Source organism: Lycorma delicatula, chromosome 2 (genome assembly GCF_047948215.1).
Source record: "Lycorma delicatula isolate Av1 chromosome 2, ASM4794821v1, whole genome shotgun sequence".
Classification (NCBI taxonomy): domain Eukaryota; kingdom Metazoa; phylum Arthropoda; class Insecta; order Hemiptera; family Fulgoridae; genus Lycorma; species Lycorma delicatula.
The window spans coordinates 29,239,856-29,311,944 of NC_134456.1; positions in this window are offsets into that span (position 1 = coordinate 29,239,856).

Sequence of the window (72,089 nt, forward strand, 5' to 3'; positions counted from 1 at the left end):
AAGTAATAACTTTCAAAAACTGAAATAAATAAGCATATTTTTATCAATCGTAAAAAGTCTAGATTAAATTAAAAGGTAATCCGGATACTAGCATCATGAAAAACTAAAATGTATGAATTTCTTCTTACTTTTTAAATAACATATTTTAAAATGTTTTTAGGTAGATTTCTTAAGAAAGCTACGTATTGTAATGGATACCATGATTCGACTTCCGGAAAATTTCTACTTATCTTCTCATTTCTGAAACCCCAAAACCACCGTCAGTTCACGAGTTTATATATACATTTATACGAGTCACATACATTTACATTTATCACTTTCTTTTGGTCACGATAACTGCCGTAATTTTGCACCAGTCACTTTCAAATTGATACATAAAATATAACGACCCTAAATCTCGGCGAGTTTGTTAATGGCAAAATCGGACCATGGGAGTGGAAATTGGGGGCTTTTTTGAAAAAACAAAATATCACTATAACTTTTTTATTAAGTAAAATATCGAATTCATTTAAAGGGCCTAAAATTTTATCTTAGTAAAGTTTTTTGATATCACCATCCAACCATTGGCCCAGGGGGTGGAAAAAATGGGGTTTTGAAAACAAAAAATATCATACCTCCCTTAATAGGCACAGTATCCAATCGGTTTAAAGTGATCGTTAGTCCTCTAAATATTACCTAAGACTTTTATCAAAACAATTTTTGATATAACCAACCCTTACGGCAAGGGTTGACCAAATAATTGCTGGAATTGTAAGAAGATAAGGCTTGTCGTATGGTAAACATGTGAAATATTTTTTTCATATGCAATCATTGTCGTATTGAGTAAATTTGAAGTTTTTCTTAACTTTAAGGTGGACATCTTTTTTACCCTCTTCTTTGCACCGGTGAAATCTACCTTCCCCTTCCGGTGTGCGGAAAGGGATTTTTTTCTTATATCAGCAATCTGATTTCTTTTGATTTTTTTGGAATAATAAAATAACCACCTCTCCTTTACCAAGGAGCATTTTTTTCTCGAAATGATCTATAATAAGATTTTTTAAAGTATAATTACACCAGAAGTCAACTGGGACCCATTTTAAATTTGAAATTTGGTTTTAAACAGTTTTCTCCTTTGAAAACGTTAATTTCTAAATTCCCTATAAAAAAACTAGCGATTTTGTCAATGCTTGTGTTTTTTTCTAAATATAACTTGCTTTTAAAATTTTGTTTCTCTTAAAGTTCAAAAAGTATCCTGTTTCGCGAATTTCAAATTGAAGTACATATTTCAATATAAAATAATCTTAGTAAAATTTATTTAAATAACAATTTTTTTTAGATGATTAATATACCACATAATCTCAAAGTATTCACGGTTATATAACTCATATTCTATAAAATATGACTGTACGGGTGTGTAATTAACAATGTGTTCATTAAAAACAGATAAAATTCATATGCATATGCACGCCACCATGCATTTTATAATTATATATAATTAAAGTCCATAAATAATAGAAATTAATTAACATTGTTACACCTAAAATAACATATTTTACAAACAATGGTATGAGATATTTATTCTGATTAGTATGCTTACCAAGTGCTTAACACTTCATAACCAACACTAAGAGGTTGGTTAACCGACTGTGGAAGTCATTAGCGGAAATGACTAAACTAAAAAAAATAAAATGATGCTTACCTTAAACTTTAAAAGTTTTCTTCCATTTCTGCACTTTGACTGTACGTTTTGTAAGTAGTTTAAAGTTTTTAATTCTACTCACACCACATATTTAATAAAAAAAAATTTTAATTTGATAATACATGTATAACCTCTGCCCACCGGGCTTGTCTAGTGCTTAACTCTTAGTCAATCAGCTGTTCAACAGCTGATTTTCAAAATTGAAGGTTCTGAGGTTCAAATCCTAGTAAAAGTTAGTTGTTTTTATATGGATATGATTTTATTATGAATTTTATTAAAGATTATTGTTTGTTTTTCTGATTCTGTGAATGTTGTTACTGATGGTTGTCATTAATGTGAAGACATCTATTAGAAGTAATTAAGTAATCGATATTAAAATCTCTAATAATTTTTATGGCTCCTTTGGTTAATTCTACCTACGTCTTATCACTGGGTCATTTTTTTAAAGTTTTAGAGGCATCGACTGCTATTGTCATTAGCCCCTTCCTCATCAAAAAGAAAAAAGGAAAAATTACTTTCCCCTCCCTGTTATAAACATTAGCGGCATAATCCGTAGACTAGTCTTGTCATAACAGATTATCTAGAATAGGCTTGTCAAGTTATATTACAAAACCCCAAAAGAAACACAACATGACAAGGGTGTAATGCGTCCTTGCTACTTAAAAACATAACCCATTTCTTCGAAACGTTGTCAAAACGATCAAATTCACACTAACAAAAACTACACAAAAATTACAATTCACTTATATTAAAATACAAAAACACATGATGACAAGATTGTAAAGGTCGCTTGCCACTTAACTCATAGACCACTTCTGTCAAAGTTGTTGAAACATGTTAATGTTACAAAAAAGTTGAAATGTTCATCCTTTCAATAAAAATTGCAAAACGCTTAATAACGGACTTCTTAACACCTATCGCCTAGGTTTTCCCTTACGCCATCCTTTTTTGCTCCTCTTCTCCATCTTCCTAAAGGCCTCGATGTCAAATTCCGAAGTATCTGAGGTCTCGAAGATGGAATTTTAAGATCTCCCCCCGGAAATCGCGGGGTGAATCTCCTACTGCCAGCATCAGACGACATCGGCTCCTGTGACGCGGTGAAAAGTACATCGCAGTCCAAACTAGTTGCACTCTTCGCTAGAATATGTGGGGCGGCCGAAGTCCTCTCCCTCACAATTACTGGCCTCCGCACATTTGGAGGCTCCATTTTTGTTTTTGTTAGAACTTCTTTTTCCAATATTTTAATTTCTATCTTCTCAGCTCCCTGCGTGGGGATTTTAGGAATTTCCACTTTGTCTTCAAGCTTCTTGCCTATTCTGATTTCAACATATTTCGCCTTGGAACTGGTCGAAGTCTCATTGTTCAAAGAAATTGAACACTTTTCCTTATCATCTGCTGTTTTCTTCTCCCGTTTAGGACTGTTTTCTGTGGTTGGACGATTTTCAAGTTTGCTGTTCACACTATGTTCGACCATTCTTGCTAACGCTGGTGCTAGCTCCGCAACCACATTCTTCGGTTTTAATGAAGTTGCAGGAGTAGTATGTGTTGCATAACACATTACCTTCGGCGATTTATTTGTCACGATTTTCATTACTTCGAAGAAGCTACTTTTTTAATTGTCTTTTCTTCCTGGATTTTTACCTCCTCTTTATACATGCTACAGTTTCTCGATCCTATCAGATGATTCACAGGACAGTTCACCCAGACAGGTAGATCTGTGAACGTGTCGTCGAGATGCAGTGGTTCACCAAAAGCACAGATTTGTTTCTTTGTACAACATGCTGCAGAATGTCAAAACCTCTGACATCCAAAGCATCGTAATGGTGTAAGAATGAACGAACGACGTCTAAGCTGTAAAAGTCAGCCTTTATCTTTTATGGGTACTTTGGCTTGTTGAACGAGACGCGGAGGCTAGAACTTCTCCGTTGCGTCGGGTGTTCAATCGTCGACAAGCTATAACTCCTTGTTCATTCAATGCCTCGACGATTTCCTCTTCCGTGCAGTTGAGCAAGTCCATACTCACAAATACCTTTTGACGTATTTAGAGCACCATGTGGTGAAACCTCTATGTCTAAAGTCCAATTTTCTTCACCTTTAATTGACGTGACGATTGTATATCGTTGTTTCGTTATGCAGCTTCGTTATGCCTCAGGCTTTCACGAAAGGACTTATCTTGTTAAAATCTCCTTCCTTCTTCTTTATGACCAAATATTTTTGGGTTCCCTAGTTTAAATTATTATTATATTTAGATTTAAATATATTGCATGAATATTACTGATTTTCTATGTGATTTTTACATATTTATTTCTTATTTTTTGTGTAACGTATTAAACTGCTCTGTTTCCTTGTATCGGTCATTGCATGTGTTTTAAGTAGTAAGTTTTGGATGGCTAAAAGGAAAAATCTGAAGGCAATGAAAAAAACAATATGATTTTTACCTTTTATATTATGTATGTAAACTTAATGCTGTACCAAATGAACTAATCTTAATACTTTTTTATTGTGTAGAGTAAGTTCTTTTGGTCATTTCTTTGTATGTTTTACCCAGTTAACTTAGACGAAAATTTTTGAAACAAAAAAACTTTTATGGTCTTCGTAGCCAATTTGATGATAACTGTAATTTTATTAATGTCATGTAATTCAATCAGTATTCATTCATCAAGTATAATTTTGAACGAGTTTAATTTTGGGTAGTCTTTGCAGAACAATTTTTTCATTTTGAATGAAAAAATGTAAGAAATGAAATTTAAAGCGCTTACTATTGAAACATTTTATCATTTTGTTTTGAAATATTATTCTTCTTGAATTGTGAAATTAATTCCTGGAATTGAAAAACAAATTATGGTAAAAGAAACTATTCCGTTCATACTGAGCAGTTTTTTTTTTTTAACTTTAATTACCTTATTTAAACGTATCTAATTCAATCCAATTCTCCTTCCAGAATTTTGAGCATTATATCTATACTTTTATCTCATATTACTTTATCTCAGTTTCCTCATGATTAATCCAAAGATTTTAAAGTTTAAAAACTATCAACATATTACGTAAAATTAAGAAAGAAAAAATTATCCTTTTTAATCCAAAATTAGGTCACGGGAAATGAAATAACAAGGTTTTTACTCAGTTTTTACCTTTATCATGTTTTATGAATAGTTATAAATTGTTTTATATTTTATTCTTGGTAATTAATAATACATATTAATTGTTAACCACTTCTTTTGCTCGTTCATAATGATGATAATCTGATAAATTATAAATCAGTCGCACTAAGCAGCCGTGCTGGTAAAATAAATAGTGTATATGGAGTTCAATTCTTTATTGGACTGGTTTGATTTTTCCTTTATCAATGTGTTCATATTAATTAGGTCAGAATAAAAAAAAAAACGCTTCTGCACCAACGTAGAGGATTAAAAATTTAAATAAATAAATAATACGCTAAGCTTCATGAGTCTCTAAGTAGAAACATGATAAAAAACAAACGTACACAGTATTTTTCATCAGATTATAAACATGTTTTTCTTTGCAAGGTAATCCAAATATCTTGTCGCATATAAATATACAAGATAAATATTTCTCTTTCAGCCACATTTCTGATACTATATATGGAAATTTATAAGCAAGGTTTTAAAAACTAAGAAATAAAAATTTGGTGTACGTTTTATTTCCTAAATCAATTAATCTTTTTATATTTATAATCATTTATAACCAATAATTTAACTTTTAATTAAAGCACGAATTGATAGATTAAAAAGAGATTTTCATCTTTTTCATCGATATTAAAAATAAATAATTTTAATAAATGTATTATTAAACGTACAATATACTTAATAAATAAATATTTCTGTCTCATTTACTTATTTATTTGAATAAAATATTACAAAAAAAAAAAATGCATAATGTAATAATTTATATTGCAACAGAATTTATTTATTTGCACAGTAACTATAGGGTTACACCCCCACTTACAGTTATCGGCGTATGATAATGAATTTTTTAACGAGTGAAAAATACTGAGCCTGACCGGGATTCAAACCCGGTACCTTCGGATGAAAGGCTGAGAAGCTACCATTCCGCCACGGAGATCGGCCACAAATTATCTGTAGTTTATTATTACAACATTTATTTACAAAGTAAATAAATAATTTATTCTGAAAGAAAAGGATGAAGGAATCATGTATTAGGAATTTTCAAAATCAGTAATGAGTACAGAAGCAGAAAATTCAAAATCTTTCTTTTAAAATCTCCTTCAAATTTCTTTCAAATTATGTATCCAGTGGCAGTAACGGAATGAAACTGAAAGTTAACTGAGTTATACATAGAAAGTATTTGCAAATGTTTAAAGATTATGTGTATTTCAGGACAACAAAAATATGTAATGCGATTTATTACTTCGAATTTATTATAAATAACACGCAGTAGATAAAAAATGTGGAACAGTTTTTACATTTTTTATTAAGATATATTTTATTTGATAATGAACGTTCAGAAAACTTTAAGGTCTAATTCGCTTTAAATCATGTTTCTTCAGTCTCTGAAGATGCTAAAAGTTATTATAACTGATTCTAAAACTGTTCTGCAGGAGTTATAATTTATTTTTCAATCATTTTTCACGTTTCGATATCGGTACAACAGATAAGAAAGTGTATTTCAGTTTAAAGGTTTTAATACTTTTAACTCGGACGGTTTAAGCTATTGAACTTTTAAAACTAAATAATTTTTTGTGGGGTTTAAAAATTGTTAAAATATGACAATTTTTTAATCGCTGTTTCATATTATTTGAAGCTCTTAAATCAAGCAAGTTTTTACAGTAACAATTAAATCTTGACAATAAATTTTCTTTGATTTTATCTAACTTCTATCGCTGCAGATAACGGATTAATGTGTGGTAGGACGATGCCAAGCTTTTATTTATTTACTCCGTTAACTACACCCTGATTCCTATCTACAGCAACCCTTCCTTAGGTTTTTTATTACGTAAGGGTCAAATTGTCATAAAATTCAATTATAAACCTTCTTCTTTTATTTAAAGCTTTATGTTAAAAATTAATATTTACAAATAACAGAATTTTATTTTTATTTTAATGTAACCTCTATGGCTTTTTACGCTTATTTTTAAAAGCTGTCAATCCAATGTCTGTGACATTGTTGTATGCTTTTTTCATAGAATTATAATGAAAGTTTTAAGGAATCCATATTTTTTTGGTGGTTATTTTACACCCTATTATTTCATATTGTAGATTAGATAATGACTGGATGTTACAAAACAATTTCATAAAATGGTCATCTCCGTGTAAATATCAGTAATAACAGACAAGATTTAATTTTCTTTAAAGCAATTTTTAATGTTCATATAAGTAAATAGGTTATTCATAAACATCTTTCGGGTAATAACCACTTTTTTATTATGTACAATTGTTACAAATATGAAGTTACATATACCCATCGTGTAGCTTGGATATATAATTTAATAATAATTATGTAAAATAATATAAAATTGAGTGTCTACATGTTACCACAACGGAAAAACCACAAATTGGATAAAATCTTTCAAATTCTAGTCGACCTTTAACTCATTTGATAAGTTAGTTAAAAATTACTTTTAAGGAAAAATACATAATAATAATTCAAATCTCCGACGATAGTAGCACTAAAGCAGAGGTTGATTGGTTAATTTTTGATTGATTGTGCTGTGAGTGGATGTCAAAAAAGTAAAGTTAGCCGATCAAAAAAAATGCTTCCATCCAACTTTACATTTTTGACATCTACTCACAGCACAAGAAAGCAATCGATTCTCACTTACTTTATTTAGATAACTTCCCATTCAGAGTGGTAAAAATCAAAAGAAAAATAGTACATTTTTTGTGTTGCATTTATTCAAATATGTAATCATTACACTATTAATTATTATTGTTATCATATTGCAATGTAATATAATAGAATAGTCTTGATATAATTAAAATTAAACATTAATAACGTAATCTAACTTCTACAATGACAATCACAAAATAGTTACAATTTTAATGGGAGGGATGTACTTGATGGATTGACAGCAAATTATCTATATTTGGCTTCGGTTTTGTTAGGAATAAGCGCAAATCTTCCCGTTCTGTGATATTGAATCTGCTCCTTTTTTTTGATAAAAGGTTTGTAACGACACTAAAACTTTTTTCGACAAGATATGACGAGGGAAACGCTATCAAAAGCTTTCTCGCAATTCCCCACAGTCCAGGATATTTTTCTGGTATTTCTGCCTGCAGCCAAAATGTTTGATACGTCTTTTAAATTTCATCTTCAGCTCCTCATTAGTGCTAAGCTCGAGTACCTCCTCTTGTAATATCACATTCTCCACTTCTGTTTCATCAAATGGATTTATGATCCGTGGTGGTATTTCCATCGTCAGAATATCTTCAAATCTGATTTTGAAGTCATCATGCAGGGCAATTAAATGTTGAACGTATGTCTGAATATCCTCATCAAGGCATTCTACCTGTGACAAGTTTGAAAACTGAGAAAATACGCGCCGACTAATATTTTGCTTCATAAATTTCAATTTTCCAAGAAAAGCTGAAATTACACCCTTTGTTTTTATTAAATTGAGACTGTCCCCTTGTAATTGTAAGTTAATGTCATTAAATGTTTTGTCAAATACGCGATATCAGCTTTCAAAGTGATCAGGTTTTCTTTTAAATCTGAATTTTTACCTTCCAGTAGCTCTAAAACTGATTCAAAAAGTGAGTAAAATCTTGTTAAACATGCACCTTTCGACAACCAGCGTGCTTCAGTATGTAAGAGCAATCGTTGAAAGTCTTCATCATTTTCATCGCACAATTGGGCAAATAAACGCGTATTCAATGCATTGCTTCTTATCTTGTTAACAGCATTAATTACAAGTTGAAGCGATTGGTGCAATCTATCACTCAGATTTTTCGCTACCAGGTGTTGTCGGTGGATGACACAGTGAATTGCAGTTACCTCTGGTATAATTCTTTTAAGATGGCTTATAAGTTATCGTATGGCCACGATAACCCACGTTCGTTGTACTGAATATGGAATATGCAAGTTTTTACAACTAGCAGTCGCTGAGCTTCTCAAAACATTATCTGCCTAGATTGAAACGCAAAGTCAAGCCAACATTTTAGTTCATCACTATCGAAACCAGATGAATTTTCGTGGACCCCCGCTTACGAATTGTGAACCCTCATTTTTTTGTCACGCCAACGTAGACCCCCGTCGAGTCTCCCGTGGACCCCTGGGGGTCCACCTGGACCACTTTGGGAATCAATGCGCTAAAGTAATGTAAACTTATTTTACCAAATTCTCTTTTAAAAAATATAAAATTTTCCTTTATTTTTATTTTTACACGACTGCCAAAAAGACTAATCTATTTAAGATTTATATTCGTATGCATTTTTGTTCCACTGTAGCAGCTTAACGGCTGAACCGATTTAGATGTATGACCCGGCACTGGAATCCTTACGTTACCGGAGGTGCCATAGTCTATATATATATGTATATAAATACGTATGAAGTAGTAGAGATTTGCCGGTTGAAGTATAAACTTTAATCAATTGAATAAACTGTGAGTTGTGAGCTTCTATCACTGCGTCAGCTGGGTTTGAACTTATTCGAATCAATTGAATGAATAATACTACAAAAATAATAGAATTAAATTTACGTTAAATAAAATAAAATAATATTAAATAAAGTTAAACATTTTTGTTTAATAATAATGGGCTTCCTGCAGGGGGCTGAGTGTGAGGCTAGAGTGAAGAGGTGATGCGAGCAACTCGTACGATGGTAAAGCAATCATCATTATTAACCGTTAACAAACGGGGTACCCCACGGACGTTGTTTTGGGAGGTGCAATGGGTTATAATATTTTTCCAAACAATCGTCCGATTTTCAAAATTCAAACGGGGTATGTTATTAGGTTGAAGGCTAACTTTTACATGCATCAGGTACATTCTTGATCTTAACAGATCACAGTTATTCGGAAATGTTGTATCATCGCGACCAATCTTCCGATTTCAAAAATTCAAATGGGGTATTTGCTAGTATAACACAAAATGACGAAGGAATCAAACCAAAAAAAAGAGCAGTGTTTGTCAGAAATATTTTTTTCGGCAGTCGTGATTTTTAATTTTTAATATTAAACTATTCTTTCTCATTGATGTTGCTGATTTCATAATATCGAACACCGATGCAAATTAATTGAAAAATAAAACCACTAATTTTAATCAGAAAACAGAATCTTTAAAGTAATTATATTGCATTAAGTGCAAAAAATAAACATTAAAAATAATAATAAAATCAAATAATCAATAAGATTTTTAATTCTATTAAAATTAACAAAAACATCATTCATAACGGTTCTGCATGTTTTAAAGAAAAATATTTTTTTCTGACATCACAACATTGTTTAATATTACCGAAAGCTGGTAAACTTTATCAAATTATTTGTTATTTTAAATACATTTTATTTTTTTAATGAATTTAAATAAATTATTTATCATATAATATATGCATTAAAGTATGTATTTATTATTATAGTATTAATTAAACAAGAAAGCTAAGTACCGTAATTTCATAGAATAATGTTTTATTTATTTATTTATTTTTATGAAAAACTATATTACCTACTTAATTTCATTGTATTACTGTAACTGTAAATGATCTAATAAAACATTGACGTGCCTATCTAGATTAAAATAAATTGGAGATTATGGTGAAAAACTTTTCTTAATGATATTTTCATGAATAATATTATAGAAGTTTATTCAAGATTACGTCTCGATAATTTTTTGTCGTAAATTACGATAAAAGAAGAATGTATTTCCAGATAAAGTTTAACAGTACTTTATATTTTAGAACTATAACATTGTCTGGCAGAAAAAAAATGATATAAAAAAGAAATATAGTTTTACGAACAATGTGAGTTAAGTTGAAAAAAGGAAAAAGGAAGAGAAAAGGAAACGTGAAAAGAGTAGATATAAATGAAGAAAAAGTATTAAGGAAAATACAGAAAAATTACCTTTTATAACAATTTTAATGTTTATTACCATCTGTAGCCTGTATGCACCGTCAATAAATATTACACAAGTGCATACGATGAATACTAGTTTATTCATCTGATGTGTACTGTTTATTTTGATTTAGTTCTTAAAAATAAAATCCTGAAAGGATTTCCTACAAAAACAAATAAGGAAAAAACGTACAGAAGAAAGAAATAAAACAAACGTATATTTTCTCCCCTTATTCCCTTTCAACGTATTACTTTGCAGCGAAACGCGCATTAAACAAGTACAGTATGAAGTTTATATAAAAAGTTTCACAAACGTGCATTAAAACCCTTAAGGGAAAATCAAAATAAGTGTAATATTGTGTTCGGATGTAACAATCATCTACTTTTATTTTACATACAATACGATAGAAATTTTATGAGGTGTATTTAAATGTATATAAGGAAGACCTGCTTATACTAAATACGGTCTGTTATATACATATTTAGCTAAAAACTCCTTTAAATATGAATATATTCCTACATTTTTTATATTTTCTTTTTTGTAATTAACTGTTTTTGTATCTTAAATTTCAGTAACAGAATCAACGTAGATTTCTGTTGTTTATGTAAATAAACATATAATTTTATTTATATATATTTTTTAAATAAATCTACTCACTAGAATGTTTTCGTGATTGCTTTTTTATTCAGATACTAGTAGTGAGGATTTTTTATTGTTTTACTAAATTCATTACATTATTTAAATTCTTTTTTACCTCTGTAATAAATAATTTATTTATAGTTCAATCATAAACATTGAATAAACATTATGGAATTAGTTAAAATTTTTAGACGCCATAAATGTTATTTACTTAACTTTTTTTTTTCTGTAGGATTTAATTTACAATCGGTTCCAATATACCGGAACCATAAGTACACTTGAATACAAAAAAATGACTTGCAGAAAGGGGTTTCCACTGTAATCCCACAAATAACGGTATATGTATACATATTTATATATATATCTATACATTTCTTATATATTAAACATAAATAAGTACATACAAAGATGAGTCCAAAGAAAATTGATCAAAATCCAAAGTTCAGAACAAAAAGCAAAAATAAACACAAAAAAATAGTCTCACAAATCACACAACGAATCAAACAAAGAGGCAGTGAAACAAATCAAAGAACTAACAAAAGTAATTGGCAAATTGAAATAAATTTTGACCATGCACAACACCTTAGGTTAGCTGTGATTCCCTCAAACCTCGGAGAACTTACAGATCTAATATACTCATATGTAATTCCTTTAGGCGCCTAGCGTCCTTGCTATTATCCACGAGCCGTTCACATATTTGTTCACCCTCATTTTGTATCTAGTATTGTATCTCCTCTCGAATGAAAGATAATCGTGAATTTCAGTGTTTTTCACCAACGGCGCTTCTGTTAAATTTCTCAATTATTTGTTCTGGAATTGCTAAGTCTTCGATATTATTCTCATTTGTCGTGCCCCATAGTTGGATTCTGTAGTTCAAATCGATTTCAGGACCGCCAAGTACAGCAGTTTGTTGGCTGTTAAGTAATGACAGTTGCAGCCCCCTGCCTAACAACCAGTACATCTCTCTGAACTTGAGGGCCAGCCGACCCTCGCTAACGGAGCGAACGGAACTTATGTTTATCGTTCTTTATTTTCATCAGCAGAGAATGTCCTGAAAATTTGAATCACTCTGTATAACTGCACCGATTATGGTACCTATAATTAAATGTAATACTATATTTCTATTAGTCAATGACAGGTAATAATTCAATTATACTTTTTTGACAAATAAGTAAACAACTGTGTATGATGAATTTTAAAAAATCTGAAACGATAAAAAATTGTTTATTTTAAGAGTATAATAAAAATTAAGGGGAGGATAAAGATAAGAATAAAGATGTGGTAAGAAAATTATAGAGCAGAAAAATCACTGCTACAGATCATTAGACAGAAAAATATTGATTAAAATATACAGAATGTATGTATGTAATGTTTATTGAAAAATATTAGTGAAGGAGGAAGCTAAAGTTCGGTAATGAAAGAAAGAAGAAAGTAAGAACGACTGATAATATTAAGAAGGGATAGTGCAGTAAAATGAAGGTTGGTCATACTGAAGATAAACAGAATCCAGTAACTTCTATACCGTACATTGATTAGGAATAGAAGCTTTGATACGCTTTAAAATTCGATGCCCATATCTGACGCACAAGTTCACGTTTATGTAACGATATTGTCAAGGAAAAAAGTATATAGTTAAACCGTTTATACGATAAAATTTGCAAGAATCCATGTTTCTCTTGTTAAAAATTAATAATTTTATCCAGTTTGTACTCTCTTATCACAATCTTTACAATATAATAATTAGAAACTCAACATACCAAGAAAGTTTTATTTAATTATTTTTTCTGTTGACATTTTAATCATATTCTTTTTTAGAATACTTCATTTTTCTAAATTTTTTCAATCGAATTATATTCGCAAAGATTTTAACAGGTAATACTAGTTTTAATTTGGAATTTGATTTACTTTTTTAAAAAATATATCACATAAAAGTTAATAAACACACCAATTAATTTTTTTTTCATGTTTAAGCATCTATGTGAATCCTGTAATCCTATGCAAACATCCTGTGACTTTAATTGGATTTGGTTTTTTCGATCATTATAACCTTTTTTTAATAGAGTAATGTCATCATTATCGTTTCAACTTGATGATAATGTAAGATCTCCGTGGCGGAGTGGTAGCGTCTCTGCCTTTCAATTGGGGATCCCGAGTTCGAATCTCGGAGAAGCACGGCATTTTTTATAGGTTACAAAATTTCATTTCCATATTTCCACATACAAGCTTTTTCTCTGCAAGCATCGTGGAGAATTAATTCATTAAGCAAAAAAATAAACAAGTAATGAAGTGCTACGCTTTCGCATGTTTTTACGAAGCAGTTGTGTTATTTTAGATTCAGAGATATATCAGGATCAAGAGAAAGTGAAGATATTAAAAGATTTCTTTTATTAATAGTCGTCGAAAACGTATCCTTTAATTCAGTATTCAACACGTTCTAAATTGGGAAAGTCAATCGGAAAATATATTATTTACATGTCCAAACGATATGTTTTTAGGTAAACTTCATGTTTTATATAATAAAAAACACACCCACCACTGTTTCAATTTGGTTTTCCGTTCAGGTAATGGTCGTGGAGTATGGGAACCGCTATTTCATTTCTTCTAGAACGGAAGCCATCTGGCGCATTTTACCTCAAATACACTTCGTACTTGGCACATCTCCATTCTAGTCCACGTGGTGCCCTAATAACCCCTCAGCGGATGTCGTCTAAAGAAGAAACCAAACTAGTCACACGGAAAATTTATCGATTCCGTTTCTACTGCGACATGTATGTAACAATAGAAAAACATTATAAATAAAGTTTAAATTTTACGTTTGCGTTATTAAAATGTTATTTTATCCGTTTATAGTTTTATTTATTATTAACGTAGCGTGATAATTAAATTCATAAATATGGCGGTTAGTAATTTTATTACCGATTTCGATTTTATAAATTGGATACATCCTAGTCGTGACATGTATTGGTGTATGTAATCGTATGTATTCAATAATGTAGCCGATATCGATAGTTAATAATCGTTATTAATTTTAATTCTTCTTATTTTATACAATTTTCTGTCTGCAACAAATAATATACACAAGATATATTATTTTACAGTACGTTTCATCGTTGTTTTACACAGCATTTGATTATGTACTGATTAAAAAGTATACTTTTTTGAAAACCAATAAATCATAATTATCATTGTAGTTATAATATTTTAAAAATTATACTTGTAGCATTACAGCTTCATAATTCACCTATCTCGATGCAAAAGTATCGTAAATAAATTAATAATTACAGGGAATTTTCCCAGTTATAAAAAAAAATTGTACATTTCGCTGCCGCCGTCTAAAAATAAACTTGCATTTATCAAGAGATGCTTTACCGAGACTAACTAGTTTTTATGTGAAGGAATTATAGTTGAGACATAGGGAAATGTAAGACAGTATTTGTTTCCTTCTTTTAACAGTCATCTTTTTCATACTGTAAAAACTTTAACGCTTTACCAATTTATTTATCGTTCGATATCTTTCATGTTATATAAGATGTCACGATCGCTTATTATTAATACCTCTACCTAAATAACCACGTTTCAACGATTCGAATTATCGTGTAGCTGATAAAAAGTTTATAAAATTAATGAACGGATAATTTCAATGTCAAAGAAGAAAGATTATTTCAATTATTAAAAGTAATAAAGACTTGTATATAGGATAAATACGGCTAGGTGTTATGTTAAACCATATAAATTTTTGGTTAACTAAATTTTCTTATAAAATAATAAATTTATTCTGTACAGTTTAGCCGTAGGATATAATCTGTGATTCAAAAGCTAACATGAAGATTGTAGGATTATAAGAGTAGTGCTAAATTTTTATGACACTTAATGATAACTCGTATTATAATTCGAAATTTGTTTACGGCAATGTAATAAATCAAGTAGCGCTATGATTTGATTGAATTTGTTTCTTTATAGTTTATTAATAGAACTTCATTAAAATATAAATAAACTTAAAATACACTTTAAATATGTTTAAATGTTAATAGCTAATATTTTAAAATAAGGAAAGGTTTCTTTTTCATTGTAATATACTAGTATAATAATCTAATAATAATATGTTTATAATCTACTCGAGAAAAAAGAAAAAAGATATGATAAATGTTTATCACAGTAGATCCTTTTTTTTCTGAATTCCTTTATTTACTTACATTAACTTTCTACAATGAAGCTAAAAGCACGTCGTATGACTGATCATCACGTGAAAGAGGACCACCAGTGATAATACTTAGGAAATAAATAAAAAAATAGTATAGCATAACAAACAAACAATAGTATAACATAAATAATATAATATTTGATAGTGCCTTTAAATGTCCAGTATTGACTGGACATTAACATTAATTGACATTAACATTAAAACAACAAAATAAATAACAATTTTAAATAGAACAGTAAACGAAACAGTAACTTTTAAACAACCAAGAAACAATAATCGTGAGCACCAGGCCGTCAACCTGGATCATCATAACAGGCAACCAACAAGATCAATCACATGGAGCCTTCTTCTTCTGCTGATGTCCTCGCTGTTGTCTAGCAGATTCTCAAGCGAGAAAATGAATATACTTATCCAACCTGGACACATACCACGAAACTAGACGTCCGTCTAACTTCCTCTCGAAAGATGGAATACCTAGTAATCGTGGATTTCATCATTCCTCACGCACCACGGAGCATGGGTTATGTTCTGTAGAAGTTTGTTCTGAAACCTTTAAAAGGGTTCTAAAACCCTTTGCTGTTACTGGCCGTTCCCCAGAGTTCAATCCCGTACGTCCATATCGGTTTCAAGAAAGCCTTGTAGAACATACGACGCAACCGTGACATTGGCTGGAGTAGGCAGGTCAGAAGTGCAAATCAGAAACAGAACCAGCCCAGAACTGAGCCCTGCGAAACCCCCGAGTTTTTATCGAAAAACGCTGACATCTCTTGATTGTAATTAACGCGCGAAAAGCGAACACTTAGATAGCTGCGTAGAATTAAAAAGTGTGGTTGTAGCAGGCACGATATCAATTTGAAAAGAAGACCTGGTATCCAAACTTTGTCAAATGCCTGTTCTATGTATCTATTCAACCCGAATCTATATCGGTGTACGTGGAAACGTGATTGACCTACCACAAAATTTAAGTTAACGCGAGCATATACACGTGCACTTCATTAAAAGATGAGACTGTGTTGTGTTTTTGGCATAACAACAGGATAGGTGGGCAGGTACCCTCTGTAAAATCAGTTTAAAATTCATCCCAAAGACAAAAGAAGTTCTACCTGTAACATCTGTAACTCCTATTACACAAATGAGAATTTATTTTAACAACGTTTCTGTAGCAATAAAATTAGTCTATTTTTTAAAATTTATTGTTGAGAAACGTTTTCAATTATTTTATTTCGATGAATTATATAAAAATTAGAATTTAGTACTTAGACAGTCTAAATATGTTCCTTTCTCAAACCAAAATCAGAATTAGTATTAACGATAAAATATTAATGATTTTTTTTAAATTTGATGTATGTAATTAAAAGGAAACAACCGCTATTCCTCTCAATTTTAAAAGAGATGGCTGCTGTGGATACATGCATTCACTGCGTACGTTTGTGTGTAATCGCCTAAACCCCTTCGCGCGCGCGCATCCTTTCACACACACACACACACACACACACACACACACACACACACACACACACACACACACACACACACACACACACACACACACACACACACACACACACACACACACACACACACACACACACACACACACACACACACACACACACACACACACACACACATAAACACACATCAGGAATAAGAAAATAGTTTTTTCTGCTGTTTGGATTCCAAATAACACATGCAAGTTATTTACCCAAACATATTTTCACATGGTTTATTTACCAATGTAAAATCATTTTATTTAAGCTAAAAAATAATGGACCAATTCTTTGCGAATCACTCTGAACAAGAAAATTTAAATGCAGTAGTACAGTTCCTTCATGAATGGATGTAGTTTAATTTTTAGTGTCCTGTAAGGGTACTCGGGCTATTACAAAAGCATAAAATAAATACTTACATAATATATATATGTATATTGTATAAATTGAGTATTACATAAAATACATATATATATTATACGTAGGCCTACATATATATACACAGTATAAAGCAACCCGATTCTAAGTAAATGATATTTCGGTACTCCTCATACCTTAAAACATAAAGAAAATTCATTTACAATCCTCACTCCCTGCATGCAGCCGAATTTAACTCCGTACTTTTCATCGAAAAATCAGTAGTATTTTAAATGTAGAAGAGTATAATAAATCTCAGTCGCTAAATCAGTGACTGTGATAAAAAGAAAAAAATAAATCAATAAGTAGTAAATAAGTAAATAAAATAATTTAATTATATTCTGTTCCTAGGATACAGTTTGTTTAACTATTTTTATTTTACTGTAATTATTATATTTAATAAATATAACAAAAAAAGTGTTAAATGGACCAGATACGGTACAAAAGCACGTAACATTATCCTTGTTTTAATCTATTATTTTTTAAAATTAACGTTAAGTGTTGCACTTGTGTGAGAAACAGTAAATTGAATACAGTACAGTAGCTTTAAAAAATGTCCTACAACATCAGAATTAATTTTTATGTGACTAATCCAGATATACTACACTTTAAAATATAGTATTTAATTTAAATTCATAATGATCATAACATAAAACGAAAATATTACGCTGGAATACAATATTTATACAGTCCACTCTGATATCAGTAATTTGTTGTAAAGGAAATCTGTTCAATATCTTCGATGTTCGTGGTGTTATTATAGTAAAGTGCGTCCAACTGATAAAACACTCGCTTTTATATTTAGAACCATTACTTATATGTTACGTAGCCTTATATAAAGAAGTTTGTATTAACTCGCATATTTATTCTGTTTAATTCCTGACTCATATTTATTATGATCTCCCATAGCGGTTAATTAATCCTTATATCAATTTATGCTTTTATAGAAAATATAAACTATCTAAAATTTAAGAAAATATTTTTATTTAGTAAAAACAAATTTTATTAGTCGGTTAAAAAATCTTTACTTATATCTTTTTTTAAACAAAGCTATATTCATAACCTTAAATTTATCCTACTCTTCCATAAAATGTTAATTTAGCTGTGTGGGTGTTAACAAAAGATTTACCGACATAAAAGTTTTATGTTTTAAAATATTATAATATTATCTTAGACATCTTTTCAGAGAATTTGTTTAACCTACCGTTCTACTGGTACTTATTATAAAAATGTTATCGATTATTTAATTAGAAAAAGTACAGTCTGAAACAAAATTCTTATTCATATTTTTAAATTCTAATTAGTATTTTTAAATACTAATATCATTGAGATTGTTCCGTTATAAAATTTACAGAGAAAGTATACCGGACATCGAATTCGGAACTTTGGATCTAGAAAAGTATACTACCACCACCTACCTGATCATATAGAATTAAAATTATTCAGAATAATAAATATATTTACTTTAATGCATCCCGAATTAAAAAAAAAAATATGACAACTTGTTTGTTTCTTTGTAAAAGTATCAGTAGCCTACTTTTTCAAATATTGTTCTGAAGTAGGTTGAGTATATAGGTTAAACTTTCTCCACTAGAATTGTACTTCAGTTTTGAACGCAACGAAAATATTGAAAACACTTTTATAAAAGTAAACTGTTAAGAAAAACTATATTTCGTTGTATTTTTATAAGTAAAAGGTTCCATGTACAGCAAGAATTGGTTAAATCTTTTCTTTGTAGCACGAAAAATAAGAAGCTTTGCTCTAAAAAGAAAAAGACATAATATTTTAATAAAAAAAAAAAAAAAAACTGTAAACAGGCAGTATCGACAGATATAATTGCGTAGATAGAAAAGTAAACATATTTTTATGATTATTTGTAATTTTGAAAAATAATAACTGTAATAATAATAAAATTAAATTATAGTAATAGCCACTTCAATAATAATAATATAAAACGTATAACTGTAATAAAAAGAAAAACAAATATATTATACTTTCGTAACTACTATTGGAAGTATTGTTGTAGTGGCTTTTATGTGGAATAATAAAAAATAAATATCCTGTTATATTACATTTATGATCTTGTGGGTAAGGTAATCAACAGAAATTGGTATAACAGCAAAATGTACTTGATCCCGCAAAATGGGACACAAAGGTGGGACACCGCAAAGGAGGTCGATAGCAATCACGTAAGTGGTTATACCGATTACAGAGATACAAGAAAATGTGTGCTATGCTCTGTATAATATTCAGCTTGCTGATTACCTGAACAAACCGACAGAGTTCATCAACTCCAGTACCTATTCGACTTAAAAAAAGGGTAAAACAAATATAAATTCAAGCAGTGCACGAAATTCTCTGTAAAATTTTATTTTATAAAGCATATAGTTTTCGTTTTTATCTTTAATTATATTTTTGATATCAGATTAATAAATGTAGTTAAACAGTATATAAAAATTTATTTACGTCAACAGAAATCAAAATGAATTTTATTATACTTCTTCCCAGTCGTTCATTTACAATAATCATCATCGTATACATAAATTGTGAAATTTCCAAGTAATTTTTTTGAAAAATATGTAATATACATAAAAAAACCATTGGTAATATTATAACTTAAGGTCTTTCATGCAAACTTGGTTATCCAAATCGCGTTTTTCAAAACATTCTACTGCAGGTGTTCAAAAAGTGATGCAACCTAGGGGAAAATGAATAAGTTAGAATAGTTGTTGAAACTGCCCTCCATTATGAGTTTCACATAATTGAATACGACGTGACATGGCCCTTAAAGACGTGTTATAACGTTTTTTGAAGAATTGCAGCAATACATCGTTTATTTTCGTTCTGCGATTCAGGAATGGTGTGAGGATGACTTTTTTAAGCGACATCGTTAAGGTATCCCTACAATAAAAGTTAGAAGGTGATAAATCAGGAGACCAAAGGGGCCACATGCCCTTCGAACACTTGTTCATGAAAACAGTGATCCAGAAAAGTAATAGTGTTTTTAGTTGTATGAGCCGTAGCATTGTCCTCCTGAAACTATGTGTACTCTAACCAGTCTACAGGTACAGTTTTACAAATTTTTACACCATCTGTATTAGGTCTCACTGTTCACTGTGTCATGAAAGAGTGTCATGAAGGTTCGCCTATGTGAAATTGTACACCAAACATCCACATTCTGTTCGTGTAGAGGAGACTCGTGCGACTGATTTGGATTTTCCGTACACCAAAAGGTGAATTCTGTGCATTCACGCATTCATCAAGTCCCTTATCAGACCGAAACCAATCATCGAGTTCTTCCCCGGCTGGTATTACAGATGACATGAACCACTGAAAAGAAAGCCACACGTTTTACAATATCTGACGGTCACGACACGGTTTCTGTACGGATACACCTTTAAACATTTGCGCAGTGCCGTGTAGATCCTACCAACGGATATATTAAACTGTCTAGATAGGCGTCGTACAAACTTCTTGGAGCTACCAGAATATGTAGCTTGCATGTCGATCAAATTTCCTGGTGTAAGGAATTTCGGTCGACCACTTTTTCCTGCATCTGCCATATTCCCTGTCTCTTGGAATTTTTCGTATAGCCGTTTGATGGAAAACTTGTTTGGTGAATTCACACCATAATATGGTGTGGATGCACCATTTGACACAACCATATGTGCTTACGTCACTTTTTGAAAACTCTGTATCTTGGAAAAGATACTTCAAAGTAAAAGATGAATCCCATTCAAGAATTTTGCTTACATTAATTTAAAGCAACAATGGATTGTTTGTATTTCAGCCGTTGACGCCGAAGTCTGATTGCATTTCATACCTGTTGCTTAAATTAACTAGATTATATTATTTATCTTTTTTAGTATAAATTTATTTTTTTTTAATTTAAAGTAATTAAATTTCCTGCTGATTTTCGTTCTTTAAAAAATATTTTACATAATATCACGTTTTAAGAATTTTTCTTGAAATATCGATTATAACTGTTGAATTAGTCTGCACACTAGGACTGTAGAATGGGAGAATCTGAGCAGATCTAATATTTTGAGCAGTTATTGGTCATTAATAATGTGGAGATAAACAGCAAGCGTTCGTTATGATTGCCGATTGAAATTTAAATTCTTGTAATTAATGGTGGTCCTAATGTCACAGGCCACACGGGTAGATATTTTAAATGCAGAACAAACTCTTCTCTGCCCGTCTCATCTCGCGATTCAACTTGATTTTACAGAAAGTTGTCTCTGGCTTGCGTTTCTATGAACTAAACCTGGATTTCCATAATGCAATGCGTGTAGTTAAAGTCATTATTACTGGGAGAATGGTATTTCTGATATCTACTATAGTGGGAGGCATTATTAGTGTATACGTTTTTCATCAGTTGGCATTATATGGATGGCAGGAGAACAATATGTGTCTATTGAGATAAGGGGTGACGCAACGTTTACGGTTGTCAATTTTAGAGATTATAGTCAAAGGTTTTATGAGATAAAATAACAGGGTAGTATAATGATTAATTAATAGTTTTGTTCAGACACACTTGTTCTTTATGGAAAGGTTAACCCAAAAGCAGTCATCTGGTTTAACAACGTCTGATATTGTCACTTCGAACATATTATTATTGTGAGTACAATTTCCCACCTCTAAGATATTACACTTCATAATTTGCTTCATTTTAAGTGCTGTATTTAAAATTTGTTAAATGATTTCCATAAATTTATCACGAATGTTTGTTATTGATTAATGATATTTAATCCCCTAGGAATAACATTACATAACTTGTATAAGGTTAATAAGGTAATATATAAAAAGAAATACATCGTTTTACGTGTGATAATATATTATTAGAGAAGTGGAAATTAGCTAAATTAGATACAAACTGACTGAAGATATTCAAGGAAAAATTTCAAAGAAAATCCACGTACCAGTCAAGAAATGTAATAAATTGAATATCTAAAAAGTGAAGAATTACTGGCGAAAGTGTTATAAAATTTCAAGAATTAAATGTATGGAATATAAAGAAACAAATGAATCATTGATTAAGCAAAAAAAAATGATCTTTATAAAGAGATAATGTTGCTGAAGGGAGGGGGAAGGCCTAGGAGTAGGTTGATGAGATGTTGAATATTGTGGTTACGGCAGAGGAAATGTCAACGTCAGAAGTGAATGAGAGAGGAATATGTTATTACAGGCATAAAAGAACAGAATCATTTCTTTGGATCTTAATACAATACTATTTATAACACGATGCACTAATGACATGAAATAAAATAGATAATATTTTTCAAAAATTTCTCCCGCTCCCGATTTCTATAATACTTTCATATTCAGTGTAAAAGTGAATAACTTAATCCAACGTTTTAGTAATGATAGTTAATTAATAATCAAATTAAATAATAATACAATTGTTTGAAGTAGAGAATACAGTATTTTTTTTTAATTATTGTGTTCATCTTTTCTCAAAAAAAAATAAAAAAATATTTTTTACTGCATATCTACTTGAGGTTTTCATAAATAAGTTGTACGAAAAATACCGTATAAAACTGATTTCATATTATTAACATAAGAATAATAACTTATTTTATTTATTTTCTAATTAATAGATTACTAGCTTCATAAAAAGTAAAATAATATAAAAACGGTCAGTTACTTTCGATTAAAACGATCGGTTAGTTACTTTTTGTTTAAAAAACAAAGAGATTTATGAAGAATGAATATTTATTACAAAACAAACACTGTGATTTATGAGATATAATTATAAGATTTACCACGAGGCAAACAAGTATGGTGTTACGGTTTTACTTTATTATTAAAAATGTTATATATATTTAAGTTACCGCAATTTGCATGACAAGAACAAACCAAGCGGGGGGTATTCCGAAGCAATTCCCCACTCTCCATAAAAATATTGAATTAAATACAAAGAACAATTACAACATTATACAAAAACAAATTACGGGGCAGCCCAGGGCAGAGAGTGAACCATTGTTTAGGTACTTACAAAACAGCCGACCTTTCCTTTTGTATGTAAACGAATCTACTTCCTTCCGGCTGATCGTCTCAAGATAGGTTTTAAAGTACGTTCCTAAAACAAAATTAATTTTATAAAAGAACTTAATGATGTTTAAAAAAATGTATCTCAGTGCAACAAATTTTGTTTACATAGAACGATTTTAGACGTTGAATCATTAAAATACATTATTTTTATTTTACTATAAGTATAATTTTTAGGGATCCGTACGATAACTTAATTTGCCATGAAGTCACGTCAAAAAATGATAAAAAGTTATAAATCAAGTTTTCCATTTCCAGAATTGTTTAACATACTGTATTAGCGTGTTAGTTATCGTGAGGAAAAACTTCACGCAACAGACCACTGTAGATTTTAAAAGACTTATAGGCATTTTGCGCTATGGATTTGTGCGATTATGTAGTAACAATAAATGTAACTGTAAACTTGTTTATAAAGTGAAACGTGTTTTAAGAGAAACATGTCTCTTAAAAACGGTTTACTTTTCCCAGAAATTGTTTTATAAGGTCTCGTTTAAAGATTAAACACATCCTTTGATTAAAATGTGTCAAAAAACAAATAATAACTATCTTTTTCTTAAATTCCCCTGCCTAGCTGTATCCTCTTTTCTTTTTCCTGTTTAACCACCGGTAATTACCTTTTACATAATACTTCAGAGGATGAATGAGGATGATATGTATGAGTGTAAATGAAGTATAGTCTTCTACAGTCTCAGTTTGACCATTCCTGAGATGTGTGGTTAATTGAAACGCAACCACCAAAGAATACCGGTATCCACGAGCTCAAATCAAATCCGTATTCAAATCCGTATAAAAATAACTTACTTTATCAGGACTTGAACGCTGGAACACTCGATTCCAAATCAGTTGCTTTGGAAAGACGCTTCAACACTAGACCAATTCAATGGGTATCTAGGTGTACCCTAAGGTCATCATTTCTTTCTTCTTTTTTCCATTTTTTTGAAGGTCTTACTGTCGAATTCTAAGATGTCTGAGCCCTCGGCGTTATGAATTATGCGTTTGAATATCTTAGCTAATGCTGATGCCAGTTCAGTTATTACGACTTCTGTTTAAAGAGAGATCCAGAAGTTGCAGCAACCGGTACATATGACGCAACCTTCGGCGATCTACTAATCAAAGTTTTTTTAGCATCAAAGTAACTGAGCTTTTGTATCGTCTTCCCCTCCTGGATTGCAACTTCTTGTTTATAAACCGGTGAGTTTCGTGACCTTGCTGAGGATGCCCATGGCAATTGACACACAGGCGGATCCTTGCGTATATCATCAGGGTACAATGGCTCTTCACAGAGAGATTTGTTTTCTTGTGCACCGCGCTGCTGTGTTTGCGAATTTCTGTTATCCAAAACACCGTAATGTTGTTGGAGTAAAGGGCAAAGTGACTGACACACTGAGCGGCGCAAGATTTCGGTAGAGCTAGGCTCCCATCAACTCACCCTCATCCCGGTTCAACCGGGAAGAGAGATTATTATTTTTATTTTTTTATTGTTATTATTATTATTATTGTGTATTGATTTATGTAAATAAGTCAAATTAGCTGTAATTTTGTCTTTATTTATTTAATTAATTAATTACAGTTGATAAAATTTCATTGATATTAACGAGTAAAAATAAATAAATGTATCTATTGTTGAAGTTATGTGTTGGTTAAATAAAAGAAAAAAATAGACAGTGGTTGAAATTAAAACAGTTGCGAAGTGGTATGGGCAAACGAAAAGAACAGGTTAAAATAGAGTGAAATTGAATGTTCACCGAGTAATTGAATTCCCTTTTCGAATTTGGGTTCATTTCGAATAAATAAAATTACATCCTGTCTCTCCACTCATTTCACAGTTTTCTATCTTTATCTTTTTTTTTTTTTTTTTTTTTTTTAATATCTACCAATATTACATTCGTGTGTAACTTTTGACAATAGAAATAATTATTAATGTACTAATTATAGTTATTTATCTGTAATCATTCATATACATTTTATATGATTTCATATAGTACATTCATATGAATTTTTGTACTATGAAATTCATTATAATAATATTAATGCATGTAACCTCAGTTTGAATAATTAAATTATCTGAGTGAATTCATTTTTTGATTAGTTAAATTAAACAGAATATTAAAAATACTTGTTATGTTAATTAAGAGTGTTGTAATCTTTGTTTACATTATTTCAATCTTTATTACTTTTCTTTTTTATTGACTAATTTTTTAACAGTATTATAACTACATTTTAATACGATATACAATACTATTCTACAGTATTCATAATTGATAGGTAACTTGGCGCCCTATATCTTTGCCGATTAGTTTGAAGTATAATAGCTTGCTTTATAATAATTATAAAAAATTGAAGGCGGTCTTATTTTACTCAACAAATTTTTCTGTTGCTCTGCGCAATTATATTTCATTAATGAAAATTATTATCAAAAAATTCAATGAAAAGTAAACAAAAGTTTCCTTTACCGACTACTTTAATCTTACTCGAATTCACAATCAAATGAATACAAAAAAAAAACAATTTTAAATATAAGCTCCATTAAATTAACCTCTCATTCTCTGCGTGTAATTTGACTGTTTTTGATCCAGTAATATTCCAGATATTCTTGTTTTCATATGAAAGTACGATGCTACTAGCGTTATTACGTCGAAAAGGCAACAATGATTTGCTGGCCTCCGGGCGTGAGTGGTAACGTTTCAGCCTCACACCCGGTGGTTTTTCTGAGTTCGAATCACGGTCAGGCATGGCATTTTTCATATGGTACAAATTTCCATTCAACCTAAATGATCATATCATCCGAAAAATGACGATATATGAAATTTAATTTTTAACCATTAAAAAAAGATTTCTTGCCAAAAAATTCTTAGATTGCTAAATGTAGCGAATGATTTCTTTTTTTTTTAACAGACGCATATTTTTTCAAGCCGGATCGGGATTTCATGTTACATGTACAATTTTTTTAAAATTAAAGTAAGCAGGCAGTACATTTTTTTCGGAAATTAGATTGGATGGAGCAGATCGGAGTGGATCTTTTATTTTTATAAGAAACAGAATTTTGGTTGTTAGATTTCTTTAAATTTGAAAAGAGTAAAAATAAAAGACTCGTTAATGATGCCTTCCAGTATATCGAGATAATATTTGCGTCTATATTTATGAAGTAATGTCATGATCAGAAATTAGAATCGATGAGTTTTACTGTTAGAACCGTAAATCACAGAGGTTATATTTTACATTCATGATTATACGTTACCAGTAAAACAATGGAAAATATTCGATATCATACAAAACATGAACACACAATACATCCACAAGAAAATGAATGAATAAAAAAAAACATATGCAATTCCGAAATAGCAAAATAACATACATCATCTGATTTATTGCGCAATCTTTACACGTCAAACTCCTCTCATAACTCAAACTTTTATGAACCCACGCAATCTACGTAGCAGAGGACGGGAGAAAAAAATAAGATGTGGAGGCTATTCAAGAATTATTCCACGGCTTGCCTGAAGTGCTTATCCATCTTTCTGAAGCGATTAAAAAAATATAAATAAAAAAAATACCATATACAACAACTCAATATTTAGCCTTTAAGAAGTAAAATCGGTTATTATACCTACAAGACGTATTTCTATAAATTTAATTAACTATATTTTACGTCCTTGACGTTTTGGTCGGACGGAATACATATCAGAATATTACAGGATATTTACTGTAGTACTATCTCTAAGTAAGATTTATATTAAATATTCCAAAATAATGGTCAGAAAGTGCAATTATATAGCTTATTTTACAACCAACGTGAAGAAACAGCGTATATCCTTTAAAGTAAATCCAGTTCCTGGTAATAATTTAGTTTTATTATCAAACATCTGTATTTTTATGTACTTTTATTATAAATTCGGCTGTAAATTTACTCGAATGACTAAAAAAGATGACAGCTATTTTTAAAGATTTGTTTATTCTACCTGCTTATTCATTAATTTACTCGTAACGTTTAGTAAAATTGAGATAAATTCCATAATTTGTGTTCACTCATAAATAAGTATCTGTTTAATGTATTCATGTAACCATTTAAATATTCTGAAATTTATTATTTCTAGATTTCTTTCAGTAATTCTCTAAAACGTAATGTTAAAATTAATCGATATTAACCTAGAAATTACTTAAATATTCAATTTTATGAATTGTAATATCTGGAAATAAAACTCCTATAATATTACTTTAAGTTACCTTTAAATTGAAGTAAATAAAAAAAAATAAAAATTTTATCCTGAAAGCGATGGAGCCCTGTGAATTTTCTTGTGTATACACTATATATACTATATACTGAAACTATTTAATAATAATCATGTTCAATTCTCCAGTTTATGTTAAAATCCGGTATTTTTTCAGAAGTATTTATATGAGCGAGGATACATGATTTTATAAAAAAATTTTAAACTTGATAAAATTTATAGGGTCTATTAGTTGTATGTAGGGTCTATTATATATTACGACCTAGTAGGTACATATAAAAATGTAACAATTACAGGAACATATATCATGTCAAATATCACGTTTTTGACTCATAGACTCGTAAAAATCCGATTAATCGAAATTTAAAAATCTAATTTTCACACGTAATGAAGTACATGATAATAGTGACATAATAACCATAATTTCCAATAAGTTCGTGCATTGATTTAATCCAAAGTTAGGATTCATCAAAATTTTAAGGAATATTTTAGGATGATTTTAAACTTTAACCTTGGAACACCCGATGAAGAGTCGTACACGTGCTAACATGTGCACGTGTGTGCCTGTTTCCTCTTACGGTGTAATTCAAATTTTTTTATTGAACTTTTTAATTTAAATGTATTCTTATAATAAGTCAACATTTGATGTAAAGTAACTTCAATTATTATTTCTCCTGTAAAACGTAATATTAAGAATTTATATAAATAATTCTTTTCGTTTTTGAAAAGATTGTTCAAATAGGTATTAAAAATATTACACAAGTTTATTATTATACAGAAATTAGAGTTATTATTATTACTTAAATTTTATTAATTTTATATGAACATTTATTTTAAAAATTCAACTTAATATGTTATATAACTTTAACGATTAATAAAATGTTAAACCTAGTCTTAACGAAACAAATTTCTAGTGTAGAGACGTGAGGTTTTTATAGCGTGTTATACTGCTTTCTCTGGATGCCTGACGGATGGACGTCTTTCAAATATAGCCCAAACTTGGGTAACACTTTCGTCAGACCGTGAAGTTGATGGCCGACCAGAACATGGCAAATCCATTGAAGAATCTGTTATCTTAATTTACGGTTTTTGAATTAAATTTATCATTTCTACCATTCTCAACTCTCCACCAACGCAGGACTTGAATCATTGATATCCATACTTAAAACCTTGCTGAGATTTTAATTCTTTCTTCTTTCCTTAGAACTTGAGGCACTTTCAATTACCTAAATCATAAATGGTAGGAAAGAAAATTGGTTTCTGTATGATTTTTACCCTTAAAATGACGTTCCAACATTTTGTATTATCAAGTTAAAAAAATATATATTTGATTTATCAGACACTCTGTAGTTATCTTGGTTTATTTGACCGTGTACAATATATAGAATGGGATTTTTTTTTTAATAACGTCTTCAGATTTTTCTTAATTTACCTAAATCATTCACGGACAATTGTTTCAATAACACCATATTTCTCGCCTAACGATTATTTTTATTTTTATTTAAGTCAACGACATTTAATTTATAAGAAGAGAAATATAATATTTTATCCTTTTTGCTGTACTCGTCGTTAAAAATATTACTCATATCTTCATAACTCAATAAAAACAAAGTAGGACTATAAAAATATAAGTAAATCTTTATATTTATAGTAATATAGGTTTATAAAACAGAATACGAACAATGATTTTCCTCTCTATCAAGTAAATATATTGTTAACCTGAAGCACGTTTACTTATTGACCGAGAAAAGGCTTGTTTTAACTCGATTTTATGAAATTTCATTTGTTTGTGATGCAATTACAGAAAGATCGCACTTCCGATTTTTATGAAATTTTGTAGTAATTTTCTTTGATATCAGGCTGAAAGATGTGTATACGACTTTTTTCAAATACTTCGTTTCAGAAAGGTGGTTGCTATCTTTTATAGAGAAGATAAAAGAGACAAGTTTCCATCGCTAATCTATCTCTGTATAAACTAAACATGTGATCAACCATCCGTTTCTAATATCACACACCATTCCAATCTGCCTTTCAGGGGCTACACGTTAGAAATTCAGTATTATCCATTGTTCTTGGTAACACTATACGATATTGTTTATTCAATAGGATTTACTCTTTTTTGCAGTGGCTAAACCTGTCAAAATCAGTTACAACATACAATTCTGTTTTTTTTTTTTTGTGTTTTATTTTCACTTAGTTAATCAAAGTTCAATTTTTACCTCAATTTGTCAACTTCAACATAAAATAAACGATGTCATTTCTATATTACAACTCGATTTACATCGGGATGTTCCTTTGATATTTGAAATCCATCTCAAACAAAATTTTTAGACCTATTTACCAAGCCGACCTCCCCTCAAAAATTACAGCACATGATGTGTGAGAAAGGAAAACTATATTAATTTCAGTGAATTTGCCTACATAAAATTAAGTACGTGTACTATAGCAGTAAATTTATTTGTGTAATAGAATTAAAGTAGAGAAAACAGAATTGACTAAATAAAGGAAACAAATCCTTTTACTTGTATTGCTGGTTATAAAATTTAGAAAACAATGTCGTTTTAAATGAGAATGAATATTATCCCTCATTTTATAGGAAATAATTTTTTTTTGTAAAATTTCTTGTGTCATTGTTTTCGGAAAACAATGGCTGAGAAAAGAGATAAACAGTTTAATAAATTTAGTTCTGAAGCAGAAGCTGAATAAAACACGGAATAGATAAATTAACTTCGTTTGACCTTTGATGTCAAATAACCTAGTTATTGATAGTTTTGGGCCTTATTATTTTTATTTATCTTTTTTTTTGGGAGGGGAGGGCATAAAACGCTTTCGCAGCATCATTGCCCGGAACAAACATACTAATATTACAAAAAAAAAATATTTAAATAATTATTAAATAGTTGAATAGTTTCACGGCCTTAAGAAACAAGATATTCGATAGCCATCGTATTGTTTTCTAGAATATATTGGATTTTAGCTCCTAATTTAAATTTACGTCGCAATACTGAATAACACATACAGTCTGCAAGTATGTGGTGTATTGTTAGTCGGCAAGTTGCAACGAACACAAACGGGTGTAGCGGTCTGACTCATTAGATGTCCTTGTGTAAGATTATATAATATGCCCTATTCGTAAACGGCAAATAAAAACTTCCTCTCTGTAGTTTTTCCGGATTGAAGAACTCCATGACAGCACAGTATCCTTGATGTGTCGGAGTTTATTATGTACTGTTATAGTCCAGTCACTTTGCCACCTTCCTCGAGAAGAGTGTTTAATGGCATTAATATTCCTATTATTTATTTTCAGTAATTAACGTACTAATTATTATTGCAGGTTTGGTTGGAGATAATTTTTTCCGTAATTGTTTTTTTTACAAATTCGTAAATAATTACTGATTACCGAACGTAACATGTGATAGCGTGACAGACGTCGTAACATGTGACAGCGTGTACATTCAAACTATGTTACAGTAGGATCTGAATTTCTTCTCTTATCACCACTTAGTCACTAAATGGTGACGGGAAAACACGTTGATAAAGATGTAGGACAGTTTACTTTAAGTAGATACGGCACAATCTTTTCAACATGTGTCAGTATTGCAAATATAACACTGCAGAAAAGGTTCCCATACAACTGTGTTAAAAGGTTTTCCCAACATAGCTTTAATGTTTTGACAGCTGTTTTACTACTCGTATAGCTGTTATATTATATTAATAGCGATTATAAATATTTTATTACTGTTTGAAACATAACTGATATCAAATTGATATTTTTTTTTATAATTAAAAAAAAAAAAAAATATATATATATATATATATATATATATATACTAGAGGACCCGACTGACGTTGTCCTGACGTGGCATTGTTCTGTAATAAATGCACAACACCAATAAAAGTAACTTATTTAAGTTAAAATTACCAGGAATTTGGACGAAATTTCATTAATTTGACTATTATCAGTTTGTGATGGTTGTATTATTGTAATGGGTTTATTGATTAATTATGTTAATATTTATTTATTGATTAACCATACTACGTTAATATTTATTTTCACTAAATATTGAGATGTCTGACGAAAATTGAATTAAAAAATCGAAACGTCGTAAAATTAATAATTAGTGTAATTAATAAATTTTCATCCACGTTACTTCTAATTTTCGCTTAAGATCATTTTAAAAACGTACCTCCTGCATTTTTTTTTTAATTTAATAATTTTGAAGTTTCATAACCACGTGATAGCTTAATTAATCAATTAATAAAAAAATTAAAGCACTGTAAAAAAAGCAACGTAGTTAAAATTTTAGTAGAAATTTGTATCATTTTTCTCATTCTTTATTTTAACATTTATTTTACCAAATTTTAGATAATTGTAAATTAAAAACCATTTTAGAATTTTTTTTAAAATTAATCAGCTACAAAAATTATAACTTCAATTTTTTAAATATACTTTAAACTATATTTATTTTACAAACTGACATTTTTATTTTCAAAGAGCCGTTCATTCAATACTTCATAAGTTGCATAGAATGAAATGAGAACTGACAATTTAAATTTGTAGGTTAAGTTGATTGTTATTGAATGCACAATGAATTATGTGTATACATCATTAAAATTCATGAAAAATCATGTAAAATACTCACTTCAATACTGTATCTTACAAATTTGCACAATGTATATTTTTTAATTATACTTTAAAACGTTATTTCAGTAAATAATAATATAATATTCTCAATAAGCGCGCAATTCTAGCACGCTCGGTAATGCTTAGCTACTGCTAGATTTGAGTATACATACAGCTTAAATGTACACAATTGAAAGTTTCATAAAACCTTAAAAACAATGAACATTAGGAACTTCACAAAACCTAACCTTTCACTTCATAAAAGTCAGAATGTAAATAAATCCAAATGGCAAAACAACAGCACTACCTATCGGATTTATTATGATTATTTCACACCACTCTCTAATCAGAGCATTCAGTGGAAAATAATTTTTTAACTAAAAGGGTTGTCGCTGCAAAATCATTACAATTAATACTGAACATTAAGAAACTTACAAAACATTACGGAACTTCATGAAATTTAACCTTTCACTTTATAAAAGTCAAAATGTAAATAAATCCAATTGTCAGAACAGCACTACCTATTGGATTTAATTCAAACTACTCTCTAAACACAGTAGACCGTTAAAAATACGAATATTTTAATGTAATAATAACATTAAGCTACCACGCAAGTAACTGATATGCGAAAAAGCAACAAAATAAAAAAATTTCCTAGAATCCGATCGCAGCACCAACTACCGGTTCTGACTGATATGACAAAAATTAAAAAAAATTCTAAAATACGCAGCGCTGCCTACCGGATCCAATCGTGAACCTTAACCATCCCAAATTCAACAACAACACATAAATAAATTAATTAATTTAAAAAAAAAAAAAAACATTTTCTATCGGATCAAATTCTGAATCTAAACCATTCTCGAATCAATTTAATCACACACACAAAATTTCATCAAAGTCAGTCCAGCCGTTTAGGAGGAGTTCAGTTTCATACACACGCACAGAAGAAATATATATATATATAAAGATATTTACATGTAATTTTATTTAATTTCTAAAATTCTTCTCCAGAAAAATTTAAATAAAACAAAGAAGGTTTAGTCGAGTCCTATTTTTCACTCAGACTTGGGTTTACTGCCGTGGAAAACGCATAGGAAATGTAGAAAGATATACTCGATAGTTACAAAGCTGCTTTGTTTATTCTAATAAAATTATTTAAAATTTAATGAAGATATTTTATAATATATAAATAGATAGGTAGCTGCTATTTTAGTCATGAATGGTTGTTTTTAAATTAAAAAAATTAAATAAATAAATAAATAACAAAGGCATTTTAATGAAGGCAACTTGATGTATTTGTAAATAAATTATTCAAATTATAGCAAGCGATGTATATTAACATTAAAATTAAATTGTTTGACCTTTTCAAAACAGACTTTTCGGAAAAATATAAATATTGCACTATTGTAAATAACTACATTGTATAAACTAAGAAAATAGATAAAACTATTCCAAAATAAAACTATTAGTACCTATAGTAATTTAATTAGCATTACATTTATGCAAAGTTTTATTTTATTTCCTTATGTAAAACCAGAATAAATTAGTTATATATATATATAAACAGATAAATAATAGATACTGAAGAACAAACAATTCTGAACAGAGGAATGTATAAAGAAACAGTCAAAAAGTCTGAAGGTTTGCAGGTTAGTAACAAAAGAGAAGGCAGTGGACTATTCAGACGAGAGAAGTGAAACAACTAAAATTCAATTACAGTACTCTGTAGTGGGTTCTAAATAGAACTATAAAAATATATTTAAAATTAATAAAAATTCAATATTATATAAAAATAGAAAAATTGAATTTATAAGGTGAATTAAAACATCAGTATTAATAATTAAAAAAATGTTAGCAGTTCCTTTTTTTAAATTAAAATGGGTATTCCATGAATAATGAATATGAACATTAGGTGAAATCAGAAAAGAATGAGGAGAAGAATCAGTTTTCCAGTTATATCGTGGTTAATTTGAGTAATTACGTTTTGGTTATAGTTCATTATTTTATGAAGAAAAACAATCACATAAAAAATATATTATTAATATATATTTCGCATATATATCGATTAAAGAAATAAATATATATTACAAATATAAATAATAACAAGTACAAGTAAAAAATGTATAATAATGTGATAAATATACACCTGACAACCACGAGACATGTACTAACGAATCGGGAATTTGCGTTAGTGATCGGTAGATTCCGGATTACTGGTGTTTTATGTGCTAAGCTAAGGGGGATGGACACACCACACACACACACAGGAAGATAAACACACATACAAATACCCTATGGTAGGGTAGGTGAGGTTAGGTTAGGTGTTTAAGTTAATTGTGGTTAAATTAAGTATAGGTGTGGTTAAATATAAAGAGTACAAGTAGCTATTTTTGGAGTCGAATATTTGAATCAGTAATAAATACTTATTTTCAAAAAATTAATAAATCCGTTTATTATGGAAGTTATATCGTATAAAATATTTGATCATGCTTTTAAATGAACTAAAGATATTATCGTATAATAGGTAAGTCTTAAAAAAAAACTCGTAAAATACTTTATACAATATTTAGATTTAATTTATTATTTCTTTTTTATGCTTAATTTTTTATTCCATTTTTTAACTTAATTGAACTTTTAATTACAGTCCAGATAAGTTAAATTACCTGTACTGGATATAAATGTACTTTATTATTGTACTTTTATATTTTTTTTTTTTTACTAATTTCTTATTTTGTAATTTTTCTGTTCAATATATATATATTTACGTTTCTAAATAATATTCTAATTTTTCTAACTTTCTTTGTTTTATTCAAGTTATCTTACACCATTTTGTTCAGAATTAAATTCTCTACAAGGTTTGTTCACAATTTTTAAGTGTTTGTCACCCATTTATCACCAAAAATTTATTGTACGTCAAAATAAAATACAGGATTTTTTCCACAATTTACTGGTTTTAATCCCAGACTTCTCTAATCCCTTCAAACTATTGGGGTTAAAAAAATTTCGGATAATGGTCGGATTCGGTGATTGCATAAACATATACACATATAGTCTACAACCTACGGTATAAATGCATATATTTATTAAAAATTAGATAAGTTGTAGCAAATATTTTTCGCATTCACTCAAAGCTAAAGTTTCACCGCCGAAAGTCTCGGAGGATCTCCTGCTGCCGGCGTCCTCCGACGCCGGCTCTGAGGCGCAGTCAGATGTACATCGCACCCGAGACTGAATGTATTCACCGTTAAAACATGTGAGGCGGCTGAGTGTCTCGCCCGATCTGGCCTCCGTGCTTTCGGAGGCTCCGTTGTTGTTATTTTAAAGTCTTCCTTTTCAAGAATCATCACTTCTGGATTCGCAGATCCCTCGATGGCGATTTCTTCTTTCTGCACTTTTTCTTTAGATGTAGTTGTCTCAGTCTTTCTCTCAGTTACTGCTTCTTTTCTCTTCTTTTTCTTGTTTTTGTCTTCTTTTTTGCTTCTTTTCTTCTGTCCATGACAGTTGACACAGGCAGGATAATCCCTGCACAGATCATCTGGGTATAATGATTCACCGGACACACATATTTGCTTCCTTGTGCAACGAGCCGCCGTATGTCCTAATCTCTGACGCTCAAAGCAACGGAGAAGTGTTGGGATAAATGGACGCACATCCCACCTCTGAAAACCAGTTTTTCCGGACACTTTGGTTTACTAAAAGTTAACACGTGTGATGCAAAGGGTTGAAATTCTCCGTTCCGATGCACGTTTAAGCGACGGCACGCACCAACACCTTGTTCCTAAAATTCATCTACAATTTCCTCTGGTTTAAGAAGACAATGTCAAAATACTTGCACTAAAACTGTTAACCATATTAATTAAAAAGGTTTTTCAAAAAATTAAATTTTTATTACAACGAAACCTGTTAAACAATGTATTCTATAAAAAGATCCACTTTTTAAAAGATCCATTTTACCAATTTATTTACGTACTTACACAGTTTTCAGTCTGTTTCAGAATATGGATTGCATCTTCCCTCGAAAATTGTATAAATACAATTTCGGTTTCGTTATTGCTTTCATCATCATTTTCTGAATATCTATCAAATCTCCAAATGTTATAACATATCTGTCCCTAACAGTATATTCATTTAACGTCATTGAATTTTTTTTTTTCATTCCACTGATTCATATGCTGAAAAAAAACAAGATCAGCTTTTCTGTGACTGTAAAGTAAGTACGTAAAATCTAACCCTCAAATGAAAATAATAATATATATATATACACAACTTCGTATACTACTTCTGTATGTCCTTTAAGCTATAAATATATAACTCTCTTTGACCATGAAAACGTATTAGTTTAAAAAAAAACTATTTGCGAGATTTGATACAAAAATGGATTTTATAAGTTTTAATGTTCAACTAGAACATCTGGAATGGAGCTAGACTAGACAGGAAATTAGTGCCAAAGATCAAAACGCTGGACTGAGCCGACAACAGAACGGACCTATTAAAACAAAAGCATCAGATACAGACAAAAGGTGCATTGGGGAAACTGTCTATAGAAATTTTCAGGAAGAGTATACCAAGTTTAACAAGGGTTTGAGACGCTTGGAGGAGTTTGAGTGTCCTTTGCCCAACATTCAGGCACTCTGAGCCGAGTACAATAGCGATTATAAACTTTATGACTAAAGGCTTGGTTCAAACTACGTCATATCGTATACTTAAAACATACCCAATTACTTTAGTCACATTGCTAAATTTTAATCAGTTCCATATTATTTATTAAATGTAGATAATTATTGAGTACAGTATTATGTTACCTACATCTATTTATTCGTTATTTTTTACAATTTTGGAAATAAGTTTTCGTTTTTTTATCATTCTTAGAACAATTGCGCTGTTTAACAAACCTTATTCACCGAATTCCAATTATATTTTATAAGAAACTTTTCGATATTTACGTAAATCCTTCGAAATAAATTTCAAATAAAACGTTTTTCGGCTTTTCTCTATTTTTGTCAAAATATGTTCGTACATGTATTGGAAAATTATTCAAGTAAATTTGATGATGAAAAATACAAAAATATGTATATTTCATTTACTTTCAACTTAAAAGTTAAAACATACATTTTAACGTACCATTCTTTTGTTTAGCGTTTTTCTCTATAGCTTAGTAATTTTATAACATTGATATCACTAAAATCAAATGTAATATGGAAGAGATGAAAATAAATTAAAAACACAGAATAACTTTAAAATTTTCACAGCATAGGAAAAAATAACAGTATAAAATACCGCGCAAAGTCTCCACAGTGTACCCAACTTTTATTGATGGTCTTTCATTTACATTAATCTAATAAAAAATAATACACTACTAGTATAGTTTTTTACAACACATAAACACTCAGTTTTAATAAACAGCTTAGCAAATTGCATACTAGCAAGTACAATTATTTTATTAAAATTACTTATTTGCACTGTCTTTTTTCGTGATAAGTGCTTTTGCTGGAATCATTTCTTATAAAAAGCGAATTATTTCCCTTAAAAATTAAAAAAAAATATAGTGTTATGTGTTTAACTATCTCAGTTATTAAACAATAAACGCAAGAGAAAAAGAGATAAATGAATTTTTTTTTTTTTTTTTAACCTCCGAGTCCACAGTTAAGCATTACTTCAGAGGATGAGATGAATGATTTGTAGCGTGTGTGAAAATGCCATGCCTGACCGGGATTCGAACCCGGGACCTCTGGGTGAAAATGAAAATTACGTTAATAAAATTACACTGTATGAAATTTAATGTAAAAGGTAGAAGATCAAGCGTGAATTATTAATAACTTAATAAAAGGAAATTTAATTAATTAACGTTTCTAATCAGTTATATGATTATATTCAAATTATAGTTTATTGTTCAATTTTTCATTGCTATTGAAAAAGTAGTCCAGGTGTTTAGTTTTCAATTTAGTAATAAAATATATGTTTAACAATGAAATAAGTAATTATTGGTATATTTAGAATAATAACAATAATAATAATAATAAATGTTTTACTCCATTTCATTTCTGACTGTTGACAAAATATTTACAATGACGGGATACAAGATGTTCATTCAATAAGACGAGTTTGTGCTGTCATTTTATTTGAAAAAGAGTATTTCTTCAGGTACGGTACCTTTTCAAAGCACTATCTTTCTTTCCAAATACATCTGTCTACTACCTTATATTTACCACCATCCCGCCACCTTTACCCATTACGTGCTCTTTGACATCTTGAAAGCAGGCTTCCCACAAGTGTTACAACTCCCAGTGTTCATAAAAGCATCGTTCACAATGAATCCTTTTTGAAATATGCCCTTTTTAAAAATGTACCCTCTTTTATCATAAGAACAAGATATCTGTTAAAGAAAAACTGCTTCTAAGTGTCAACTTTGAAGAGGTTTAATTTGTCAAGAGATACAAATATAACAAACTGTAAACATATTTAGTACTAAAGTATTGCTTCTATCTATCTCTCTCTCTCTCTCTCTCTCTCTCTCTCACACACACACACACACACTCTCTCTCTCTCTCTCTCTTTCTCTCCCTCTCTCTCTCATTCTCTCTCTCTCTCTCTCCGTGTGTGTGTGTGTGTGTGTGTGTGTGTGTGTGTGTGTGTGTGTGTGTGTGTTTAACATGCAGCATATTTATAATATTCAACAATTAAACATGAAGATTAAAATATACGTGGTAAGTAGCACGTAAAATATTTTGTAAGTAGCATTTTTAGATTCATCTCTAGTAGTATATAATCATAATTGATCCATGAATTTTTTGTCAGTTTTCTGTTTAATAACCCGAACCTGATCCATACAATTAAGTAACAATATTTAAGTTACGTAAATTGTATACAACCAACGTACGGGTTGAGATTATGCTGACGATTATTGATGTCAATCACATATACTATTTTGTCTGTAGTTTTATAACAGAACATGTACTTGTAAATTGATATTCTGGTTACTAAATCCGAAATTTCTGACTTCTATAACAATTTTGCCATTTCTCTCGTTCGGCAGTTCACATTTTTCCTATCGCACCAACCTTAGGAATAACAAGTATTCTCTATCAAGCTTAGTAGGGAATCTGAGGCTTGAAATAGTTTTAATTACTTCCACTGAGCCGAATATATTAATGCTAACCAACATTCAACCCAAAAAAAATATACACAACATTAATCTCTTCCTTCACTACCATAATGAATTGACTGTAGAATATTGATGAAATTTCAGATGCTTTATAGTCGCTACCTTAAGAAAAACTGTCCCAGCGTTTCATTTTCATTATATAAATTATCTCGTTTCAATAGCTGAACTTAGTTATTTGTACGTGTAATAAGACCAAAAGTATAAAAAAAAATTTAAGATATATTCTTCCTAGTTAGTAGGAACATTTGTTCCTGTTTAAACCAACTGTGGCAACTAGTACACAAATTTTTAAATAAATATTCTTTACAACAGTAAAATTGTTATTGAAATAAAACATTTTTAGATTCTGCGTACTGTACAAGTAGAATTTTCTTTTATCAAAATGATATGTCGTATAATAATTATTAAATATATGGTATCAAAAAACATATAGCCTGTTATAATTTATATGCCTTTTGAATATTGAAAAAAATAAAATTTCGATTTATAATGATAAATTTTATAAAAAAGGAAAGGTTAGAAGTAGTGATTTTCATTACAATGAACTGTAATCAACATAATCTGTTTATTATATTTTGTTTTGTTGTTTAATATCTGAAACTTATGCATTTAGGTATTGATCAGAATGATAGTCTTACTTATAAATAGATAGGCATTTGGTAATCCAACTGCCCTTGATATACTTTAAGTTACATGCATCTGTAGTTCGTTACATGTTTGATAAATTACATTTGTTCTGCATTAAACAAACACTCCATCAAAAAGGTTACCATAACAAATGTAACTAATCTAGGTCAAAGTTTGCAGTTGTGAATAGGATTTTCTGAACACATTAAATTTGCTAATAAAAATTATTTATTTTCAAGTGCAAATAATATAAATTAATCTATCTATCATGATGACAGATTTAAAATTTGTTTTAAATTTATTTCAACAGAAAAATTAAACTCAACTCAAATTATTTACGGTAAATCATTCTTCGATTCTAATAATAAAATTTTTTAAAAACAAATCCATTCAAAAACAGCTCAGCTAATGATGGATTAGCAAATGTATTCGCATCTAGATTCAGTTTTACTTTCCCAGAGAATATAGCTAGAGTAGCTAAAAGGAAAATTACGAGTATGGTGATCATATAAAAAATGTAATAAAGGTTTTTTTCCAAATCTTTACGTTTATGGTACAACTAGTTCATCTAGATCAAAAAACATGTTTGTATTTATGAACACTGCGGGCATTATATTTTCTCGTAACATTAGGTTCATACAGAAACCGAGTACTAAACCCACCGGGTCTAGTGGTTAATGCGTCTTCCCAAATCAGCTGATTTGGAAGTCGAGAGTTACAGCGTTCAAGTCCTAGTAAAGCCAGTTATTTTTACATGGATTTGAATACTAGATCGTGGATACCGGTGTTCTTTGGTAGTTGGGTTTCAATTAACCACATATCTCAGGAATGGTCGAACTGAGATTGTACAAGACTTCATTTACACTCATACATATCATCCTCATTCATCCTCTGAAGAATTATCTAAAAGGGCAGTTACCGGTGGCTAAACAGGAAAAAGGAAAAAGAGAAATCGAGTACTATACTTAGCAATGCAGCGTGTTTTACTACTTTCATGAATAGCAAAAATTCTTTCCACAATAAAAATTTATAATCAATTTGTTTAATTTCAGACAATAATTTCTTTAAAAATATTTAGCGTACTTTCAAATATTTCTTAGTGTATACAGTAACGAATACTGCAGCACGCAAAACTGTATACCATAATGTATACAAAAACAAATAATTTATGCTTGTATTAATAGATTATTGTCACACTCCCTTTATCATGTGAGTCATAAAATGAATGACCACTTTATAAGAATAAAGTTGTCAAAATATTTCATTTCAGTTATGTTTACATGCACTTGTTTGTAGTGGGTATTATAGCCGGCGGCATGTAGCTGTGCACATTGCGTGCGAGACTGATAAGACTCAGACGGGTGAAACAGTTAGATAGTCATTCGGTTACCAGAACATCTCGTGTAGCTCCGTATACTTACATAGTGTGCAGTACATTGTCAGAATTGTTCAGGATAGTTAATAGCGCGGTAAGCCAGCCGTCAGCCTATGTGCACAGCAGTACGCCGCCCGCTATAATACTGATGATGTTTGTAGTAATAAACATTATTAAATAATAGGCTTATATCCTTCAAATTATAATAATGTATTAATAGCTTAGCCATTTTATACATATTCATGGAATAGCTAAGTAATTTTTCCATAGCATTGTTGACTGATATTCAATACTAATGTTCACATTCATTTTTTTTTCAGTAATCTGATTTAGATATTTGGCGTGTTCCGGTACGAAATTACCGGGGATAGGTTACCTGGAAACCTGGTAATAGTGGGCGGATGGAAGGTAGATGGTGGAGGGATTTTGGATATGCTATAAAGTTAGGAAAATTAGAAAATAACAAACATTTAAGACGTCAGTGTAAGGGTTCTAGAACTACACTAGCAGCTACCTTGAAAAAGTTAGGGTCTGTCCTCTGGTGGAAGAGGATAGAATATATAAGAAAAATGACCGAAAATTGTTCAGAAGAAATAATATTTTTCGATTGTTTATTTGGAAGATTCGTATATATTAACATCCCATTCGATGATAAAGTCGTGGTCGGTTGACAGTGATGCAGAATTAAAAGTGACGATTAATTAAGTCACTTTTAATTCTGTATCATTAATTTTTATTAATTTATAATTAATAATAAAGATGATCGTTTAATCACAATCCACGCTAGAGGAGAAATGGGACGGGATGTTAACTTGAAAAATTAATTTACAAGGTGGTGACCATAACAAATGCATGAAGTGGAGATCTGAATAATTAATCCCTCATAGTCAGAGAAGACCCTACACCCAGGCTTCCAAGAAATCTAGCCTTAATGTTTTTTTTTTTAATTTTTTATATTAGGGAGATTTTAAAAACATTGTTTCCTGGTAAAAATTAAGTGACCTGAATCACTTAAATGAATGAACTAAAGAATTAATTACAGCTACATTAGAAGAAATGTTACATTGTGAATGAGCAAAAACTAAATATTGATCGGACTTTTACCTTGCGTCTGAAGACAATATTGACAAAACTGTTTGAAGTTGATAATTTGGCAATAAAAAATAACTGTAAGAATTTTTTCTTATTTAATTCATGCCTTAAACCCCACTATTCATTTATGATGAGTTTGTACTTGTAAAATTCAAAAAAAAATATTAGATACACGGCCCCCTATCGTTCAAAAACGAAGTTTCTACTTCAATGGGTTTTTCCAACCATTTAATTCCTATCAGTAAGGTTTTAAAATGTAATTTTTAATACTCTAATTTTGTGACCAGTTTCCAGGTAATTCTGTGTTATAGGTGATTTCTTTTGTCAAAATTAATAATCCTTTAAATGCTCTTTTATTTTGTTTTCAATTTTTCTTTCTATTAGTATTCCGTACCTATCTAAAATTATAATTATTGCTTTATAAATCAATTTTTAAATACCCGTACTGTCAAAGGATTTAATTTTATAATTTGCGTTTACGAAAAGGAAAACCAGTTTCCAAAATGTACGAGTAAATATGGTAACCTTAAAATTGTGGTTTTTTTTTAACTTTTTTCTATTCGGAGGACAATCTTCCATACTTTCTCCGATCGTTATTCTTTATTGTTTTGAAGTAAAGTTATTTTGCTGCAATTTTTTAATTTTTGTCGATCCTTTTCTATATGCTGCCAACTATCTTCCTAATAAAACCACTTTACTCAGTTGTATCTTTAATTAAAATCATATCTCTCCAATAAGCCTACAGATTAAGCGGCGCCCGATTGCTCTGTAACCACCGTTTTAAACTTATCATCTTATGTTGCATAGAATCGGACTTTAGTCAGTGTCGTACTTTTTCGGTTTATATTCAAAAGCAGTTTTATAAATTTATGAATTAATTTATAATCCAATAATTGTAATATCTTTATCCTTAAAGTATTGTAGGTTATTTTAATGATTTTGTTGATTTGGTTTAATTTTCTAACAAATTTTTTTCTATGAGTATCAAAAACAGCAAAAATATTATTCAGGAATCTCAATTAAACTCGTAAGAAATATTGAAAGTTTTCATTTTACGCTATCTATGAAAAAATTAACTAGGAATACAGAGCGGGATACCTCCTACTGTTCCAGCTATTTTTTTTTTTTAATGGAAAACTTTATTAAATAAAAAAGTATTTTGTTTTATTCATAGTGACATAGTAAGTTGCACATTTGAATTTTGGATTAGATATTTATTTCTAAATTTAATACGATTACAATTTTACATACCAGATATAATGTTTGTGGAAAGTTCTTTTACTCCGTTACGCCTAAAAACCTCTTCAAGGCGAGGGTATACGTTTCTGATGACGTTGCGACACAAGTCCTCTTGAATCTTCACACAACTAACTATCCGCGCACGCATTTTCGTAAGATTTGTTGGTCTTAACGGAAAAAGTTTCTTTTTAAATATCCTTATAAAAAAACAATCACAAAGATTTAAATCCGGGCTCAAAGTTGGCAAAAAAGAGACCTTCATTGTAACAGTCCGGTTAGCAATTTGAAATTACGCGATTACCATAAACTTTTTTTTTCTTCTTTTTCCTGTTTAGCCTCCGGTAACTACCGTTTAGATAATTCTTCAGAGGATGAATGAGGATGATATGTATGAGTGTAAATGAAGTGTACTTTTGTACATTCTCAGTTCGACCATTCCTGAGATGTGTGGTTAATTGAAACCCAACCACCAAAGAACACCGGTATCCATGATCTAGTATTCAAATCCGTGTAAAAATAACTGGCTTTACTAGGACTTGAACGCTGGAATTCTCGACTTCCAAATCAGCTGATTTGGGAAGACGCGTTCACCACTAGACCAATTTAAAATTACGCGATTACCATAAACTGAATTTAAAAAATTCAACTCAACTTTAGTGGTGGGAGAGATTGCACCACCTTGCATAAACCATTGAGTATTTATAGGCAACTCAGTCGCAAGCAGTTTGGTTAGAAAATCATTCCTTAACTTATCCAAACAGTGTTGAGAATTAATTGTATCGTCGAAAGACACTGGCCCTATTAATCCGTGACTGGTTAAAGCCGTCCAAACGGTTACTTTTGGACCACATTGGTTTTTTCATGCACAATTTGAGGTGCTGCAGTCGCCCAAAAGGGACATTTTGTTTGTTATAAATCCTACCAATATGAAAATAGACTTCGTCTAAAAACCAAGTATCGAACAGAACATCACCTTTCCCTTCCGACCACTGTGTAAACTCCTATTATCTTATCTTTTTGGGTTATGTTAACTTATGCAGGTCATCCCAATCCCCGTACGGGAAGACACCCACCTTGTGACGATTCCGGTCGCGCCACACCACTCCCCCCGTTCCTAGCCCTGTTGGGCTTTAACGGTACTCATCTTTTGATCACTAGCTTTTTACATCTCATAGTAATAAGCCAGGCCTCCTTGGGATGCCACCGATGTAAATGCCTCGGTAGACATTTGCATGACAGCCTTCGCCTTCGCTGTAGGCTTCTTTCGGACAATCATGACTGTCCTACTTCGTTGCCCTCTGAACTAGCTAACCGAGCACGCGGAAGCACAAACCCCGCGCCTACTTCTACCCTTTATAGAGCCAATTTGTACGTAAATGTCTTATAATATTCGAGGCAATTGAATAAATAACATGCACCCAAAAAATGTTGTTCGCTACAACGAAATTTATTCCTAGTTCACTTAGTGAACTGAACTTTCAGTTCATACCCCCTGACTTGGTTTCATTTGGACTCCGGTCTGGTCTACCAGGGAGTGGCGGACAGACCTCCTACTGCCACTCAGCTCCATCGCAGAGCCTCCCGCGTGACATTTACTTCCACTTACTACCATCGTCGAGATGCTGCTACTCCTCACGGCTGCATGGTTACCCATACCCTCGGCAGTGCAGTCGTCGTTCTGCCGACAGCTAACATTAGTAATAAGCACCACAATTTCTACCTAACCGTGGCTCGACGCCAACACTCCTTATGCAGTCAATTTGTATGGAAAAATCTTGAAATCACTGTGTAATATTATTTGTACTGTTCAACCAAATATTCCCATTTTTTGTGAAGCTTGCCGAGTAGAATTTCCCGGATTAAGTCGCATGTCAACTCGAAGTGCTTCGATATATTCCTGATAACGAACGGTCGTTCTTTAGGTCGTTCTTTTCTTTTATGCTACCTTCTTCCTCAAATTTACGGTATAAATGGAGAATGTTGTTTCTTGATGGAGTCGATCGGGTGTTAAAATGAGTTCGAAATTGTCGCTGAGTCATTGTATTCAGCATAAAGAAGCACAACTTTAACTTGTGAATTAGACAAACACTCGTGACCTGCTATAACTCAATAATAACTGATGTGTTGCGGAATCAGAAGCGAATACAAAGACTAGGCGACATCTACCGGTATTTCCAAGAAATAGGGATTACGCATGCAAAATATGAAACACCAGGTAAAAAATGTTTATCTATAATCGACTTCATAAATGTGTTAATTTATCGTGCGCCACTATGTACATTAGCCTATAAATCTTACATACACCCCTATTTTAAAAGAATCAGTAGATTGGATGGATCAATCATTTTTTTCAAAATCAGAATTGTTGTCTTGGTGAGAAACAATGATTTTTTTCGATGGGCATGGATTAATTCGTGATGTGCAATCTAAATTCACGTTTAGTGGTTTAGTCTAAATTTCTCAATTTTTTTTTCCTCTCAATGTTCTTATTCTAAAAATATTATTAAAATACTTGTTTTATATTGTTTTTTCGGTACTGATGTCAATTATTGCTTATTATTTTTTTTATTTTTTTTTTTCTTGTATAAACGTTTTTCCTAAATATTTTTTGAGGATGATTGTTTAAAGATCGAAATGGAAATTTAGATTTTGATGTTACGTAATTTTTTGTTAACAATTCTTCCGCTTAATCTTGTTTCCAAGCTAGCTAGAAAGTACATATAAAGCACATTAACATACAGTATACTCTACGTCATATATAAATATATACTGAAATGGAAACATTGTATAACTCCATCAATGATAAGCCACGCATACTAAAAAAAATTCAACAAAATTCCTGAATGGTTTAACTCTTAATTGAAATTAATGAAAAAATAATAATTTAATATTCCTCCTTAAAATTTTCCATAGGACTTAAAAAAAGGGAATCATTGGTCGTTAACTTTCAAGCAAAGAAGTATTCGGTTACAAATTATCCAAACAAATATCCTGCCACGTTATACCGCTTCTACATGAGTAATGATGACCTTTCTCAAAACAAAACGTTTTATGCTGACTTCATATAAATAGTGTTATCTTTCTTGTTTCGTAACTGAAATGAATAGCATAGAATAATTTTAATCATAAGGTTAGTCGTTTGAAAGTAGTTTATTTCTTCACTTCAACGAAACAATTTACTTTAAGAATACAGACAATTAATATATTTCGATACGCCATTTCCTTATATATTTATTTCGTCATTAAATTAATTGGATCAAGACATATAAATGAGATTGAATTTAAATTTAACATGTATAATTCATAAGTATTGTGTTACATTACATTTAAATTTAAATAATTTTGTATGCAATTGTATATAGCTCTGTATAGTTGTGTATAAAACGGTTGAAGGCATTTAAAATACAATGAAGGTTTAACTTACTATTATAACATTTACAAATCGTTGACACTTAACAGGTGTTATGAAATCAAATACAGCTGTATGTAAAGAATATTTTTAATGATTCATCCTTTAAATATTCTCCCTGTATATGTAATTGTTCACTGATAATTACTTTTTCTATTCTTCTTAATTCAACTCGTAATTATTGCATGTATAAATAATCAATGTTAGGCATTCCTTGCTATTTACATAAAAATAAGCTGCAAATAAAATCATATATCTTTCTTATTTAATAATTCATTTGAAAATGTTGCCTATAATCGGTGGTAACTTCTAAACTAGCAGTTCAGTAAGTTATCGCTAATATACCTGAATTTATTCCTATATTCCCAGTTATACCCCGGTAGTTCATTCGTACGAATTAAGTTGACTCGCCTCTTTAAATCTCACCTTTTCTTTTATAAACTGATTAAAACTTTAAACCGTTTTGAAAGAACTATACGAAAACTCATAACGCTCAAATTCTTTCATTGCTGGATAATAAAATTAAATTTAACTCATAAAATCTTTCTAAGCAGTGACTATTAAACAAAGCTAATCCCTTCCGGTCTAAACGGAAGGAAAAAAACGACTTTATAACCATAATAGGATACGCGTTCGATAACAGTTACGCCGTTAGTCCGCTTAGCAACTGTGTTATCCCCGTGCTAGCTGACAGTTACTCAGTCATTAGCCGCTAGATTGCCCAAAACTAAAACCTTTCACTTGATTCTAGCCTACTGCGATTAGATCTGGTTTATTAGCCGTAGCAGACAACAGTTTGTTTACACGAATAGAAAGTATCCTCTAAGGAAAATATCAATGAAAACCGAAGAAACACTCATTACAAACACGCTTTGCACTTTATAAGATTCCACGAGATAGGGCCCCTTATTACGTGCTGTTTTTATTATCATCTCAAAAAGTTATCTCAAAAATTTATCATCCAAAATATTTTCGGACTGATATAATTAAAACGTAACGTGATAAATAGAGTGATAGGTGAAATCACAAAAATATAAGTTTAAAAAGGTATGCCAGAAAAAGCATTATAAAACCGTTTTTCTCGATTCTTTTAACCAAATTCTGGAGCAGTTCCCACTGTTTTTCGTCAGCTTACCTCTATACCTTATACATAATTATTAACAGTGCTAATTAAAATAAACATATTTAAATACAGAGAATACAATTTCATTTTTTAAATTTAAAAAAGAAAAGTCGGTTTTGAGATAATAAAATTTAATACTACAGAACAGATAATAAAAAAAATAAATTGAATATCTTTTTACTCTTTGAGAGAGGAAAACGTTTTCTCCATCAGTCAGTAAAAAGATATTCTTACTCATAATAAATAAAACATTTTTATTCCTTACATATCTTCTTTCTTATAAAATAGATTCAGTAATAACGTAGAAGGAAGAGGTACAACACAAGGAGAAAATTGTTTCATTAAAAATTAATTTTGTGTGAAATCGATCTTTCAGTATGGGCGAAACAAAATTTATCAAACTTGACGTAAATTTTTTTCTTATGAAGTTTTCCTTCGTCTAAGGAAACTCTGGAAGAGAAATTTATTGAATTAAACCAATTTATGAATAAAAGTTTATCAACTCATCATATCTTTCCCACAAAAAATAGCGTAATTTTTTTTCAAATATTGAAAACTGTTATACTATATTCAAGTTTGTTTTACATATTACAATCTAAAACGAAATATTTTTTTTTATTTGTAAAAATTTTCAATTTTAGGTGCTATGCATATATATATGTATAATTGATTAACTGATAAAGTTCGGAGAACTTAAATTTAATTTGGAATTTTTATTGAAAGATATTGAGTATTTTTATGTGTAATATATATAGAACTGAACTCATGTAAAAAAGGGGTAGTGTGACAGCCATTGAAATAGAAAAATTAAAAACTCTTTTTCTTATTAAAAAAAAAATTAACAACAATAATAATAAGATGAAAATAGTGGAATAAAACTGGGAACTAAAAAACTAAAAGATTAACTGTTTAGCATTCGCTAATAATATGGCATTATTAGCTAAAAATTGGAAAGAAGGTGAACAACAAATTAAAGAATTAAAAAAACAAGCTGCTAAAATGGGGCTAAAAATCTAGTTTGACAAAAAAAAATTTTGAATAATAATAAAAACTGCCCGAATTTCCTTTGTATAAATAATAAAATAGTAGAGAAACTGGATAATTTAGAATATCTCAGAAAATTAATCATTTGGAATTCTTTAGATAATAAACCGTTAATTGTTAGAGCTAAAAAAATGGAATTAGCTATCCAGCTAACGAAAAACACATATAACAAACAATCTCCATCACGAAACTCAAAATTTCGACATTATAAAACTGTGATAAAGCTGGAAGGGCTATATGCGACAGCAACCCTGACTGTGCAACAAAGGTCTATTAGAAAATCTAGAAAAAAGAAAGGAAAATTATAAGAAAAGTTTTAGGTACTAAATTTCAAAATAATTTAATAAATTTATCAAATTAAATTAAATACAAATAACAAAATTTTAACTAAAATTGAAAATATGTCAGACAGGATAAGAAAAACACAAATTGCATTTTACTTCCATTTATGTAGAATGAATCAATTTTTGATTTCACCGAACAAATTTTTGATTTCCAAAGAAAAAACTAAAGGCAAATGGTTCACACAAGTTCAACAAGACCTAAAAAGACTGAAGAAATTATAAGAGAAAGATAAATTTTAAAGAGAATATTAAAAGATGAAATTATAAGGTTACTACAAGAAGCACCAAAATGCAATAACAACAGGGCTGAACTGTTTGAAAACGAACGAAAGAGATATCAATAAGAGTGAAGAGCTACTGGGCAGATAGAAAATCAAAAAAAATATTAGCAACCGCAAATAATTAAATGATTTAACGAGTTCCAAGGTGAACTATTCTGAGAAAAAATAAGACTAATAAATTTTAATATTTTTTCCCTTTTTAAGTAGATTTCATAAGAAAGCTACCTATTGTAATGGGTACCGTAATTTGACTTCCGGAAAATTTCGAAACATCTTCGCGTTTCACATCCCCCAGATCCCAAAACCACCTCACTTCGAAAGTTTATATATATATATATATATATTATATTTCAGTTTCTTGTGGACACAACAACTGCCGTAATTTTGAGCCAATCACTTTCAAATTGATAAATAAACAATAACGACCAAAAATCTCGGTCGACTTCATCATTGGGGAAAATCGGGCCATGGGGATAGAAATGGGGGGGGGGGCTTTTTCGAAAAAACAAAATATCGTTTTAATTTTTTATAATGTAAAATATCGAAATCGTTTCAAGTTCCTACTATTTTTTATATAAGGCCCTAAATATTATTAAAGGAAAGTTGTTTGACATCACGAACCATTGGCCTAGAAAGTGCAAAAAATGGGGTTTCGATGTCAAAAAAAAAATCCCTTTTGGCACGCCGGAAGGCGAAGGTAGAATTCACCGATGCTAAGTAGGAAATAAAAAAGATTTCCAACTTAAGGTTAAGAAAAACTTTATATTTACTCAATACGACAATGGCTGCACGTGAAAAAAAGTTTCATATGTTAAGCATACGGCAACCCCCATTTTCTTACAATTCCAGCAGTATTTTGGTCATACGTTGCCGTAAGGATCGGTCATATAAAAAATAGTTTCAGACAAACGTTTAAGGTAATGTTTAGAGGACTAATGACCACTTTAAACCGATTCGATTATGTGCCTATTAAGGAAGGTATGATTTTTTTTCTCTTCGAAACCCCATTTTTTCCATCCTCTGGACCAGTGGTTGGTGATATGAAAAAACTTTACTGAAATAAATTTTTGACCCTTATCCAAGGAATAGTAGGAACTTTAAACAAATTCAATATTTTACTTAAAAAGAAAGTTATAGCAATATTTTGTTTTTTTCGAAAAAGCCCCCAATTTCCACCCCCATAGTCCGATTTTTCCCATTAAGGAATTCGAACGAGATTTTGGGTCGTACTATATGTATCAATTTGAAAGTGATTAGTGCAAAATTACAGCAGTTACCGTGTCCACAAGAAAGTGATATATACATATAAATGTATTTTTAGACTTTTGAACTGACGATGGTTTTGAAGTCTGAGAGATGTGAAACTCGAAGATATGTCGAAATTTTCCGGAAGTCGAATCATAGTAACCATTACAATAGGTAGCTTTCTTATGAAATCTACCTAAAAAATCATACCTCCCTTAATAGACACCATCGAATCGGTTTAAAGTGGTCGTTAGTCTCCAAAACCTTTGTCTGCAACAATTTTTGATATGACCAACTCTTACGGCAGGGGATGACCAAAGTATTGCTGGAATTGTAAAAAGATGGGGCTTGTCGTATGTTAAACATGTGAAACTTTTTTTCTCATGCATTGTGGTATTGAGTAAATTTAAAGTTTTTCTTAACTTTATGGTGGAAATCTTTTTTATCCCCTTCTTAGCACCGGCGAAAACTACCTCCGCCTTCCGACGTGCCGAAAGGGATTTTTCCCTCAATTTTGAAAAAAAATCTCAAGGCAGAGTAAATTGCATAGCCTCACAAAAAGACATAGAGGACACAAATCTTATATATTATCTCGTTATCGGAGTATTATTCAACGGTCATGCCCATAAGCCGAGACAGAGCCCTCTGTATAGACGTGTGTGTACCCGTTGTAATTCTTAGTTATCTCGCTAAATTGGTCTAGATCGGTAATTTGGGTCCCGTTTACGTCTTTCAGACGGTAAATATTCAATCTTTAGAGATGATCGCAGCCAAGGAGCGCCGCATACTTTCCGAGAATCCTCGTAACAGACAGGCCTAGTTCCTGGAGATAACGTAGCAGTCTAATGTTGAAGGCTGGGGTAAGAACGTTTTCCTCTCGAATTTTTGAGTGCGAGGGGGCCTGGTCGCCTGCCTTGAATCAAATTTAAAGCCATGAAAATTAATATAAAAATATGAAATGGTTTTAAGATTACAACAGTCAAAGGGAAATACCGACTTAAATTGTATACAGAAATTTCATACTATATAGAAATGTTCTAAATTCAAATTTTAAAAGGTAATTTATAGAAGCAACTAATTCGCTCATTTATATTTTTTCCTATGAACTGAAAAAGTGAATTTTTTTCAAAAAACAGATTCCTTGTTTAACCATAAAATATGTATATATATTTTTTTTAAAATAAACGTAAGCCTTTAAAGTAATATTATATAGTTGGATTAACATGGAAACTTTTGTCGTATAGATTACATGCAATGTTATAGATATAAGTTTACGCATTGCTTTGTTTGAAACTTTTGTTAGTTAAATTATTAAGTAACTACACTCTACCACATGGATATATTCAGTAGACCACCCGACCGTAACAGCTATCGTATTAATCCATGTTTACATGATTTTACTTTAGGTGAAAATAAATGTGGTAAAATGTGTAATTCGATAATTAATTTTGGAATATCACTTACAATTTAGCTGACTATATATTAGAAAATTAATTATCTAAATTAAATTAATATTACCGTTACATAAATTAATACCAAAAATTATCTTCCCGATTCTTAACGATAAAAACTTTTGCCTTGTAAGTTTTATTAAAACATACAATAAGTTAAATACATACGATAAGTTAAATAAAGAGGATCAATTTTTTTTTCTTATAACAAAATCAGTCAACCTTTTGAACAATGTTATTCAGTAATATTATTTTGTGGTATGCTTCTAACAGTGTTAGTATTTCAACTAACCCTTAGAATCTAATATCATTACCAATAGTATATTGCTCCAGCATATAAATAAAACATTGCAACATTAAATCTGAAAGGATTGTAATAAAATATAATATCATTATATCATGCATTTACGGTGACATAAGTTTAAAAAAACGAGGAATACATTGAGCTTGGAGGATTCTGAATAATTTATAACCATTATATACAATATAATATTACCGTGGTGAATACAGCTATATATAAAAATTCAAGAAACGTTACGAAAAATGTTAAACTAAACATACCATATTTTTCCCTATGGACTTTTTCTTCTAATTTTAATGCACTATATATATCTAACTATTTCCAGAAAGGAGAATGATTAGGCTGTTTAGAATATTACAATAATGTATTCGAATTTTTTTTTATTTCTTTATTTACAATCAGTTTCCTGAACAATGAAACTATAAGTAAATTGAACAGAGAAATAATGACGAGAAAGGAGGCATCCAGTGATATCTCTCAAGACAATACAATAAAATTTTAAATAAAATATAACAAAGTACAAACAATTCGAAAATTATCTGTTAAAAAAAAATTAATCCTTTTTACTTCCTCGTACGAAGTAAAGGAACTATTGTGATCGTAAAAAATTTCGGTTTTCATATTTCAACGGAAATATCAGTTTTGAACATCCCTGAATCCGTTTTGACTAGTTGACTAGCGTGATGTCTGTACGTACGTATGCATGTACGTATCTCGTATATTTCAAAAACGATTAGCCGTAGTATGTTGAAATTTTGGATTTAGGACTGTTATAACATCTAGTTGTGCACCTCCCCTTTTGGTTGCAATCGACTGAACCAAAAGTGTCCAAAAAAGCCAAAATTTGGATTTGGTTCCAGAGTTATAACCAAATAAAATTTTAATTAATGAAATATTTGGATCTTACATGGGAAGTCATTTCGGTTTGAATCAGACTCCATCTCCTCTTTTTTTAACTTTTTTTTTAATTTAAATATATTGATTTATTAATAATTATTAACCCGTGATTGAAAAAAAATTTGCAAATAATAATTATTCCATAATTACAATTTTAAAAAAATGAAACAAAAATCAGAAGTTATTAGAGAAATAAAATTTAATGTACTTTTAAAAACGTGTATATGTTATTTAATAGGCATTATTACATTTATGTATATGTAATAAATTTGGTGAAACATCTGATTATTTAATATTCATTGAAAATTATAATTTAGAATCGTATTATTTTAGGATTTTCTAGTTAATCTCTGTTCAATTTTATTTATTTATTCTGGAATTTCTGTTTAATTTTTTCCACGTTAAAATTAACTACAGAATGACTGGAAAATAGACCCTCACAAGCACAACATATACACTGAGGCACGCATGCCCGATCTTTAATAAATTGCAAAAAATTCGTATCTTTCAGTTCATTACTGCTCTGATATTGTCGGTCAATATTCTCCTAAGTCTAAGTTGATCATCATTTCGTTTACTTTTTTTTGTCGCCAAATCAACTAATCGCTCTTTGGTTTGATAGAATTCGTCTGATCTTAATCTGTGTATATGTTCTCTAGTTTTCAAATTTTTTCTCTTTATTTACATTGAATATTTTTATTCTTTCTTTGGTTTTAACATTTCCTTCCTCTTTATATTCATCATCTTCTCTTAATATTTTTATTCTTTCTTTGTTTGCAACATTTTCTTCCTTTATTCAGTTTTTCATTTCCTTATTTTAACTTTTTTTTTTAAATTTAAATATATTGATTTATTAATAATTATTAACCTCTGATGATAAAAAGTTTATAATAAATAATATTTCATTAATAACAATAAAAAAAATATACGAAAAAAGATCAAAAGTTGTTAGTGAAATAACATTTTATGTACTTTTAAAAATGTGTATATGTAATTTAATAGGCGTACAAGGAAGTCATGTGATGTCGTGAGAGCAATAATTGTAGGTTTATATTGAACTGCAGTAGATGAGTATATCTTTTCTATTGAGTTTGTAGCTAAATATCTTGCTTCATAAAGGTAAAATATTTGATTATTCAATAACTTTTTATTGACAATTTTATCTCATTACTAATCTTGGCCTCAAACAAAATACAAAGTAAAGAAAAGCACTATTTTTATTTTTTATTTATTTTTTTTTCTTTACTAAGTTTGAACGAACTCAAATATAGGGCGTATAAAAAGAAATAAAGAAATTGCATATTATTTATTAACTGTCTAATAAGTAGTAATCTTTTCTGATTGTTTTTGCTCATGTAGGACGATATTATTAGTCTAAAAATTATACGTTTTTCTACTCTTTTTCATGTAGCATTTATTTCGGTGAGAATTTTTATATATAATTAAGAATTTATTACATTACTTTATTAATATCCCTTTATATTTACTATATAATATAAATATAAAGTGATGTTAAATTAAGTATAAATAAAAAACGAACATTAATATAGCAGAGACAATAGCAGAGAGAGTACTGTTTGAAAAAACAATCTTTTATAATTACTGCAACTTAACTGTTGTGAAAAGGAAAACATTGTATTCACACGTAATAATATAAACTACATAGATTCTACTGTGGAGTGCTTATATGACAAAGCACCGGTTAATTAATTTCTTGGAAAACATCCTCCGAATTAGTTGAAATATTACATTTTATTTTTACATCGGAATTTTGTTTTATCAAACTTAACACATTTTTTTTCTTATCCCTGATTAATATGCAGAAAAATATTCTTAGCTCTCTCTTAGCTTCAAAAATATGCTGGAATACTGTCCCGGTACTGCTTTTTGTGAGAAATAAAGACTGGCCTTTTACATAAATTTTTTTAAAATTAACTCTTGCTTTTGGATGTCCTTAGGCAAACGGCGACAAAATAAGTCGCAAAAATTTAATTCACAATAAAAAGTTAAACGTTTGAAAAAGAGAAATTTTCATTTTTATTAATGTAAACATCGAAATAAATGTACATTTTCCTTAAAATTTTCATGTAGCCAGCCGCATGTGGTTATGGATCATGTCTTGCGATATGCTATAAAATAAAATCAATCGTTCCCGTACTGGAAAATTTACGAGTGCACCCCTGCATGAGAAAAGAAAAATCAGTTAACATTATGCTAATAACAAAGTACCATAACCTGTTACATAAAAACGGTTTGTACTCATATTTACACAGTTTTTAGTTCAGCGTTCATCATATAACTAATACACCAGTTTCTAATTCTAAAAATAACATTCCTAGGTGAAATAGCTGTTGTTTAAGTAACACCTATTAACCGAAAATCCATAGGTCTAAGACACCCGAAATAGACAATAAATGTATGAGTGTTTAGATAATTAAGAGTATTACTTTTTTTAATTTTTTGAGCAAAACGTCTAGCAAGAATAAAAATAATCAAAAACGAGATCTTTTCCTTACCTATGTTTCATGCTGTAAAGACAAATTTCATTAATAACATGAATTTTCATCGGGTAAAAAGTTTCAGAATTGAAGAGGAAAATATGATTACCGTCGATGGAAATCTTTATTTTGAAGAAAAGGTATTAAGCTTACAACTCATTGGCAAAAATGTAACGTGAATGCTCCAATCAATAAAACTCAGACCTATTTGTAAGCTTTTTCTCATTTCACTATCTATTCTACCTCATTCTCACACTCTCTTTTTTTTCATTTTCTCCCTCTCTTTCTCTCTCTATATATATATATATATCTGTCTCTGTTTTGAATATAAATGACAAAAATAAAACAATGACGAAAAGAAATTCATAAAATAATCTGAAAATCTTTTTTACATCTCCTTTATATGTCAGACCTTGAAGTTTTATTTAAAAGTTTGAAGGTTTTTATTTTAATTACTTTAAATAAATGAATTATTTTGTAACGCTAAGAATGTTTAATATCTATAGGTAGTACCATAATTAAATCGTTATCGATTTCAAACTATATTTTCTTGTTCTATCAAACAGCGGTAACCAGTTACGGTCTCAAAGATAATTATTTTCAATGGATATAATTAGAGAACAAAGAAAATTATATTAAAGAAAGGACAGAATAGAAAAATGTATTTTATTTCAACAGAATACTAACACCTTGTTATTATTACTTCTAAAATATTTTCCTTCAGTACAATTTTTTTTTTCATTATTTTAAAAGAATTTAAATTGTCATAACTTTGAATGTTGTTCTAATATTGAAACACATTCAAAACCTAAGAATAGTATAGGGGCGGGCTCTAACGCTAATTATACAGAACAAATAATCTTAAGGCGTTACATGTTAAAAAGAATAAGAAACCTTCATTCCACGTGTGAAGTGAAGATCTTTTCAAGATGACCTTGAAATAATACACGTGGATAAAGCTATAATCTTGTCGACTTCTTTAACATATATAATAAACCCTGAATGTCAAAACATGCTTTAAATAAAAAAACTAATCTATCTTTTTTATCAGATCACAAAATCATGACATTTGTTAACAAATCCTAATAAATAATTTATGATTTAATTATATCTGTCAAACAGGTATAAAATAGGTGTTGATAAAGCTTAATAAAAAAAAAAGTTTTAAACCTGTAATTATTATCTTTAAAAAAAAATGAATGTAAACATTTCAATACAATATTTATAGTTGTATTAATTAAAATACTGTTTTCGAAGGAATATCTTTCAGCTTAAAACTGTTACATAAAATGCGTATACCAGTCTTTCAATGCGTTTTACCTCATGAAGTCGGTGTAATATATATATATAATGTTGTTATATATATATATATATATATATATGTTGTTATTTATGAGTGAATATATGTTAAGTGACAAAAACACTAACAAGAATTAATTAATTAATTAATCAGTATTATTAATTCTCAGAAAAAATACATATCCCATGACAGATATATGTAGAGATTGAAAGGTTTCCTTCACCTCATTCACTGAATCAAATTTAAGTTGCATAACAGTATTTTAAATGCAAATGCTAAAGGTGTTCAACTCAATGACTAACACCTTTTTTCATTTCACTATAAAGACTGGCTTGGTGTCAATAAAAAATGATAACTATTATAAGACGAAAAACATGCTAATTCTTCAGATGCTTTATGTGCATCAACACAGGAAAACTGGTATAATAAGGGTAAGGGTTAGATTAATGTTTAGTTCAAATAATTTTTTATATACTACTTTGCTTTTTTATTATTTATCACCTCTTCTTAGAATCCACAAAATTAAGGAAAAAATTGTATATTTTTAAAAATTATAATTGCAGATTATTTAATTTTACTTACCAATTCCATGTTATTATCATACCTAGTAATAAATAGAGATTTATGAAACAGACCTTTACAAATGTTTATCTTTGTAAATCGAAAAATTATTAAATAAGAGATTTTAGTAAAGTCAAATATTAATCGTGTTGAGTGCAATAAAATGAGGACACTTTTTTTTATCATGTTACTTTTTGATCACTAAATGCTGGTTTAATTAAAGATTAATCCTCTATTTAAGGTAACAGTAATTATTTAACCATAATCATATATATAAAAATGAATTGGCTTGAAATAAACTATTTTTGTACACTAAAATAAAAACCAAATGGGTATTAGACATATAGTTTTTTCACTTTTGAATGGATGTATAAAAAATAGCTCTTTAATCTAAGTTAATAAGTTTCAAACATTAATCAAACAAATACTTGGTTCTTACTTCACATTATTTAGGTAATTCATTACAAGTCCATTCTAATCTGGTACAAAATACTTTTGTTTATAACAATTTCGAATCGGTAGTCATAGTTAAGAAATTATAGTTTTGCTTTTGTATTTATTCTCATTTTTACTTCCTTGTACGAAGTAATGTGATCGCGGAAAATTTCAGTTTTCAGATTTCAACAGAAATATCCATTTTGACAATCCCTGAATCTATTTTGACTAGTTTCGGCGTGACATCTGTACGTATATATATATATGTATGTATATATATATATGTGTGTGTGTGTGTGTGTGTGTGTGTGTGTGTGTGTGTGTGTGTGTGTGTGTGTGTGTGTGTGTGTGTGTGTGTACGTATGTATCTCGCATAACTCAAAAACTATTAGCCGTATTATGCTGAAATTTTGGATTTAGGACTGTTGTAACATGTAGTTTTGCACCTCCCTTTTTGTTTGCAATCGACTGAACCAAAAGTGTCCAAAAAAGCCAAAATCCAAAACAAAATTGGATTTTTTCTTAACTGCAGTAATAATCCCTCATTGAGAGCTTTTCAACGATATATCATAAGTGGTACTTATTTTCATTGGTTCCAGAGTTATAGCCAAATGAAAGTTTAATTAATGAAGTATTTGGATCTTATAAGGGGAATGCACATCGGTTCGAATCAGACTTCATCTCCTTTTTTTAAACTTTTTTTTAATTAAATATATTGATTTATTAATAATTATTAACCTCTGAAAAAAAGTTTTACAAAAAAATAATTTAATTGTAACAATTAAAAATAAAATACGAATAAATATCAGAAGTTATTAATGAAATACAATTTTAAATACTTTTCATTTAAAACAAATGTGCATATGTAATTTAATAGGCGTACAATTAAATCATGTGGTGTCCACATTAGACTTGGTGAAACATCTGATTATTTGTTTTAGTTTTCATTTTGTTGATGGTTACATCATAATAATTGTTTTTAAAAAACATAATATTAGATAGATATAAGACATTTATTTAAAGAGTAATAAAGGGACTTTTATTTTTCAGGTAAGTTGTTGAATTAATAAAATGTGTAAATATTTGATGTTAATAAAAACTAATATTTTAGCAGTCGTGTAGCTGTGCTATTAAAGAATTGAAGGATCGCATCTCACTTTCAGATGAAATAATTTTAAATGAAGTGCAGCAGTTACTGCAGTTAAGAAAAAGTCAAAATCCAATTTTATTTTGGAATTTGGGTTTTTTTGGAGATTTTTGGTTCTGTAGATTGCAATCAAAATAGGAGGTGCGCAACTAGATGTTACAACAGTCCTAAATCCAAAATTTCATCATCCTACGGTTAACCCTTTTTGAGTTATGACTGTACGTACGTACAGACGTCACGCCGAAACAAGTCGAAATGGATGCAGGGATTGTCAAAATGGATATTACCGTTAAATCTGAAAACCAAATTTTTCGCGATCACAATACTTCCTTTATTTCGTACAAGGAAGTAAAAATGGAAACTCGATGCTATTACGTCGTTTTTTTCCCACGTATTTTCGCCAGATTAAAGATGAGAAAAGCACAAAAAAACTTCGCTGAAAAACCGTTAGGATAAAGTATTCATTCTCCAATCTATGTACAGTAAGATATCTTATAAGATAAAATTGTTCTATGCGATCTTAAACCAAACTTATTAAATTTTAATAAATGTAAAAACTAGATTTTTAAGCGAAAAAAATTAATACAATCTAGAAACTAAATATTGCCGGGTCCGGAAATGAAGTAATTACTGAAATGAAGAATTAGTAAAGGCAATGAGTAATAACGTAAGGTCTGGGCTGTTATAATGTAAAGTATGAGTATTAATGTAATTTCTTATAATATTATTATGAGTAATAATATTCAATATTTGGGATATTGAATAAAGAGTTAAAATACACAGAAACGGAATATTTCCTGATAAAACTTCTTGCTTTGGTATAGTCCCCCCCCCAAAAAAAAAAAAAACCAAAGTTATGCAATATCTATGTATAAAAAAAGTATCTTTCTGTGAGATATTGATCTCATTAGAACATTTTTTTATTGTTATTGTAAACAAAAATGAATATAATTTTCTTACTTTAAACTTATTTCTTTTTCCGTCAGAGAAAACTAAATTGTTTATCCGCTTATTTCTCGCATCCACGGGAATGTATTACCCAAATTAATTTTTTTTTTTAACATTTTCTAAATCATTTTTTACCTTTACACAATTACCTCAAATTAAGCTGTAGTACTGTAAATAGAAAAGTAGATAACCTGAAGTGAGATAATTGTTATGTGATAAGATATCATATCACGAGTTAACAAGATTTTGAAATATTATTTTACATTAAAAAAATAATAGTTAATTCAGAATAAGCGGAAGAAAATTTCAACTTTTTAGTAGATCGACCAAGAATTATTAAGGCTGATTTATATAAAATGTTATTTTCTATTAATAAAAATTATAAATAAAAATACTGCAGAATGATTGGTGAAAATTATCTACTTTTTACCGTATGGGTTTTTTTTTTGTAATTTAAGGAAAATGAATAGGAGCTCATAAATATTGATATAGTCTTGTGTATAAAATAATAATAATAGTAATCATTCTCTAATAGTTATTAATTGCTTTGCTATTATGAACGAACATAAATTTCCCACTTCAAGAAAGTATTAACTATAACTTGTCTTGTAATCTTAGAACACTTACAAGTTTCATATAAATGGCTGTAATATATAATACTGTAATAAATTATAAGAAAATTTATTGTAATTTTAATTGCAGTTGTACATAAAAAGCTAATTGTATTACAAATTATCATAGTTTTGTAAGATACAGCTGTTACTAAACACCATCTCTCACTTTCAAAGTGTAGTTTAAAAAGAAATATGAATGGAGATTTTATAATTTCATTAAATTACCTAAACTGATGTGTATTAAATAAGTAGCTGTAATGCCACTATTCGCCTGAATGTCGTGATGTGGAAGTCATAATCAAATTTGTGCTTTTACGTAGCTCTGGTCCAACGAAAAAGTATTGTATAACTACTTCTAATTTCCGCTCAATTTTTACTAAATTTGTTACTTTCAAAAAGGAAACAAAATCACCTTATTACATATCGAGAAAGGATAACAATTTCTCCAAACAAATTTATAAAACATTTTTGTTAATAATTGTAATAAATTTTATAAACGTTTGAAATAACTAATAAATAGATAGATCATATTATTTAAACGGTTAACTAGAAAGAGTAAATGAAAAACTACGCAGCAGATAGGACCAGGACTATCTTTGCTGTATAAATGATCCACAATTCTTGAAAATCTCAGATGTCCGGTTAGATTACTGAAATTACTGGATTATTATTCTTTAGCGTAAATATTATAAGTGATTTTCGACGAATCAAAAATCATTAAAAGAGTTAAACAGGCTGAATTTTTTTTTTGTAACAATGAGGCACAGAATCCAGAAGTTTTCTTCCATGAATAAATAATTAATTACTTTTCCGGCAGAATATTTTATTTAAATGTAACAAATTATATACTTATCAATATTATAGACAAATTTATGAAAATATTGCGAGCCCAAAAATTAAAAAAAGTCTATTCATCTAAATTCGTTTAGGGGAAAATTTATGAATAGTATCATGCAGCACTACATATTCTTTGATAATAATTTACTTACTTACGTAATAACAACAGGCTTCTGCCCTCTTACAATTACTAAATGAATTTTGTAGCGAGTGAAAAATGCCATGTATGACCGGGATTCAAAGCCGGGACCTCCGGATGAAAGGCATAGACGCTACCATTCTGCTACAGGGATCGGTTAACAATAATAATCTTTTTTTGAGTCTCTAGAAGAGTACTGGACCTACTTTTTCGTCCAAGTGTTAGTTAAATTTAATAAGTAATTTTCACACGCGCGCGTGTGAAAATTATTAACGCATAAATTTATTAATTAGTTGACCAAAATAATGTAACTAGCATTTGCATAAATAAAATAAAATTTTAATTTAGTTATATATATATATATAATATTTAGAAGTTAAAAAAATAAAAGATGAAAAAGGAGCTGTAATTTAGAAAGAAGTGACACAAATATGAACTCTATTTCCGTTGCTATGTAACTTGTACATAGAGAAAGCAGTACAGAAATTAAAAGAAAAATCTGAGAGCGGTTTACCTGTCTAAGGAGAAATAATAAAGAATATTAAGATTCGCTGACGACATCGTTCTTTCTCTAGAAAATAAAATGAGTTAGAAGTTTGAACGCAATGGATTTATTGCTAGGGGAGAAATTTACTGTGAAATTAAATAAAAGGAAAATAAAGATAATGACATGACAGGAGAGTGATCATGAGATATTTAGATAGACGAACAAAATAAAACCGAGGAAGAATACTATTTTTTATTTAAATAGTAAAATTACAAATAAGAATGAAATAAACAGCAGATTAATTTACCTAAGGAGAGCTTTCATGCGTAAAATAAATCCGCTATTATCAGAAACAAATCTAAGAAATTCTCTTAATATTTGTATGGATTGCAATGTATTTTATCAGTGAAAAGGATTAAATGAAAACAAAAAGGAAAAGAACAGAAGACTGAAATACAGTATTGGAGGTAGATTTTGTGACATAATGACAGTAATAAGAGAATGTCAAATTTGATACTTCATTGTCAATGACTTAAAATTTTATAAAGATTGTCGGCTAAGACGATAGAAGTTAAGTGAAAATTTACAAACTGAATAACTAAATTGTACGTCAGAATAAATAACAGTGATGTCATTAAAATAATTTGGTTTACCATAATGCAAAAGATTCACAAAAAAATTTAACAGGATGAATTACAGTCAAACAAAACGATTCTGAAGATACAATTATCCGTCATAGTACAGTGGTCTGTAGAGTTTTAAATGAATTAAATTTAAAAAATTAACCAAGTAGATGTCCTGAATATCATAAACGATTTTAAGCCTTCATTGAAAAAGAAAAGAATTTCATCATGCGCAATATCCGGAAAAGCGGATAAAACTCGAAATTTTAACCTAAAACTCTAGTAAGTTTTTTCATTGGGCGTTAATGGAACGTTAAAATATTAACATCAATTTTTTTTTAATCAATTTTTCATGCTTCCCTAATATATAAATGACCATAATGTACCCTTTATTCTGTTTTCTCTAAAATAGAAAGCTAAGTGTATAATAAAATTGTTATGCGTGCTATCTCTCAAGAAATTTAAGAAATAAAAAAAAATTGAGCTGATTTTCGTTACTGCAGATCTCGAAGGAAGAATTATTCATATTCCAGTGAAACTCCAAAATAGTAAAAATCATTTAATTCGGTTTCATTTAACCAAAGGTTATAAAAAAAATAATAATAATAAATTTACTGCAAGAAACCTGTTACAGTCGGATCTCTTTCTAGCTTGATGGAGTAAATTTCATTTGTATTCAACCTCATGCCATTGAAAACTGCATTTACGAAAAGAGATTTTACTCGACCACTATGTGGGCTACCCTAACGGCAAATTCGGGACCAACGAACGGTTGACTTTCATTCCCACTGTAATGTGTCCTTTGATGTAATTCAACTCAATACTTTTAATCCTTTCAAACTGAAATTTATATAAAAATAAATTGTTGTTTCTTAACAAAAAAAAGCAATCTCGTTCCAGTGAAAAAGAAAAAAATATTTATACATTTAAAAACAAATCTTTCTTTTTACTTTCATACTTCTTACTTAAAAATGTTAAAAAAATTTTTGTCGTATTTTACATACAATTTTAGAATAACTTTCAGTGAAAGATTGGTGATAAAATATGTCTGAAAGTTAACATTTCTTCTATGTTGTTTACAAACTGACTTATCTATTCTTTAAATCTTTTCAGTGAAGATTACTAAAAATTCCACTAGTGCAATTCACTACAGTGTAATGTAAAAACTTAAGTTATCTGAATTCTTTTTATAAGCTTAGCTAGATTGTTTACACAGAAAATATGATGCATTAAAAGAGAGACGCACTGTACCACTTTTGACAATACCTAAAGTTACTATGGTATTACAGCGTCACTTTTCTAGTTTACTTTGTTGAAGTTTAATCTACTTTTTAACTAAATGTTTCTAAACCTTGTCGTATACTATCTCTCAAATATTATTAAGGTAAAAATAATTAGGTTAAATAATAATTTTGACATAAAAATTGCAGTGATTTGTTCAAATTATATAAAAATTATTGTACAAAATTACGTAAGAGTTGTATATGGTAAGTGCACATACTATGAGCAATTTAGAATTCTACTACATTTAGATTTGCAGATGTTTCACATAAGCTAGTAATTTGTTCTTTTTAAAATAAATATGTATATTTTTGTGTTGTTTTTATTTCGGTTAAAGTAATGAATTTTAATTCCTTTGTGTTAATTTTAAATAAGTTCAAATTTGGATTAGTTTTAAAGTTCTCGAGACGAAAATTAATTATCGAATTACTAATTCCGTTTAGTACAACCTCTAATGAGAATCATTTTAATAACACTACATTTGTTATTTATAAAATCTGATAATTAATCCTTAAACAATCACCAGAAAATTATATAATGAGAAAATGCAAATTCATGAAAGATCCCTATTTATGGTTTATCTTAAGAACGTAGGAAATTGTACCGTTCTCGTATAGTCTATCATTTCTGTTGTCTTAAAACCGGCCGACCTTTTGATTAAAAAAATCTGAAAACCCTCCTTTTCTTGTTTAGGGCAAAGTTTCCATCAAACCTTATCTACCACCGACACAACTCCTAACTTTATCCGTACCCTTCGACCCGCCTCACTCTTTATACAATCCTTTTCACAACTAAACTCTTCATCCTTTATTTCTTTTCTTCTATCTTCTCCAAATCCAAATCCTATTTCTTGGTCTTTACTTAAATATCAGTTTATTTTATTCTCAACCGTTGTGAATTGTATTGTTTTGACTTCTTTTAGAATCTCTGCGCTCAATTCAGAAAATAAAAAAGAGAGAAAACCCTGCAAGTTTCCACTATCAGTAAAAAAAGAAATCGATGAAAATAAAGATCTCGTGAATAAATAGGGAAGAGCTGAAGAATTACATTTTTAAAAAAGAAATTTCTTTGAAGATAAGTATTTTGGGTAATGTTCCTCGAACGTACTCAATAAATTCATGCATCGGTAGATTTATAATATTGCATTACAAACACGCACGGATACGCCAATGATAATAAAGAAGAGAAGAGAATACTGTTAAATCATATACAACTCAATTTTACTTATTGCAAGTCGAAAATTAAATGAAACGATGTAAATTGTTTCTAAATCAACGTTTAGTTTATTCAGATTATTATTTTTTAATTCTTCCACCTCAAATATTATTTTTATATCTATTTTAACGATGTATATGAAACACACCCTTCTGAAAAACCCTTGAATAAAATAAATATTTTTTTTATTATACATAAATAATTATAATTATTTAGCTCACATAAGGTAAATTGTAATTATAAAAGCGTAAATTATAAGGTAAAAAGTAAATGTTATTAAAATTCACATTAATTGTTTAAAATACATTCATACTAGATAATGTTAAGATAAACGCATTAGATATATGACGATATTAAATGTTAAAAATAACTACAAAATAATTTCCAATTTATAAGGTGTTGAAAATTATTCTGAATGCATATTTATGATACACGTTGATCAGGATGCAAAAATTTAGGTATTTTAGAAATCTTTTAATTAGTATTATTTAAAAATTCAATGCAGAGTAATGCTGCATCTGTCAAAGAAAATCTTTAATTAAATTGGCAATTTTTCTTAAATAGTTCGGTAGTTTATTAAAAATGGCCATGAAAATATAATGTCTGTCTCGTAAGTCAAATTATTGCGTCGACTCATATAAAAGCAGTTCTGTTGTACTTGGTAGATGTGGATATTTTTAATTTTTAGAAACACGTAATTACTCGTAATTTTTTATTTTAGTTCACAATTATAATTTAAATAAAATGAGTTAAATTAAGGTGGCAATAATCTAATTTGCTCCTCATTCCTTTAGTTTACTTGTTATACAAATTTAAATAATAGAGGTCCTTTTTTTTCTTTTTCTGTTTAGCCTCCGGAACGACTGTAAAGTATTACTTCGGAGAATGAATGAGGATGATATGTATAAATGTAAATGAAGTGTAGTCTTGTACAGTCTCAGATTGACTGTTCCTGAGGTGTGTGGTTAATTGAAACCCAATCACCAAAGAACTCCAGTAACCACAATCTAGTATTCAAATCCGTACTTTTATACGGATTTGAATACTAGATCGTGGCTCTCTGTGTTCTTTAGTGGTTGGGTTTCAATTATCCACACATCTCAGGAACGGTCGACCTGTGACTGTGCAAGACTATACATTATTTATATTCATACATATCCTCATTCATCCTCTGAAGTAATACCTTACAGTGGTTCCGGAGGCTGATCAGAAAAAGAAAAAAAAAATTGAGATCCAAAAGTCGTACACATCAAAACTAAAGTATCTATAATTAGTAGTATAATTAAAAAAGTTCTATCGATTACCGCAAGATAGCATCGTGGGTATTAACAGCAATAAAGCAATACGCCATTGTGATGTGTATTGATAACCTGACGCTTGCAGTAGTGCTTTTTTTATTCCTTGGTAAACATGTAGTTTTTCCAAGAGCAGCGAGTTTTCATTGTTGAATATTAATTTTCCAGTCGTTCTTATGGACGTGTTGTAAACAAATTTCGTGGGAAATATCCGATGTGGCAGTGCCTAACAATTCGACCATAACGAGATTAATCGCCCGTTTTAGACAATGCAGATCAGTTGCATTCAAGAAGAAAAGAAGGAGACCGGCCATTTTGATTGATGCTAAACTAGCTGGAGTTAAGAATTTTATGCAAAGTACGCCTTCAAAAAGTTTGAGAAGACTATCAGCACACTCTCAGATTTCATATGAAAGTGGACAGCGAGAGATGAAGCGGTTATACTTTCGTGTATATCATGTCCGTAACGTTCAGAAATTGGAAGACCCGTATAAAGAAAAACGTGTTTTACATGGTTTCGGTAATTTGTTGGCAATCATGGAATTACAGAGCTTGACAGTGTTTTATTTACTGATGAGGTGTGGTTTCACATTAGTGGATATATGAACAGTCAGAACACTACAATTTGGTCAACTGAAAATCCACGTGTATTACACTGTCAGAAAATGGGAATATGGTGTGCTGTATCACGTCCTCTAATAGTGGGCCCCATTTTCTTTGAAACCACAGTGAACAGTGTTGTGAACCAAGACATCATTACACAGTTTATTTCGTTTCATGTGGATGATGAGCGTGATTGTTGGTTTCAGCAGGAGAGTGCCACATGTTACACATCTAATGAAACAATGCAATCATGCATGAATTTTTTGCCGAGTGTATCATCTCTATAAGATTATAACTTCCACGTTCACCCGATTTAACGGCCCCAGATTTCTTCCTGAGGGTTTATCTTAAAGGAAAGATATATAAAAACAGGCCACACACACTAGAGGAACTAAAGATAAACATAACAACGGAAATTAACATCAGAATACAAGTGCTCCACAATGTACGCTCAAACTGGTAAAAAGAGTTCATACATGCATTACTGAACGGGGCAGCCATTTTGGGCATATGTTATGAAAATAAATAAATATTTAAGTAAAATACTTAATGTCTTATTTTTTTTACTACTTTGATGTGCGCGACTTTGGATTTCTCTTTACATGCAATCTAATAATTGAATTTTGATTGACGCATATTCCTGTTTATAACATTTTTTTTTAATATTTAATTTATATAAAATTAAATATTCATTAGTATTAACGGTTTTAAACATAATGCTATCTCGCAGACATTCAGCCTTCAAAATATATTTTTTTTTAAAAAGTACATAAAAATCAGTAACATAGTTTTTGAGAACGTGCTGTCATAAAGTTGAAATAAAACAGTTTCATAGTGATAAAGTGTTTAAATTAATCAACATGTAATATTTTATAACAATTTTCTATAACAGTCTGAGTTTTTGTATTGGCTATACCGCTATTTATTTCAGATTTTGGAGGATAACTTAAAACGAATGAATAAGTGATTATTTTGTTATAAAATGTAGGAGCACGTTTGACAAACTTTTATAGAAAAATAAATAATTTTTCTTTCATCTAAGCGGTAATGCAATTGATAAAGGTGGACAAAGACAGAGTATTATTGCTTACGAGTATTATTTGCTTTTTACTTTCAGTAAATAAGGTAAATTGTATGTGAAGATAGAATTATGTAAATACGGTTCAGTCAGTATTTTCGCTATTAACTTACATGACAATACGTAATGGGACATGCGAGTAGTGTTTCGATGTTCTTTAAATAAATTCATTATTTGCTTACAACTGAATTAATAATGTTTACCTTCAACGGAACATAAAGCGTATAGGATTGGAAAATATATGTTATTCCTTACATTCATGTATTTATCAAATTATTTCCAGTGGCAAATTTAACCATCATTTTGAACTATAATTATTGTTGAAGCTACAGCAAAGTACATTAATACATAACATTAATGTAGTGATTTTGATTTAGAATTCTCGTTTATACTATCTCTTTCATAAAATCCATATTCATTACATTTTTCATAGCTATCTAGTATGTAATTTCAATATGCTCATAACACATTAGATCACGTTGGATAACCTAGTAGTTTATGGTCTTTCCTTTGATAATATCCTGCTCTCACTATATTTTACAGAAATTAAATTATATTAGGGCAAACTTCTTAATCATAATTCAAAATTCGTAAGACGTTAAGATCAAATGGTATGATCTTATTTTACCAAATTTGCAAAAAATTCGGTAAAATCTGCCTATAAATTACTCGACTTGCAAGAACACGTATTTTCGATCAAATCGATGTAAACTGTCAGAAGAAAGATTGCATATTTTAATAAAATAAGGTTTTTCATGATTTCAAAACAAAAATTAACAAAAGTAAAAACGATTAACCGAAAAAAAAAATTAATTTATTAAAATTAAGAAAATATACATGATTCCCCAAAACAAAGCATAAAAATAAAAACAATCACTTAGTTTTTTGTTGTTTTTTTTTTTTTTTTGACAATACACGTTAGACAATATGAAGCGTATCTGGCCCATTTAATACTTTTTTTATTGTATTTATTTAATATAATAATTACAGTATAATAAAAATAGTCAAACAAACTGCATCTTAGCAGAAGACTATTTTATACCTTAAATACCTTATTTTACCGATTTATTTATTAATTTACTACTTACTGCCTTATTATTTTTTCTTTCCATCACAGTCACAGATATAAAAGCGACTGAGAATATTTATTATACTCTTCTAAATTTAGAATTTTACTAATTTTTCGATGAAAAGTACGGCGTTACAATCGGTCGCATGGATTGAGTGGGGGATGAAAATAAATTTTCTTTACGTTTTAAGGTATGAGGAGTACCAAAATACCATTTACTTAGAATAGGGTTTCCTTATTGTTATATATATATATATATGTATATTATATATATATATAATAAAAAACATATTTACTTAATAATATTAATTTCTTAGGTTATCCAATCATTTATACAAAATTATAAATTAAATACACAACGTTTCACTTAGAATTCTCTAAGCTTCCTCAGGTGACTGTTCATCAGGCTTCTAAAGGTTGTCATCTGAGAAAGCTTAGAAAATTCTAAGTGAAACGTAGTGTATTTAATTTATAACTTTGTATAGTTGATTGGTTAACCCAAGAAATTAATATTATTAAGTAAATATGTTTTTTATTATATTTAATTTTATCCAATCAAAAGGAAGTAAACTTTAATAAATTACATGTTAATATTCATATATGTATATGAAAAAATTTTGTGTATTATTAAACAATTTTATAAATTACATATATATATAACTTGTTTAAAATTTTAAGGCACAAAAATCTCCAAAATTACTCTTTCAATTTCGGTGAAATTAAGATATGCTGTAGTAGTGTATCTGAAGTTGTACATACGATAATTTAATAAGTATTGGTTGAATCAATCTTGAAGTACGCTCAATTTAAGGTCGAAAAAAATGTTAAATTATGTTGACTGTGTAGTGGCGCATTTTTCATACGCACTTATGCAGTAAGTGAGTTGAAATTTGTTTCTTATTATTGTAGTGATTTTTTGACATGTAAATATTTATGGATTAAGGTTTTTTTTTTTAATTTTAGATTAGAATGAGTTGATACTTTTGCAAAAGGAAACAAAATAAAATAAAGAAAAGTCTGTCTTCTTGAGCAGAATTTTGCAAGCATTTTTTTAATTATGCTTTTAATCTAAATTTCTACATACACTTTCTGATGAAGCATAGAACATTGTTAAAGCACTAACAGTTTGGAAAAGAATAATATTAAGTAGAAAAATAAATTTTTATATATAAATACACTTGAAGTCTAATATAAAGAGGTCGTTTGAAACGAGAATCCGGTTGTATCGAGCAAAAATAAAAAAACTGGCTAGTTTTCTAAATTATTAATGAATATTAATTTTTCTTTAGTGCTTTAACGAGCTTATGTTTATGTTTACTATAACGATAACTATTTTCTTTTCAATAATAAATTTGTTCCCTGAATAGTTAAATCGTGAATGGTTTTAAAATACAGTACAGAAATTAATTGTTAAGATCATTAGAACTATTTGTTAGGGAGATAATGACCTCTTCATAATAATTGAAAGTGAGTAATAAGAAAGAACCAGATGCAGTATTAAGCCATGTACAATTTTTTACTGGTTTTTTCTGGATTCTGGAAAATTCCATTCCTCCAATATTACGAAGTTTATTCAGAGAGTATGGCGATCGGAAGTGTGAGTACACTCAAGTTCAGGTAGTCTTAAACGGGTTTGTTGCTGCTTTGTACAGTAAATTCGTGTGTTTAACTCGGGCTGAATCGGTGTATTTTCTGCGAGTGTTTTTTAGTGTTTATGATAAATTTTTACGGCACAGAGGTAACATCGAGTGCTAAGAGGGAAATTCTTTCAGCTCGCTACAAATTAAATATTATTAAGAAATACGAAAACTGGCGATCTAATTCTAACTTGTGTAAAACTTGTGGGCATTCCACCTCTCGACGATTTGGAAGAGCCGTGATAAGTTAAGTGTAACTTTTTGAAAAATTGGTCCCAGGTAAAGCAAATAAGATTGAAAGAAATGATCCGGAAGAAGCTCTCATTATGTGGTTCAAAGTGAAGAGGAGTGAAAACACTCCTATAAATGAACACATTTTG